General features: G+C 32.0%; 4 protein-coding genes across 8 annotated transcripts in view; 2 read left to right on the forward strand and 2 right to left on the reverse strand.

Moving 5' to 3' along the window:
* Positions 1-22,533: 22,533 nt before the first annotated feature.
* LOC105791901 (probable transcription factor KAN2) lies at positions 22,534-27,673 on the reverse strand. Of its 2 annotated transcripts, none has more exons than XM_052634685.1 (6): positions 26,557-27,673; positions 26,346-26,422; positions 25,253-25,298; positions 25,000-25,168; positions 23,790-23,847; positions 22,534-23,199 (listed from the first exon to the last, which is right to left on the reverse strand). In XM_052634685.1, exons 1-6 carry the CDS (start codon positions 27,203-27,205, stop codon positions 23,083-23,085), a joined length of 1,116 nt encoding a protein of 371 aa, XP_052490645.1. In that variant the 5' UTR covers positions 27,206-27,673; the 3' UTR covers positions 22,534-23,082. The 2 variants fall into 2 exon arrangements, with proteins under 2 accessions (XP_052490645.1, XP_012475654.1); XM_012620200.2 differs by having other exon boundaries at positions 22,534-23,202; positions 26,557-27,671.
* An 11,961-nt stretch (positions 27,674-39,634) lies between these two features.
* Positions 39,635-47,155, reverse strand: LOC105791902 (lysine-specific demethylase JMJ13). 4 transcript variants are annotated; one of them, XM_012620203.2, is made up of 12 exons: positions 46,565-47,155; positions 46,128-46,258; positions 44,812-45,190; positions 44,009-44,165; positions 43,711-43,930; positions 42,706-42,759; positions 42,531-42,610; positions 42,164-42,441; positions 41,693-42,088; positions 41,221-41,612; positions 40,803-41,087; positions 39,635-40,321 (listed from the first exon to the last, which is right to left on the reverse strand). In XM_012620203.2, exons 3-12 carry the CDS (start codon positions 45,074-45,076, stop codon positions 40,025-40,027), a joined length of 2,424 nt encoding a protein of 807 aa, XP_012475657.1. In that variant the 5' UTR covers positions 45,077-45,190; positions 46,128-46,258; positions 46,565-47,155; the 3' UTR covers positions 39,635-40,024. The 4 variants fall into 4 exon arrangements, with proteins under 4 accessions (XP_012475657.1, XP_012475655.1, XP_052491032.1 ...); XM_012620201.2 differs by lacking the exon at positions 46,128-46,258; XM_052635072.1 differs by lacking the exons at positions 46,128-46,258; positions 46,565-47,155 and adding an exon at positions 45,730-46,033.
* Positions 47,156-52,219: 5,064 nt separating this feature from the next.
* Positions 52,220-64,988, forward strand: LOC128043060 (protein MAINTENANCE OF MERISTEMS-like). The gene is made up of 3 exons (XM_052634867.1): positions 52,220-52,295; positions 64,205-64,269; positions 64,383-64,988. The coding sequence occupies exons 1-3, from the start codon at positions 52,220-52,222 to the stop codon at positions 64,986-64,988; spliced, it is 747 nt and encodes a 248-aa protein (XP_052490827.1).
* Positions 64,989-71,109: 6,121 nt separating this feature from the next.
* Positions 71,110-72,089, forward strand: part of LOC105791904 (probable calcium-binding protein CML11) — a 1,018-nt gene continuing 38 nt past the window's right edge. Inside the window, exons 1-2 of the mRNA XM_012620206.2 lie at positions 71,110-71,358; positions 71,483-72,089. The exon at positions 71,483-72,089 is cut by the window's right edge and continues 38 nt beyond it. Coding sequence (XP_012475660.1) covers positions 71,536-72,036 — 501 coding nt within the window. The 5' untranslated portion in view covers positions 71,110-71,358; positions 71,483-71,535 and the 3' untranslated portion in view covers positions 72,037-72,089. The remainder of the gene's footprint in view (positions 71,359-71,482) is intronic.

The following is a 72,089-nucleotide window of genomic DNA, read 5'->3' on the forward strand; positions in this document are numbered from 1 at the left end:
AATCTTTAAAACAAATGTAATGTGATTGAATGTTTATGTACAACGCAAAAAGGATAATTCGAAAATAAAATGTACACCAATAAATAACAAACAAATACAAACAAGCATAACAACAAAAATTTCAATCATATATTATGTAAATACCAATATCAACGGTCAAACATCAAATGAATTATTAATAAATTTTTTAAAGATACACTAAAAATAGCAAAAGGAGAAATTTTAATTTATAAATCCTATGTACAAAAATAGATTCGAAATGGAATGAAAATGTTGAATAATAGTATTTGAAATAAATTTGAAGCAAATAATATACATATATTAGTTTTACCTAGGTAATACATATAAAGTAAAACAAAACATAATAGTAATAATACATATAGAATGGAAAAATCTAACAATAATATAAATAATATGTATAGTAATATAAAATAAAATGCTATAAACAAAGTATGTAAGATAAAATTTTAAAAGTGATAAATTATACACATGCAAAAGGATTTTAAAACTTATAATCATATTAAAAAGAACTTAAGGTTAGCAATTGTAGTAATATGAATTAATAATATATATATATATGGAATAAAATATTTTATCTGAAAATATTATTATGTAAATTTGAAAACCAATAAATCTATAAAAGTGAACTTTAAAAATATATTGTAAAATAAAACTATTAAAATGTGCGCAAATAATATTGAATTCACATATAATATATATAAATAATACATAAAAATAAAACTTACATGAAAACTTAAAATGATAATAAAGCAATAAATTTAAACGATATTAATCATAAAGTTAAAGTAATATTAAGTATGATATTAAAATGATATATAATTTAAAAAAGAATTAAATATGTTAAGAAAATAATGAAATTATAAGTATTTAAATGAAATTTAAAGAAAGTCTCACGCATATTAAACTAATAAGAACTAAATTGAAGTCAAAACGAAAGTTAAAGGGAATAGTAACACGCGCGTAATATGAGGGACCAAAATGGAAATAATCTCGCGCCCTCGAAACGCAGCGTCCGAACTAGAATGAATTGAAACAAATTCGAAATACACATGGAAAATTTAAAAACAACCAAAAAAATGAAATTGAAATGATGGAATGAAATAAAGAGGGTGATAGCATAAATAACCCATCAGACCCAAAACGCGCGGATCTAGTCTAGTTCTGGTCGTGTCATCGGGTTGCGGCTAATACGACACCGTTTTGAGGCCACTGAGAAAGGCCTCAAACGGCGTCGTTTTGCATGTTTATTTAAACCAAACAAATAAAATAAAAAAAATTCACTTCAGCCCTATTTTCAAAAACAGAATAGCCCCCCCCCCATTTTCCTCTGCTAGGGTTTTGAACCCAGTTCCCCAGGCCGCCGCCAACAACCAGGCCGCTCTAGAGCCTCCGATCTTTGCCCGACCTCCAATGGCGACGGATTGGGCAAAGCCAGGTAAACGACTGCTCCCTTAGCTCTTTTTTTTTCTTATATCTATATGTATATGATTAAAAAAAATGAAAGAACGGAAAAGAAAAACGCAAAGAAGGAAAATAGAAAGAAAAGAAGAAAGAACCACCTTCTCTCAAAAATTTTTTCTTTCGTATCTTTTTCTGCTGATTTTGTATTGTTCGTCACCGTAACAAAAACTACAAGGTTTGAATCTTGGCTTATATAGCCGAAAATACAGAATAAAATAAAAGAAAAAACACAAAGCCCTCTTTTCTGTTATTCCCTTTTGCTATTTTCTTTCTTTCTTTTTCGCTGCTTGTTTGTCATGTTTGTTGCAGTCTTGGCCACCGGGGCGTGTGGCGCACGTCTTGAGGGAGAACAGAGGCGCTTGGGCTCTCTGCCATGACAGTTGTTTGCTATTAGGGTTTTCTGATTCTTTTTGGTGTTGGGCTGTATGATAGTTGGGCTAGGTGTAGTTTGGGTTTGTGCTGAGCCACTGTAAATGGGTTTGGTTTGTATCTTGGGTCTGGTGAATTTTTGTAATTTCGGACTGTTTATTTGGACTTTACATTTTTATTTGGTATTTATTTATGCACGGGCCGGGCAATATTAGGCCATTACAATATTTTCTTATATATGCTTATTTTTATCCATAACTCCTCATTATACATGATTATTTAGAATTTAAACTTAAGTTTATATATGATTATTTTATAGATTATATATGATTATTTGATTTTAAGTTTTGTTACTTGTGTAGACTAATTTTTTTCAAGTATTATTGCTTTTTTTACAAAATTAATATTTTTAGAATTTAAATTTACATAAATTTGTTATTAGAATTTATACTATCAAAATAACATGGAAAATTAAGAAGTAACTATAAACAAACAACTAAAAATTTTCAAAGAATTAGAATTCTTTGCAATTAGGCTAATATACTAAAAAGCCTGTTTGTTTAAACAATACCTTATACTAATTTTGCACTTAAATAAGTGCCTAACCTATGCTTTTAATCATGAAATCCCTTGATTGAATATTAAAGTAAAAATATTTTAAAATTTTAAACTAATTTACATTAATGTTGATATGAATTTAAAGAAAATAGTTTATTAAATAAATTTAAATTTAAAATTTCTTGAAGTGCTTATATAAACAACATACTTAATTTCTCTCTTGAAAATTCGATTACTCTTTTAATTTTATGTTGATGTTAAAAGTATATATATTTCTATTGCATCAACAAGAAAATACGTTAAGAGCATGCAATTCAAAATATTTTTACTTTAATATTAGAATCAAATGATTTTATAGTTGTAAATGTAACACCCCAAAAATCATAGGTTTAGAATTAATAAAGCTATTAAAAAGAAGCCTTAGTCTAAGTGGAAAAAACTATTTAGAGAGCTAAGGTTCAAACCCCACTTTATTTATTTTTCCTCTCTTAATTTTTAGCAACTAAGGAACAAAACCAAGCTAGCATATATATTAAATGTGGTAGAAAATGATTCAGTAATAGGTAGTAGCCTAAATGGTAAGGCCTTAGCATATTTCCCCTTTGAACCTAGGTTTAAATCATGCTAATTTCCTTTCATTTTTTAAAATTTCAGCAGAACGGTTTATTTGTCAAATCAGCCCTTTAAAATTTGCTTAACCTAGCCATTTAATTCTCTATCTAATCATATTAGACTTTTGGTTTTCTTTTTTAACCTAAACAAGAATTCATTTCCCTATTTCTTCCCCAATTCTTCTACATCTTCCCCTTTGCAATTATTTTCTTGATATTGCTGGAAATTTTATTTTGATCCCGAATTTGAAACCAATTCCCGTTCTATCCATTCTTCAGCGTAACGCCATCAATTTCATCTCTAACATACAAAGATCAGTAAGACCATTCCAAATAGTGATAATCAAATCTCAAATTTCTATAAAATATCTGTAGTCAACAATTTCAAGATCGATAAAACAATCTTTTACGTATCTTTTACGAATTTTTCCAGAAAATCTTGATAATTTCAATAAATCTTGAAAGTCAATATTAATTCTTACGTATTTGTCGATCGAAAGACTCGTTGTAAGTATCTCAGGCTAGACTTGGACATAAAGATCATTGTTCGAAACCCCAGAAATCAGGTGTGTGTTCTTTTACGAGAAAATCCAAGTAAAACCAAAACTAGTACAAATCACACAGCCTACCACACGGGCGTATGGGCCGCCCATGTGGACTACACGACGGCATACATGACCATGCCACTCATGAAACCCTAGCATTACGTTTCTCACATGACCTGCCATATGGTTGTGTCTTCCCTGTAGGTTGAATTTTTGAATTCTCACACGACCGTGTGACCCTTCCACACGGCCCAAGGCTTCTAACACGGTCTGATCACATGGTCGTGTGTCCCATTTAACTTAGAAACTACAGTTTTGACCTAGAATTTTATGTTTTGATCATATTATTCCCTGAATAGGTTTTGAAATATTTTTAGTGCATTAAATTATGCAAATAAGTCCCTGATGATATGAGATATGCTAGAATCCATGATTGATCGATTTTATGTGCTATTTATTTATATTTATGAATATTTGCATGAATTATAAATAGTATATGTTACCTTTGAATTTATATACTCACAATCATACGAGTGACATGTCCTATACTATTGTCAATACTAAATACATGAAAAGTTTAAATTACTACTGATTGGTCATGTGTTAGATTATTTAATATGCCTTAATGCATTGCATGGGTTAGGTTGTTATGAACGGGGGAAGATCAAGCAATATATCTGCTAGAAAAATGGCAAGTGCAGAGCATAGTTATGCAGCAATTATTATCTACAAATTGTTGTGTATCCACAACCAAATGCCAAATTCCATCTGTTGGTACTTCTGTGAATCCACAGCCAAACCTCGGTTCCAACGATGATTTTATGTTGTAGAATCTACAACCAAAAAGGAGGTTTTATCTGTAGAATTTTTTTTTGTGAACCCACAACCAAAGGCAGATTCCAACCACGAGGACTGGCTATGTGTCCACAGTCAATATGGTAGTTATTATCTGTGAACCATTAGTGGTATATTTACAATGTGGCGTAAAAGTAAAGGAGTTCTAGGGAACTCCTACTATTGTGTGTAGCAGTGGGGTAGGAATTATTGTGTGAAAAATCTGAAACTATATGACATCATTGATATCATGTGCATAAAAATCTGAAAATTATGTTATAATACATATAAGTGAATCTATATATATGTCTATATATGCATGAAATATGATTATTGTGGCAATTCTGATGATTTGATTATCTTGCAAACATTTATAGTGATTTCTGATATATCAGTGATGGTTGCAATTGAAAAACCGATATTATGAACTGAATTGCTATCTTTGATTATCTTATGCAATGTTAATAAATGTTTCCAAATGAGTGTCGCATTGATTTTGTTGTAAATGGGCTCACACTGAGCGTCAAAGCTCACTCCACCTTAATTTCATCATTACAGATAACCCACTAGGTTAGGACAGCGGCACGGCATTCGAAGGGTCTCGGTACAATCCAACTTATTTTCAATTTATTAAAATGTATTCTTTTGATTTATTTTATTATTTGAGATCTGTAATGTTTTATTTGAACTGTGGCATGAGATTTATGACTTATGCTATTTTTATTATTGCATGACATTTAATTATGATTTTAAGTAGGACGTTACATTTTTACTATTAATTGATGATGCATGAACCCCAACTTTTAATTAAAAACTTAAGAGATACCATCTTCCGCTGCTAGAAGATAATTAAAATGTGAAGAAATAGTAAGTCGGCATCTAAATTAAGTTTTCTATTAAGCTAAATAAATGTTTTAAATCAACTCTTTTCAAAAACTCTGATAATTGTGTTAGGCCATCTCGGTGGTTGATGTAGTCTTCTGAATTTGGGTCAAACGTCTAAGCTGGGTTGAGGCTGTTACAGTAAAAATCGAATAGGTAGTCAAACTAGTCATATGAATACATAATGTATAATATGTAATGTTTTAAAAATTGAATCGTTAGTCAAACTAGACAAACCACTAATTTATGGTTCATCTAGTTGGTTGTCAATTCAATTATGAAAAAATTTTCAAGTTTTAAGTCATAAAATAAAATTAGAAAAAAAATAGGAAAATCGGAAAAGATCAAACACAAATAAAAATATTAGAAGTATAAACATTCATTTTATAAATTATAGCAACAAAATTAAATATCTAAACTAGCTTGAACTCATTTCAACTGATTTTTAAATGGTATGATTGGTTTTTAGTGGTTCAATCAATTTTTACAGCTTTTGGTATCACGATATCACCTTCATCAAGGGGACAAACTTGGACAAAAATGGCAACCTTTGTCTACACTTCAAAAGGCCCACTTAGGGACATTTTTTGTATTAAAAATTTATCAGAATACACTTCAAAACAGCAAAAAATTGCTGAGGATAAGAGAGACACACATTAGCTTAATTTAGGTTTAGTTTTCTCTAGGTTTTCTTTAGTTTTCTCTGTACTTTTTCTAGAGTTTTTATTTTTCTCTTCTTCTACCTTAGATTAGAGTTTATTTTTCTGCACTCACTTCTTATTCTTGTTGTTCTTCATGTTAGTTTAGTTGGTTAACATTGTACCTAAGGTTTATTTACATTTCTAGTCCTTGTAATTTGCTTTCAAGACTCTCTAAGCTTTAGTTTAATGTATTTTAGTTTATTTTACTATAAATTGGTCAAAGGTTGGTCCTTTTATGTTTTTTGCTTTAGATTTATCTGTTAAATGCTTTTCGTTTCATGCGATTTAAGTTTTCTTTCATAAAAATCTCAATTGTTATATTTTTCTCAAGCTTTTCTTTTATGGCTATCTTATTTTCCATTACTATGTTTATTTTCTTCACTTTGAGCATGTGTAGCTAAACCTTTAAGGAGGTTGGTCGATGGAGGTGTGGATAACCTAAACTCTTTGTACAAAGGACTAAATCGTAATAAATTGGACTAATTTGAATAGAACTAAGAACTTAGGTAGTGACTTCCCTAAGGGATGATAAAGTATTACTGGAAGATAATCTTGTTGCACACCCGTTCGTTAGTTCCAAATTAACTGGTGAGGTTGTAAGATAAGTCAGACCTAATTCGTCTAAGTCGATAAAATTGAGATCGGAAGATAAAATGAAGCCACTTAGTAATTTAAGCGATTTATGTCTCGAGTTCGAAATTTGGTAAACCACATCGAAGTTAACCAACTTCCATTGGTTATTTTTTGGATAGTCGATATAGTTTACATTTCTTGCAATTTAGTCCTTAGGGTAGAATATTTAATTTTCTTGCAAAATCATCTTTTATGGATCGTTGTATTATAAAATCATATTAGTAGCCACTTAGACTCTATTGTGTATGCTAGTTATTACTCAATCATCTCTTCCTTTGGGTTCGATCCTTGGAATACTTCAGTGTTTCATTGTAACACTATAAATATTACAACAAACCTATACACTTGTAGTAAAATCAAGCTTTAAAAATTATTATATAAATTCAGTGTTTTAATGCACACGTGCACAGCCGGTCAAGTTGTTGGCGTCATTGCCAAGGAAGATGGTGTAAGATTGAGTAATTTTTAATGTACACTTCTAAGTAAAGATAAGTAGCCAAAATTGGATTTATAGATACGACCTTATTTTCTTTTGTTTTTATTTAGTTTTTAGATTTAATTAACTTTCTTCAATCTCTCGTGCTTGTAGGAACATTGTATGACTTGAACCGGTAATGGTGTCTTACCCTTTACACCGGAACTAGAGCGTATCATTACTCATGGCATCCTTCCTTGACAGTTTGTTGCATGATCGGAGATGGTTAAGACCTGGGATAATATTGAGGTTATGCATTTTCAGATTAATACATCCCTTATTTCATGGATTAGAACTAATCTTCAATTTCACGGGAGTGACAATGAAAATCTTGTGAACTTCCTTTGCAAGTTTGAACACATATGTAGTATTGTAAGCTACGAAGGGATTCATCTTGACAGTATTAGACTCATGTTAACTCTTTTTGCTTTGGCAGGACAAGTATATGACTGGTTGGATATGTTGGCCCCTAACACTATTGCTCCATAGAAAAATTTTCTTTGGTTTTTCTTGAAGAAAAATATGCCCATTGTGACTACATTGAATGCTTATAAAGAGTTGTTTGAATTCAAGCAAACTGAGGCTGAAACTTTAAGGCAAGTATGGGTAAGGTTTAAAAATGTTTGGAGGAGCCTCATCGGATAATAAGGAAAAATTTGATGTAATTTCTGGAGGAAGCATCTGGACTAGAACAATGAGAGAAATAACAATCCTGCTTGAGAATGTTAGCATCAGTGATTCTTTTTTTAGGGATAAACGAGATTCTGATAACAATAAATCTAATTATACGTTAAGAACATTAAAGTGACAAGAATTAGAAGTAATTCAAGAAACCCATATACTAAGAAAGCCTCTTAACCCAAGAAAATTACGAAGTCTCCACATAGGAAGATTACAAATTGGAACCATTTTTAGATATGGGAAGTATTGAGTCTACCGAAACCGAGAGCATAGAGGGATATCAAGCACTTTCTATACCAAACATGGGCGAACCAAATATTGAGAAAGAGGATAATGACTTGTGTGAAGACTTGGATGTTTAATTTGCGCCAGATAATTTACATCGACTTGACTAGTGGAAACACTGTAAAAGTCTTTAGGGCCTCTTGAAGACGCGCATGAGAAAATAATTCTTTTGACAACTAGACCTCCTACACTTGAATTGAAACCTTTACCTGAAGGTCTGAAGCATGGGTATTTAGGAGAACACAACACCTTAACTGTCATTATCTCTGCCCAATTAGGGGTGGAAAGATAAGTTGCACTCTTTCATGTGTTGAAAGCACATAAAAAGGTGATTGGGTGGATGATTTTTATATTAAAGGAATAAGCTCATCTCTTTTCCAACATAAAATATTCTTAGAAAATAGGGAAAAAAAAAGCTTGTTGTAGATGCACAGCGACTCCTCAACCTGGCAATCAAAAAAAAAAAGACGTGAAGAATGAGCTCACGAAGTGGTTAGACATCGGTATTGTCTACGCTATTTAGATAATGATTGGGTGAGTCCCTTACATTGTGTCCCACAAAAAGGATGGATAGTTGTGGTTTCAAATGAAAAAGATGAGCTCATATCAACTGAAACTGTGACTGGAAGGCTGTATGCATTGATTATCGAAAACTTAAAGATGCTACGAGAAATTGTCATTTCCCTTTGCCATTAATTTATCAGACGTTAGATAGACTAGCAGAGAGAGAGTTTTATTGTTTCTTAGATGGGTATTCCGGATGATTAAGAGAAAACCACCTTCACCTGCCCATTCGATACTTATGCCTTTTGAATGATGCCATTTGGGTTTTGTAATGCTCCTTCCACATTCATGAAGTGTATGACCTCTATTTTTGTTGATATGATCGAGGAAGGGTTAGACATATTTATGGATGACTTTTCAGTATATGGAGATTCCTTCACTGAATGTTTGGAACCCTCAAAAAAGTACTTGAATGATATGAGAAATTTTATTTAGTTCTGAATTAAGAAAAGTGTCATTTCATGGTTACGGAGGGCATTTTCCTAGGATAACGGATATCCAAAAAAAGATTAGAGGTTGATCAAGCAAAAATTGAAGTTATTGAAAAACTCTCACCCTTATCCTCGCTACGTGAAATCCATAATTTTCTGAGGCATGCCGGATTTTATCGGCGTTTCATCATAGAGTTTTCACACATCCCCAAACTGTTGAGCCATCTTTTACAAAAAGATGTTTTGTTCATTTTTAACGATGAATGTAATCTAGCTTTCGCTACCTTAAAGGAAAAATTAGTGACTGCCCCTATCATTTGTAGCTTTACTTGGAATGAGTCATTTGTTATCATGTGTGATGTTAGCAATTTCATTATCAGATTTGTATTGGGTCAAAAGAAAAACAAATTTTTCCATGCTATTCATTATGCTAGTAAAACCTTGAATCTTGCCCCATGCAATTACACCACCATCAAAAAAGAAATGTTAGCCGTGGTGTTTTCATATGAAAAATTACATCTGTATTTAATGGATAACAAGGTCTATGTATACATTGATCATTCAGGTATTAAATATGTGATTAAAAAAAGAAAAAGGTAGATTGATGAGATGTGTCTTATCAAGTGGTGGATCATTTATCTCATTTAGAGCATGAAGGTGACCAAAAGGGAAGTCGAGCAATAGATGACACCTTTGTTGATTAAAAATTGTTTCGCGTCGATTCTTGCTTTGTGAGAAGAAAAAAGCCTTCAGCATAGTGGTACACAAATATAGTAAATTACCTTGTGCAGGGAATTTTCCCAACTGAAGCGTCCAATCAACAGAAGAAGAAAATAGCTCGTGATGAGTGAGATTATATTTAGGAGGAACCTTATGCCTTTTAGCAATGCGTGGATTAACTAATATACAGGTGCGTAGCCGAGGAAAAGATGGAAGATATCCTCATAGGGAGTTTGTTGGAAAAACGGGTTTGAAAAACGCATCAGAAAATAAATTTAGGGAAAAACTAGAGTTTTAATTTTTTTTTCCAAAACAAGATTTTAGTTATGATATCTAAAGTAATAAACACTTAATCAAAATTGTGCATTTTCGATTTGTCTAGGATGAGCGCTTCAACCGAATAATCTTCTCCACTATCCTCAAGCTCATGTCTGCCAACTGTGGGCTCGCTTCGAATCAGAAATTTTTTCACAAAAATTGCCAGTAGGGTAATTTTTTAATTTCTCTGAACATTTGGGTCAAGTTGTAAATCAAAAAATATCTCTGGATATTTTCTAGAATAATCTCTTCAAAGAATTTTCTCTCTACAACTTTTTTTTGAATTCAAGTGTGTGGTACATAAGACCCAAGACGACTCTCCTTATATAGGGAGAGTTTAAAGAGTTCAACTATAATTAAACTTAATCACTTTAATATTAAATAATATAAAATTTATCAAGAAAAATATTAGATTAAGTTTAATATTAAATCTTATTAAAATAATAGAATATTTATCTACAAGATAAACATTAAATTTAATTTAATATGAAGATAATCACTTTAATATGAAATTAATAAAATACTATTAAGATAAGTATTAAATTTAATTTAATATTAAACTATTAAAATAATATTATTTTTGGATTAATTAATCTTAAATCAAATTCTCTGGTAGAGTCCCAGTAGAAGTGTAACTCTTCCACTACTCAACCACCGACGACCAACTGCCCCTTGCCACCGAGACACCACCGTCGTAGCCACCAGCATCGTCGTGTCCACTGATGTAGGTTTGACACCCTTACGGCACCCCAAGACGGTTTGATCTTAGCTAATGACAACTTGATCGATCCAGTCTAGCCACCAGTTGGACCATTAGCCCAGTTTCACATACTAGGGTCGATTTGACCAGTTTTTGGGTCTTGGTCTCGATTTTGGGCTCCTGGACCCAATTTACGATCTCAGGTCCAATTTTTAAGTTCAATTACCCATTAAGCCAATTGTCTAACTTGAAAATTAACTTCCAAAAACATCATATTAATTTTAATGGATTTGATTAATTTAATTTTACTTGTAGAGTCAACTACTCTAATAACCAAGACTAGCCATCTCCCCAATTGGAATTGTAGATGACATAATAATCCTTCTCAGTATTTGAATCAAAGTGAACGCTCACTTTAATTCTTTTATGGGATTACAGACTTATTTAGATTATCTACTGAAATAAGTTGTCTTTCTCGCAATGTAAACGTTTTCTACAATGCAACTTATCTTCAGTTTGAACTTTAGACAATCAATGAGCTAATACTTACTTGTCACAATTTTGCTATGCATCAAAATATAAAATAAATAAATATAAAAAAAACAAAATAGTGAAATGTGAAATTAACTTTATTTATTTATTGATCGTTCAAATAAATAGAAAATAGTTACATGTTTACTATAAATGGGCACATTTCCCAATAGTGTCATACTTCTCTATGCGGAGGCCACTTTGGTGGAAAGATGACAGCATAGAAAATATTGCAATGTAGTTTTTATTAGACAGCAATGATTCGCGATGCATAAGAATTTGCTAGAAGATGTGATCAGGGTCAGAGAATTGGAAACATTTCAAACGTGATGAAATGCCTTAAAATGAATCTTTGAAATGGAAATCTTCGATGTATGGGGAATTAATTTCATGGAACCCTTCCCCAACTCTTTTAGGAATCAGTACATTCTATTGGTAGTGGATTATGTTTCCAAATGGGTCGAAGCGATAGTCTTGTCCTCTAATGATACTAAACCAATGGTGAAGTATAGAATCACGTTCTATCCTTTGGGGTTTTTGGGCATGTTTCCAAGTTCGGGCAAGATATACCCATTTAGGGCATTGTGACCCGCATGTTTTTAAGGTCTTTTAAACCTCAAAACACTCGTTCTCCATCAAACCTTTTAATTTTCAAACCTTAAGCACCCAATATACCTTTTCCATCCTTATTTATTCCAATCCTTCCAAAACCTTGCATTTTAGCAGTCAACTATTTTTGCTGTTTTTTTTTTTTTCTTTTGTAGGAGCTTCCTCAATTTTACAGTTTGGTACTACCTTTTTACACCATGCCCTTGCAATGATGAAGTTCAATGGGATCTCATGACATGTCAACAGAATCTATATAACGGAGTAATTGGAAATTTATATCGCTAGAAGCAAAAGAGTTCTTCCGAGAGCTTCATAGACGACTATTTATCCAAGAGTGTGGCTTCGACTCTGAGGACTATTTCGAAGAAGAATTTTGGGGACTCATATGATCACATGGGTGGAGAGAGTTCTATCTCTGGCCTTAAACAATTGTAGACTCGTCAGTGGTGTTGGAATTCTGTGCCAATTTAAAGTCCTTTAGGCCACACACAGTTATCGTAAGGGGTCGCATGGTAGGAATATCACCTTTTTTATTTTAGAATTTTATAATGTCTCACATTATGAAAATGATAATATCGAGCCACTTAACGTGCTAAATTTTAATATTGTTGATTTTGATAGTATAATTTCACATTTAACGGAAGGAATGAGTGAATGGATTTAAGATTCGAATCTACCACTCCCATTTGATATGACTTTATTGAACCACTTAGCGATATTATGGATACAATTCATTCAAATGAGAATTTGCCCATCCTTCAAGTCAAAAATTGTTGATCATTTCCATGTCATTTTGTTACATGCTATTCTGCAAGAAAAGCGAGTCTGTGTAGGGACATGGAACTATAGGTACATAATGCGTTATGTAGTACAAAATGAAGCTAGGATATTCTTTCCACATCTGATCACTGATTTATGCTAGCTGGCTAGAGTCTCGATGGCACAAAATGAACAAGTAATTTGTCCTTTAAGAGGTGATCCCTTTTATGAAAAAATACAAGAACTTCAACAAGAGCTGCATGATGAAAGAAATAGAAAGCGTAAAAACAAGGACAGGCCATCAAATTCATCACTTAGAGAACCGAAGATAAAAAAAATTCTACAATACCCCATAACAAAAGCAGATGAATTGATGCAATGGCGACAATATGATTCCAAGATGACCGAGGCAATGAAACCATATGTCGTGTGTTACATAAGTAATTATGGATTAGATGAACCAGTTTGGTCAGAAAAGCCAAATCATTACAATGTTAGAGAAAAATGTAGACAAGAGTCTCAAGCGAATCAAGAAAAGGACACAGACGAAGAAATGAAAAAGATAGACACTACTTCGGATAAAAACAAAATTGAAATTATGTATGCTCTTATGCGAATTTCAAGAAAGAGAGTACTCTTAAAGCATTCTAAAAAATGGTCGAAATGTGCCTTAAGAAGAGCAACGGTGAATAGCAAAAGAAAACAATCATTGATAAATAAAGTTACTTTAGATGATTCAGATTAGTTGCATGTCTTTGTATTTTATTTATTTTCAATGTGGCATGTAAACTATTAAACACTTTTGGCTTTTATTTTTGGACATTATTATTGTGTGCTTGTTATTGGTTTTTTTTTCTTTATTTTTTTCTTATCTTCAGGGAGTTACCCTGAAAGACTGCACAACATATAAAGCTTCAACGAGGAGGCGGACGCCTGAACTAGTCTGATGCTCCATCCTAGGGAAGTCCGATAACCTCCTAACCTTTATTTTGTACATATTGGGGACAATATGTACTTTAAGTGTAGAGGGTGCACATAAGTTTTTATGTGTGTTTATTTTAGTTTTATGCATATTTCAAAAAAAATTCAAAAATCCCAAAAATATTTTCCATTTTCATTTTTAATTTTTCAAAAATCCAAAAATATTTTCCTTCTTTATTTTTAATTTTGTTATTGCATGGTGCTTAGACTAATATTAAGTAATAAGTTAGTAGTTGTACATATCAAATGCGTATATAGGATTGCCAAAATTGTAAATTTTGAATGATACTAGATAATTTTTACTCTTAATTGTAGATTAATTAGTTCACTTAGTTAATAGGTATAATAGATTAGAGGCAATAACTAAAATTAAAATGTATAAAATGTGTCGTAGGATGAATAAAAGATATGGATCCTTGTAGATAAATAATTTGAATTGTTACTTGTTTGTTTAAATATCTGTATGCTTAATATATTGTTACTAGGTGACGAATCTGGGAAAGACCTTAGGCATTGTTTGTATAGCCTTGAGCCTAAAGGACTAACCTTAAACATTACATTATCCCTAGTTCTCGAATTTGAGCCTTACATTACCCTTCTTCATGAGCCTTGAGTCAAAATTGAGTTTGAAACTCAACCTTTCACAGTCCTTGAACTTTGTAACGTACTATTTAATGAACGTCAGGACATGGACAACAAAGGTTAGGTAGGAACATTTCAGAGGTTTCTCACAAAATTGTACTCGAGTGATTAGTGAAGAGGGGTTGAGTTAGCTCGCAAGTGATTCTTGCTAGAAATTGTGCTTAAAAAGAAAATAAAAAGGTGAAAGAAAGAAAAGTGAGGATAAAATACATTGCAAGAGAAAAGAACAAACAAAATATAAAAAATACTCAAAAACAAGAAAAAGAAAAGAGCATAAAATAGTCTCAAAATCATAGTGCACAAAAACGAGCTAAAAGAAAGTAGCATAAAATAGTCTCTTCCACATTATTGGAGAAATAATGAAGGTAAAAGCAAGATAAGTAAGGCGGTGAGATGTAATGATCACATTTAGAAGGAATTAGGAACAATGTCGTGTGCTATACTAATAATAATGCTTGAACCATTTTGAGATGAACTTTCTTTGAATGCTTACCAACCTCAGCCTTAGAGCATTACAAGCCTAAAAGACCTTTGGGACCCAAATAAGTCACTGACATATTAATTTGTATATAGCTTGCAATTGTTAGAACGAGCATGAACAATTCTTTTTAAATATTTATGAGCGATCCGTATAATTTATTTTGACGAATAACATTTGTACATAGATTTATTTACATTGCCTCTACCTCCATTGACACTTTAACTTCTTGATTGAATAATGTTTACAGTAAGAGTAGGTAAATTAGCTAAGAAATCATTCTTAAATTGCATGTGAAGTAATTCTTTTACAAATTTATTGTTGTATGGCTGTATAACTTAATTACCTAATATAGTCCAAGGGTTGTCTTATTTCATGTTTTGTGTGTTTGCTTGAGGACAAGCAAATTACTCTTTTCCAACACACTTAAAAAGCTTTTTCTCAAGCAAAATAGAGTTTTTAGCATAGCTTTCATTATTTTTATATTTTCGGATAATAAGTGAAAATGTCTCAATTTTGTCTATTTTTTTACCCCAATTGGCTGCTAGTGCCATTTGGAGGCCTAACGTGTGTTTAACTACTATAGGGACGTGTCAGAGGTCGAAAACAAGCAAGAACGGCACCTAGGGCAAGGGTATCGCAATATCTAACCTTTGGAATCGCGACACCCCTGGCAGTATAAAAGACTAATGACTACCTTCAGTGGTATCACGATATCCCTTTGGGTATCGCAATATCCACCTCCCAATGAAGACCCCAAGTTTCAACACTGCTCGAGATATCGCGATATCCTTTTCTAGGTATTACGATATCACCTTTGTCAAGGGGACAAACTTGGACAAAAAGGGCAACATTTGTTTACCCGGCCCACCAATCATACAAGGCCCATGTAGGGGCATTTTTAGCATTGAAAAGTCATCAAAATACACTTCAAAATAGTCAAAATTTTCTAAAGAGAGAGACACACATTAGCTTAGTTTAGGTTTAGTTTTTTCTAGGTTTTTTTTTAGTTTTCTCTGCACTTTTCTAGAGTTTTTATTTTTCTCTTCTACTATCTTAGATTAGAGTTTATTTTTCTGCACTTACTTCTTATTCTTGTTGCTCTTCATGTTAGTTAAGTTGGTTAACACTGTAGCTAAGGTTTATTTACATTTCTAGTCATTGTACTTTGCTTTTAAGACTCTCTAAGCTTTAGTTTAATGTATTTCAGCTTATTTTAATTTAAATCTGTTAAAGCTTGGTCCTTTTATGTTTCTTGCTTTAGATTTCTCTGTTAAATGCTTTTGGTTTCATGTTATTTAAGTTTTCTTGCATAAAAGTCTCAACTTTTATATTTTTCTCAAGCTTTACTTTCATGGCTACCTTGTTTTTCATTACTGTGTTTATTCTCTTCACTTTAAGCATGCGTAGCTAAACCTTTAAGGAGGTTGGTTGATGGTGTGGATAACCTAAACACTTTGGACAAAGAACTAAATTGTAACAAATTGGACTACTTTGAATAAAACTAAGAACTTAGGTAGTGACGCCCCTAAAAGATGATAAAGTGAGATTTGAAGGAAATCTTGTCGCGCACCCATTTGTTAGTCCCAAATTAGCCGGTGAGGTTTGAAGATAAGCCAGACCTAATTCGTCTAAATCGATAAAATTGAGATTGGAAGATAAAATGAAGCCACTTAGTAATTTAAGCGATTTATGTCTCAAGTCCGAAATTTGGTGAACCACATCAAAGTCAACCAACTTCCATTAGTTATTTGCTGGATAGTCCATGTAGTTTACATTTCTTGCAATTTAGTCCCTGGGGTAGAATCTTTAATTTTCTTGCAAAATCATCTTTTATGGACTGTCGTACTATAAAATCATATTAGTAGCCACTTAGACTTTATTGTGTATGCTAGTTATTGCTCAATTGTCTCTTCCTTTGGGTTGATGCTTGGAATACTTCGGTGTTTCATTGTAACACTATAAATATTACAACTGACTTGTACGCTTACAGTAAAACCAGGCTTTAAAAATTATTATATAAGTTCAGTGTTTTAATGCGCACATGCGCAGCCAGTCATATACATATATATTAGCTTATATGAAAAACTAAATTTGATATATTTAAAAAGAAATACGAATGAAATCGTTAAAATTAAGTTTAAAAGGGAAATTAAGATAGAAAAAATATATATATGCTCTACACTTATATAAAACCTAGAACTGAGTTAGGGTTAGGGCTAGTTTAGCAATGCTTTTGAAAAGTGCTGTGGAAAAGTACTTTTGAGAAGTCTTTTTGAAAAGTTTGGTTTAAGATTTGAGTGTTTAACATTACTGTCAAAAAGTGCTTTTGAGAAATAAAATGTTCATTTTAGACATGTAACAAATATGCATTTAAATAATGTTCAAATTAGTTAATATTATTATATTTTAGTAAGAATATAAAAAATTTTATTATAACTTGTTGTTAATATTTTAATATATGAAATATAAATTTTAAATATTGTTAAGCAATAAATATTAATTATTTATAAAATTTAATTAGAATATATAAACTATATTTTAAATATTTAAATATTTGTAATTAGATATTAACACATTTGTATTATTTTAAAAAATATTTTTTATTTTTAATTAATGATTTTAATACATTTGTAATTAAGCACCAATAAAAAAAAGAAGGGAAAGTACTAGTTATTGGAGGGATGAAAAAGTAATTAAGCACCAAAAGTGTTTTTGGGAGAGGAAAAGTTAAATATTTTAGCTTCTCCTTTTCAGAAGTGTTTTTCAAAAGTGCTTTTAAAAAACCAAAACTTTCAGCCAAAAAAAGCTTGTTTAGCACAGCTTTTCTTCTAAAAATGCTTTTGGAGCCAAAAGTGATTTTTTTAAGCACTACTAAACAAGCCCTTAATCGAACAACAACTCAGTTGGAAATGACAAAAACAACTTTGTTTAATTTTAACGTATATATATAGAGAGAGAGAGAGAGAATGTATAAATCTTTAAAGTTTTAAATACATTTAGTTATTGCCTTTAAAATTTAAAGTCATTTCATTTGCATGCATATCCATATATAAACTAGTGATAATATGCAAATATATTTATATGTGAACTAACTAAATCTTCAAATAGATGTGTTCATAGGCTGAGTCGGGGCAAGCCTTTGTAGTGATATTAGCATACTTCATGCTTGTCCAAGACCGTTCTGGCTCGAAATATTGGTCTTAAGTTTTGTCTAAGCCTGCTTATATTTGATCAGCTCCTGTTTCTATTATTATTTTTATTTCTTTTTTTAAATATATATTTTTTAATTTAATATTTTCTTTTGTTATTTTTTGGTTAATTTATTTATTAAATTTTAAACGTAACTTTTAATGTTTACATTATAATATTATATGTTTAATTTAATTTTATATAAATTACATACTATATAAATACATATGATAAAGTAGAAAACGAGCCAAGTTCGGGCTTTTTAATATTCAAGCCCAAGCTCAGCCCATTTTAAACAACCATAATTTTTTGCCCAAGTTTATTTTGACTCTCATACTTTTTATCCAAGTCCTCCTATATTTTGAGTGCACCTTTAAGCTTGGGCATATAGTCTAACCCCTTGAACATGTCTATCTCCAAGAAAAAATTAACTAGAATTTATCACACATGTGAAAATATAATATATTATATATAAACTAAATTTTAAAAATATTTCATATATAAATTTTATATTTCGAGAAATAATAATATTTTAACAAAGGTGGATATATTTTTTCTAATAGCTAGAAGAATAATAATAGGTGGTTTAGTTTTGAGAAAAAACGAATAGTTTTATTGAGAAAATGATTTTTTAAGTAGCTAGTTTAAGAGTACATAAAAAACTTTATTTATTTTATAAAATTTTTAAATAATATAATTATCTCTATATTTAACAAAACAAAAACTTTAGCTTTATTGTTTTTTTACCAATTGAGTTGGAGAATAGGGTTTGAATCTTGAACACGACATCGTTGAGAAGAGTAGTCACGAACTCCTAACATGAACTGTAAAACGGATACGAAAAATACCGCAAAAAATATAAACAATTATATTGTAATCATATACATATCTACATATGAAATCGTAATTATATATATGATGTCATCATAAACTAAACTATTAATTATAGTGATTAAGGTTGAATATTTGCCTCTAAAGTCAATAAAATAAATTTAATAAATTATAATTTTATTGAGAAATATTTTATATTAATTAACGATGTTTATATATAAATTATTTTATAAAAAATAGGGAAGTGCATTTATAATAATTATATTATGGAAAAGTATGTTTAAGTTAATTACACAAGGAGAGAGAGAAATGGAAGAAAAATTTATAAATTATATATAAATTTATAAGTTGCTAATATAATAATTATATTTAACTAAATGTTTTAATCAATTAATTAAAACTGTGGTAGAAGAAGTTAAAAGGTAGAAAAATGGGAGAAGTATAATTATGGAAATCAGGAGCAGGATCATGATGCTACAAATTTAAACTCTAATTTACTTTATTTTTCTTTGAAGGCACACGACTGCTGGGGACCATTTTTACTGCTATCTTGATTGTCCCATATGAGTAGGAAAAGCAAAGACTGAGAAATTCCTTAGTTTAAAGAAATAATAATAATATCAAGTTTGGAAGTGGGTATTCAGTCATTCACCTGTCCATGCAAAAAGCAAAAGATAAAAGCCAAATCCCATGCTAAGCAGGTACGTATTGGACTGCACGAGGAGTTAAAGCCTTGTTTGGTTTAAAAATTGAGATTTACAAGAGGTAATAAAATTAGTGGTGGAAAGTGAGTGAGTGGGGGAGCACAATCAATCACTTTAAAATTTGTTGGTAAAAGTAGCATGAATTGATGTTATATAGGTTGAAAAGCTAATTATTAATTAAATTCCTACTAAATAACTTTTGGTTGCTTTGATTTTATGGCCGTGACTTTATATTTGATTCTGATGGGTTGTCTGCTTAAAGTTAATTCCCATTATGTCTCTTTATTCTTATATACCCAGTTTGATTTTCATTTTTTTTGGAGGGAGCAATTAATAATTACCTTTAAAAATTGATTTGGTAATCTGTCTGTTCCATTAACATCTTGCTGCTACATATATGGGTTTCAAAAGCAGAGAACATGCAAGTGCCTGTCTCGTGTGTCACTGGGACCTGTAAGCTTTAACCCAAAGCCCCCCCACCTTTGTGTAAAACCTCAGCAAAGCGAGTATTAGAGGGTCTAAAAATTTTAAAAGCCAAAATAAAGGTTTATTCCTTCTTTTATTCTCCTAGATTTTAACACCCTTACATAAGGATAAATTTGGATCTAAGTTTAAAAATTTAAATTGGTGGGGGTAAAAAGATGATTCCATTTTTTGCAAAGGATTTTATGAATTACCCACTGTCCATTTTCTTTTCTTTTTTCCTCATACGGAAAAGTTGTAACATTACATGCAATATCTAACAAAAGGCTTAGCTATTTGACAATAAAACAACCCTGAGTTGAAAGTTTACCACTAAAGCTACAAAGAGTTAGATTTAGAAGTTACCCTATTGAGTAGATGCTTTAATTAAATAAATCCAACTAATGTTAACTCTAAAAGTGTTGCTTAATTTAACATAATGTTGCTTATCAAATACCACAATCTGGCAAATCTTTCCTTGCTAAGTGAAAGCCGTGGTTTTAGTAAAGGAATAATGGTTGAAAGAAAAGCATGACATTATTGTACAATTCTAGCTTTTGGACCATCCTATTATATATATATGTATATATTTTCTCATGAACGTCCATGTGGATTTAACTTACAAAAAAACCCCACTATGGTTCCCAATTTAATATCACTTTGTCTTGCACTTATCCTGCATATCTCAAGCTGCCAAACTTGTATCCTTTACTTGTTATAGGATTGCCAAATCTCGGAGGAAACCCAAGATTGCTAGCAACAATAGTGGACCAATTGGTATAAGAGGCAAAGCAAACACATAAAATGACACAAAACTCCTTAATTATTCACCACAAAATTAGCTTGATAAAGAAACTAGTTTCATCATGTCTTCCTTAATCCTAGAGGCACTTTAGTCTTTTCGAAGTTGCGGTCCTTGATTCATGATTGCGACCCAACAACAAATTTTTGGACTCATTTTTTTTGTGTGTGTGTGTGCTAGACATGGTTATTATAATAACTTGGTAAAGCTAACATTAGAACATGAGCCTTTTGTTCACAAATTGAAAATTATTGAAGCCTAATGGTATGAAACCAAAGGCATGAAATTTTGTGCTTTATAGAAGGAAACATCTGACTAGAGAACAAATTTTTTTGGTAGGAATCTTTCTGTACAAAAAGTCTATCTTAGATCAGATGTTGTTGTCTTAAATTCCCTATCCTTCTCTATATATATTACTTTTTTTTCTACCCTCTTTTCCAATCATTCTCTTCTATTTTGGTGATTAAAGGAGTTTTCAACTCTTTTTTTAAAAAAATAAACCCAATAATTGTTATACGAATTTTTTACATTTCTCAAAACACAAGTGTCATCTTCATATTTTCGAAATTTAATTCTACAAGGAAAAATAGTCAATTTTTGATTGTCTAGTCTATCTATTTTTTCCTTCCTAAAAGGAAATTTGGGTCTATGTTTGAAGATATAAAAAGGATTAATAAAATTCTCCATGCAAAACATAGAGGAATATCTAATTGGTGGAACAAGACGGGTGAAAATTCCAAAACCCTAGCTCAAAATGTGGAATAAAAAGCAATAATTCTCCGTTGGGAGGAATTTATAGGTACCACTTTCAAGGAACCTTCCTCTCGGCAATTAGACATTCAATCATCTTTTTGGAAAGCTAAACATCAAAGTCTATGGCTTTTTTCCCTTTCTTAATTTAAAGTGCCAATGACAAACAACGAGGATTGCGATGAACATTGCTCTTTATTCAGCCATCAAAGGAGTAGAATTTCGTCATTATCTGATATACAAATTCATTTCAAAACGTAATTTAATTTCCACTATATATCACAAAAAGGGAAAAGTTTTAGGGTAGATAAACATCAAATTCCCCATGTTTAGATTGATGATACGGCAAAAGTATCATAGAGGCCCATGTATTAGAAGTCCGATTACATTTTAGTTTCTCTACTCAAAATGGGCAAATTAATTACTATACATTAGATCAAAGAGCAAATTGATTCTTTTGTTAAAAATTTTCATTCATTTTTGTTGTTAAAGCTTGTCCCCATATATTAACATGGAACGTCATGTGTCACTATCTAATTATTCTATCGGCTAAACCAATTTTTAATAGTACAAATGAATGAGTTTTTAAATATAAATGACTAATTTACTCTTTGATTTAATATATATGGACTAATTTAACTTTTAATATAGAAACATGTACTATACTTTCCATAGGAACCAAAACAACTAATTCGAAATTGAAGGATTTCTTCATTTAGTTTTTATTTTTTATTTTTGCTTTTGCTTTTGACTATACCTTTCTATATAAACTTTGATATATGTGATTTTTGGAGAAAAGGCTTCAAAACTTTCCCTTTTCATTTCCTCCTTATTTATTGTATTTTGCCCAACAAATTTGAAGGTAATACTATCATTACTTCTGAGATCTTGTATTTCTTCAAGACTTTTTATTGCTTTTTTCCCCTTTGTTTACAAAGTGTAAAGCATGTAAAATTGCTTTTATAAAAAGAAAACAGAGACCAAAGAAACCCCATACTGAGGCTTTGGTAAAAATAAGCTAAGAATTATATTAGAAATGTAAAGTGCTCCATTACAATTACCAAGGATCACTTCAAATATAGTTCATACTTTTAAGATAGTTAAAGGGGTCACTCTCTCCCTCTCTTTTTTCTCTCTACTTTTTCATCTTTCTTCTCTCTCTCTCTCTCTCTCTCGCTCTCTCTCGCTCTCTCTCTCTCTGTCACTAAGTGCAAAACATAAATCAATTAGATTTCATATTTACGTAGGAATATAATATGTTGATATGGATCTCTCAATGCTGCTTTGATAGGAAGGACGTGTGCTTTTCTTTTTTGCCATCCCCTTCTCTCCTTTTGTTGCTCTCTGTCTTTCTTGTCTCTTTGTCTGTCTTTAGTTGCTCTCTTTTTCTTTTCATAATCTGATATTCTTTTTAATATATATATAAAATATGAGAGGGTACCTGATTCTCTTCTCCAACTCCCCCTTCTCCTCTCTTCGGAGTCAGAGATATATATGATCATTTCAAAATGAGCAGTACACACCCTAATATATAAAATTATTTATATCTATATCAATGTGGAACCCCCAATGTGAATTCCAAATTAGGCTTCTTGGAGCATGTCTCTGAAAGGCTTGATGAGCTTACATCTGATATTCTCTCATAGCTTAAGCATTTTGGATCCATATCCTTCTGCACCCAAAATTAAATAAAATAAATAATAAAACAAATCATCAAAAGCAATAAATTGCATTAGCATTCATTTTGAACAGTATAGCCTAGCGTACTAAGCCTGGTACAGCTCCTCTCCTGTGTGCCATTCCCAACACTATTCTTTAGCATTACAATTATCTTTCCTGGTGCATTATTCATAATTTGACCCCATCTACAACCATGCATGTTTCAAGGTCAAACCAATGAGCTTGATATGGGTCAAGAGGATTGGGTTTATAATAAATGCATGTTAAGTAAATTTGATGATGAGGCCTGAGCTAGGGAGGGTTCTTCAAAGAACAAAAAAAAAGAACTTTTAACAATCATAACCCCCCCCCCCCACACACACACATACACACCCACCCACACCAGGAAATGATGCAAATTAGAAATGTGCATGCCTCCATGAAAGAAGAAGGAAAAAAATTGGGTCCACCTTTTTGGTATACCTTTTTCATTTTATATTGGTGTTTATATATATATATATATATTAGCATCAACAGAATGTAGGGAAAAAGTTGGAAAGAGGAGGTTATTTGGGGAAATAAAAGGTTAGAAATTAGAACCTGGAGAGATGGTAAGTTTAGAGGAGAATCATTAGGTTTGCCATGCAGCCAAGCTTCCCTGTTAGAAACCAACACAAAGAGAGAATATTTGCTATCAGTGGAGGCCATGCATGCATGCAGAAGAAAAAGCAAACTGAGAAAAGAAATCTATCTTTTACTGTCTCGTTTATGGTTGTTGCTCACACACACACTTTACATTTTATGCTGATTGAAATAAAGTGAAAGCCATGTGATTGCCCATTACCCATAACAACAACAGACCACAAAGAAGGTTCAAAGGCATACCTTTAATACCAATATACAATAAATATTTCCACTAATGGGGCCACCAGTGAATTTAGCTTTGAGACTAAGTTTTCCATTTGTAGGACCCATTTATTAGCCTTATATCCGAGCCCACAAAATCCTAAGGAAAGAGATATCTCCATTTTTTAGGCGGATTTGTCATTTGGGAATTTGGATTCTCTCAAGTCTTGGAATGATAAGGCCATCAGTGGGTGCTTTCCTTTTCCTTTTTTTTAATTTACTCAACTTTTTCTTACCACACCCACCACCACCATCTCAATTTGTGCCTCAGATTCTAAATAACTAGTATTATAATTACTCCATCATGGTGATGGCTTGTCGTCGACAGAGAGAACAAAGAACCCAATTCACTTCTCCCCTCTTTTAGTGATTTCTAGCGTTTTGCATGCAACTATGTTTTGTATTTTGCATGTGATGGTGGAGAGAGAAAATGCCTATATAAATAAAGGTAAAGTCGAAGAGATTGAAAGAAATGGGATTTTTAATTCTGATCCTAATACAAACAATCTTATATTACATATATATACAAGAGACAAACCGTTGTCTGTTCTTGTCAAGCATACGGGGGCTGACATTTTTCTAAAAGAAAAAATCATATCGGTCGTTTTAACTCTATTAAAACTCTTGTTTTAGAGTATATAACTACATATTATATGAAGGCAATAATACAAGATGATAAATCAAAACAAAACCAAGGGTCGTACTATTTATGTTTATGTAGTGGTTGTGACATCGATCCCAGTGTATCTCATTCATTGTCCCTTTTTTTATTTTGTTTTTAGAAAGGAAAAAACCAATCAGTATATAAGAAGGAAGCAAATGAAACAGAAAGGACAGGCACACACTGAAAGGCTAACCAAACTAGTATTACTAATAGTAGTAGTGCAGTACAAAGCAGACTAACCTTGACGAATTGCTCCACAGTCCATGGTACTCTTTGTCTTGATGAGCATTTGATGATGACGATCTTCCCTGCTGAACTGATATCTCTGATCTTCTTGGGTTTTGAATTTCAAACATCATATCTTCAGATGTATCCCCAGATGATCCATTTTCAAATGCATCCATTTGTCCTGCTTGATTAAACAGTTAACTTCTTTGTTAAACCCAAATTTCAGCATTAATCCTAAATGATGATCAAATATTGGTATACTGACCTGACGATGCTGCTGCTCTGTCAGTGGTCTTCACAGTTCTATACATCTGCAGCCAAATAATGAATCGAATAAATCAGCATTAGAGTCAGTTTATGAGCAAGGTAAATAAAACTTTAATTAAATTACCTTCATTTTTAGCCCTTTTGAGTAGCTAAAAAGATGGACAAATAAAGTAAAGAAAAACCAGAAAGTAGACTCAATAGTAAACTGTTTTGTGTATCGTAGGCATTAGTCAGTGCATGCAACTAAGCAAGTACGAACAGTGAAAAGAAAGAAAGGGGAACGAAACTGTAGCCAAGCAAAGAAAGCATTTATGCTTGTATATAAAAATATGTGCGTTGGTGGTGAATACAGAGAAGTGAAGTAGTAAAAGATGGAGGATTTAACCATGGTTAAGGGAGGGTGGTTAAAAGAAACCTATCTGAAGAAGATATCATTGAGAAATGATAGTGTCTTTGTACTTTATATATATTATTTTCTCTCTCTCTCACTCACTGTTAGTGAAAATACTTTTTTTATGAAGAAAAAACATGATGAATTTGAAGGGAGAAACTTGTCTTGGCTTAGCTATTGACTGAGTTTTTGAATACCTTGGGCTTTGTCTTACTCTTTTTTATTATATTTTTATTATTTTGAAAACGATAATAATTTACTACTGCTGTGCTGCTGCTCTCTCTCTCTTTAATTGAATTCTTTTCGTTTACATGGGCCGGTTCATTCTTCCAAGCAAAAAGCTGTTTATTAGCTTGCAGAATCATCAGATCTAGTAGAAAAAGAAGTGCTGAGGATTTGGGAGACCCTCTGCAAGGAAACATTGGAATTTGTAATCTAATGTTATTAACATCTTCCGGTAATGCTGACTGTTTAAAAATATGCAAACTTAGCTAACTTCCACCATTAACGCTGCATCAAGCTACCACGCCAGCCCACTAACACACACTATTATCAGCTTGGAGAAGAAACCCATAGTTGCAGAAAATTCAACCACATCTTTCAATGTTGTATTTATATTTGCTTCCATTTTAAGGAAACCCTTGCAACTAAAATGGATAGAAAAACCATCATGGCACTGAAGGATGTGAAAGTTGTTTACCTGCAGATGGGATTTTACATGTGCTAAGGTAAGATCTTTGACATCCATTAGCTCAAGAACCGACTTGGGCGTAGCTCCTGAAATCGCCACAACAAGATAAGACAAGAGACTTAGTGTTTACATAACTCCTTTTTGCTTTAAATCAAACAAAGACAATGGTGAAAATAGAGACGGAAAAGTGAATAGTAGAGAAAGAAAAGGTGAAGCATACTTTCATGACCACCCAATAACTCAACAGCATGAACAAAGCGAGCATGAAGTGTAGTAGTCCATCGCATCCTTGGAGCTCTCATGCTTCGTTTAGCTGGAGACCTTGACATAAATCTTGATCTCATCAATCCCTGAGACTGAAAGGGGTTCAAGCTGGTGTTACCAATTTTGGTAGTAGCCAAATAAGAAGGGGAGGAAGGTAAGGATGAATCCAAGGGCTGTTGAGCGAATGGGAAAGGAGGAGAAGGAGGGGGAGGAGGAGGGTTTTGGTAGACGGGAATTCCCCTTATGGGTCTCAAGAAACCAAACTCTTGTCCTAGCCCTTGTTGATGTTGTTGGTGGTGGTGCTGATGTTGATACAGTAGCGGATGTTGCAGTTGGTTGTGATGGTGAGGGAACTGGTTGTGGTGATAAGACTGGAAAAGATTACCATTGCAATTGGCGGTGGCGCTACCGTTTTGAAGAAGCTGATGGAAGTGGTTGGAGTTGGAGTCTGAAACCCTTGGATTCGAGAAAGATAGCTCAAAGCAGTTATCAGGTTTTGCCATTGAAGACATGGAGCTTCTGGAGTCGAGACCTCTGGATGTGGGTTTGATGTTCGGTGGGCTGATTTGCAAGGATAAATCTGGCTGTGCAGGGAATAACTCCATCTTTAACACCCACAAAAAACCACCACTTTTTAGCTCTCCCCCCCCCCCCTTTCCCTAATTACTCCTCCCTTTCTGCCTTCCTTGTCTCCTCGCTACTCTTGCTGTTGTCGTCCTCCCAGTATGTCCTTGAGCTATAACAGTAAGTGAAATACAAGGAGAGGTGGGTGTTAAGGGTGATCCAAACAGCAAAAAGGGTTTTGAACTAACTTTTTCCTCCGAAGGGGGGGGGGTTGATCAGTAGTTGCAAAGATTTCAGGTTGAGAGAGAGAGAGAGAGAGAGAGAGAGAGAGAATATGTGAGAAAATGACACTTGAAGAAGATGAACAATAAGAGAAAGAAGGAGGAGGAGGAGGAGGAGGAGGATAGTATAATATAAGTATAGAGCCTAGCTTTTTTCTGGTTTTGTGGACGTCCCGGGGGGTTATAGCATAGGGTACTACTCCTCTCCTAGGCCGTGAGAAATGAAGAAAAAAAACATTAAAAACATAAATAAGTTAAATTGAGGGGATTTTGATTCCCTTTCTTTCTTTTCTATCCTTCTTTAATTTCTTTCCTTTTTCCCTTCTTTTCTTTCGAGGATAAAAAGAAGATTTTTATATACTAATAATAATACTTTACTTTAACGTGTGCATTTGTCCCTCAACAACTCATACTTACCTTTATAACCCCCACGCACTCTCCTTTTTAACTCAATCCCTGCTGCATGCTCCCTATATTTCACTACTACCTTACATTAACCATATCATTATCTCCCCAATCTTAAACAAAGTCACTCACATCCATTCAACCATTAAAACTCTTTATATAAAATAAATATAAAATATAATGATTAAACTATTATTTACTGTAAGTGGTCATCCAGAAAGTTGTAATAATTGGTAAATGATAAAATTAATGAGACACGAATCTCAAATTGAAATGGTGTAGGGAGTATGATTAAATATATACCCTTGATTCCAACCACTCATCTGGGCATAATGAAGCCACTAATTCCCACATTTTTACTTTCGGTACGTATGTTTGTATGTACATGACTTCTGGGCCCCACTAATCCAATTTCTCTTCCAATCTCGTGAGAATTTGAAAAGGCTATAATAATAATAATAATAATAATAATAATTAACAGTTTTAGGGTAGATACACTTGCATGTATTATGTATATGGTCCTCCTAATTTTACGGAAACTCAAATTAACACCCCTTCCTCTAAAGCAGAGTTAAAGGTAAGAATGTCACTGTAAATTGTGATTGGTAGACACCCCTAGCTTCCTAAATGTTCAATCGACAAATGGGAAAATGTTAGTAATTTAGTTTGGATTAATACCTATAGGACCTATAATTAATATTGTTTTAAGTGTTCCCGGACTATAATTAAATTTAGGATCAAGTCAGATGAAACCCTGAAACAGAAATATAAATTCTTACCACTTAAATCAATAAATTTCGATTAATTTTTTGGATTCAACTTTATAAGACTTTTCTTTCTTGTGCAAACCATTCGAAATGGTTGGTGGTGAAGATAAAAAAGGAGAAGTCCCCCTCCTTAATTTCGTATTATGTTAGAGAAAAGAAAATTTAACATGTCTACTGCATAATACAGAGTAACTAATTAACGTAATAGTTATTAGGGTAGTAATTACATTCTCTTGTTATTATAAAGAGTTGTAATGAAAAATATAAGTTTATCATAATTCTCTATGTTATGTTTGGTAGTATTATTTGTAATTAAACACTTATGTAATTTATAAATTACTATAAAATAACAAGAAAAATCAACATTATATGTAATTTTATCTAATTGTTCTAGTGTTTCATATTTGTTGGGTTATTCCTCTTTAATATTTAACATGTGCCCTTGTCATAAATTGTTGGTCCTTGGTTGAATTTATTATCATCATCATAATTTGAATTTGTATTATTAAGATTATGAAAATCTTTTTCTTTCATGTACTCTTTGAAATACGAGACATCCCAATTTCACCAATATTGAAGTTATGAAGTATTCAACATACTAATATGATTCAACTTTTTTTTTATACTACACTAATGTGAGGTTAATATGAGAAATATTTTTTAGAACAACAAATACCCTTTCAACTACATTTCGAAGCTTTAAATATCTCAAATTAAAGAGTTCGTGAGCCATCTTCGATGCTTGTGTCTGACTCCATTATTTCAAATGTATTATACCTCACAATATGATGCAAGTAAACTTTTTGTATTAGCATATAACATATATGATACTTGAGTTCACAGTGCAAATGAACTGTAATTTTAATTACAAAAATTTAAATAAAATTTAATTTAGAGAAAATTTATACTAAGTTATAACCTTTTTCTACCATATAGAAATTAAGTAAAATATTATAAAAGTTACAATATATAACTTTTATTAAAAATGTTTTCTTAAAGTCTACAACAACTTATTATAAGGATTATTATAAATAATTTATTTTTACCATCACACTTTTATAACATGTTAAATTGTTTTTATAATAAAATTTATGGCCATGACTTTAAAAATATTTAGGATTTAAATAATAAAATTTGTTGTTATAACTTTTAAAAGCAGACATAATTATTTTTATAATATGATTTTTTAATTTATAATATAAATATTTTTACCATAACCATTCCAAATCTCATACGTGCTCACGCTTATAATATAATTTTTATAACTTAAGATTGAAATTGAATATAATTACTTGTGTTATTATTTCAATTCTCTCCCTCCCTTAAAAATTGAAAAGTATAATTCAGGTGCTCCAATTACACCAACTCAACCGGACTCACCAATTACAATGTTTACCCAAATATATTACTCCTATGTAACTACAATCAATTTCACCCAAATCCAATTATTAGGTGGTCTTCTAACACTGCCTACAGAACAAAGGCTTATATGTCAAAAAAGACCTTAAGAAAATGAAAAAAAAATTCAATTAAGCCTCTGTATTGAATTTGCACCCAATTAAGTCTTTATCGTTAACTAAAATAATCAATTAAGCCCATCCATTAACGATTTCCGTCATTGACCATGTTGACCATTAATATAAATTGACTAGCCAATCAGACGGTGACACGTGACAACTTCTAGTTTAATATAATAATTTTCCATAAAAATAACAAAAAATCATTTAATAATTATAAAAAATCAAAAAATTTATAAGAAGGTATAAATATTATTAAATGTTAAAAATATATTAATATTAATATAAACTTATAAAAATTATAATAAATTATAAAAATTATAAAATTAATAAAATATATTTAAGATTTTATAAAAAATGTATTAAATTCTATAAAAATCATAAAAAGTATTAAAATTAATATAAACTTATAAAAACATATATAAAAGAACATTAAGAGTTGAACTGGACTGAATCAGTCGGTTGGACCAATTAGACCAAAATCGAAAAAGGTGTAGGTCTGAAGAAAGCCATTAGACCGTTTGACTTGAGAATTGGACGTTTGAACCAATTTTTTTTATTTTTAAATATTTTGATTTTTGATTTTGTGATGTTTTTATTTAATTGAAATGACTGATCAGTCAAACTGTAAAATTGATGGTCTAATCGATTCGATCATCAGTCCGATTCTGAAAACTTTGATTAGAATATTTCATTCTGACATATGCTAATAGTTGAATAATGTAATTTTGGTCTAATGGCTTTCGCTGGACCGGTGCCCTTACCAATTCAAGTTTTAATGACTTCTTTAATAACTTTTATAAGTTTATATCAATTTTAATTTTTTTTTTACTTTTTTTAAGAAATAAAATATTTTTAAAAAAATTAAATTATTTTAAATAATTTTTATTAATTTTACAATTAATTTATAATTTATTAGATTTTTATTTTTTTATAATATTTATAATTTTAATAAGTTTATATCAATTTTAATATTTTTTAATATTTAATATTTTTTTCTATTTTTATGAAAAGAATATTAGATTAAACATAAGATATTGTGTGGCCCCATTTGATTAGCCAATCAATTTATTTTAACGATCAACGTAGTCATTGACGGAAATCGTTAACGGTGGGGTTTAATTGAGTGCGAATTTAATACAAAGACTTAATTAATTTTTTTGTATTAGAATTTTTGTTGACATATAAGTGAACAACAAAAATATCACTAAACCGATATTATCATTTAAAATTACATAAAACTTTTTAGGGGTTAAATTTTGGTAAAGTTAGAGTGAATGAGTATGCTTTGATTTTCTAATTGGTTATTTACATATTGCAATAATATTGCACATTTTATTTATCTTTATAGTCCATTCCAAAATAAGTAATCGAGTTTGAATTCTGAGGTGATTCGAGTTTATTTTTAAGTTAATCATATCTAGATTAGATAATTCAAATGATTCAAATATTAAAATAAAAAATATATATGTCCAAAGAAATTTGATTTGAAAAGAGACGTGATAAATTTTGTTTAGCAGTTGAGCATTACTGGGGTTTTTCAAATTGCTTAAATTGTTGAAACATTGTAGCTCTGGTGTCCATCATCCATGGAGACCATTCATCACAAACCCCCTAGCCTTAGTAATTAATGCATTAGTAAAGTAAAAAAGGGGGCAAAGAAAAGATGTCCCAAGTATCTGACAAAGTTTTTTAATTCTAAACCTTTTGCATGGGTTGAAACGCCACCAATTTTCATTAGATAGTAATTAATAAATAATGCCTGCATGGATGGATGGATGCGGTTCTCCATTTCTGTGTGTTTTGAATGTACGATTCCCCTAATGCCATGTGATTAATTAATGACACACTAATACACAGCTACCCAACATGCTTCATGTTTAATTTTCTACTTTAGAACCGACATCAACCCTTTTTCTTGAGAGAGCCCATCATCCTTAAAATTTACACTCCAACTAAGATGCTAAAGTGGCAGCAGAAATTAACATTCTTTCTTTTGTTAAATTGTGAGCTGATGCAAAAGCATTTTAGCACTTTGATTAACCCAGCGTGACAATACTTGAGTTTTGGGCCCCTATTCTTTTGGGGTCCTACAATATCAATGCCTTTAATTGCTTCCATGAACCTAAGGTCCCTACGATCGGTTTCAGATTTGATACACACTCAATCCCGCCGCTCTGATTTAAATAATACCACAATTTGATAGCCATAATCATGGTTGGTGCTTGGGAGATGCACGTGAACTTCAGTTTTCATGAAAGTTAGCTAATTGTTTTTTAGTTTGTATTGGAAATAAAGTAATGGGAGAGGACAAAAAAATGTAATAAGTTTGCAAGGTAATGTGTTGAGTGGGTTTGGAATCCAAATTTAGACATAGAAGAAGAAGAAGGGCCATTTTTGGATTCTCTTTACCTTTAATCTCCTCGCCTTTGCTCATTTCAATAAATCCCCATTCACAATCTAATTTCTATACTCAAATTAATCTTATAGTTCACAAACTATACCCTATCCCTCCATTTAAATTTTCACCTTTTTTACCCCTTCAACTTGTATTATTTGTCGAATCACCCTCAAAATAGATGGAAAACTTAAGGTGCTGACATGACATCAAGAAATTAATTAACTTTTTAAATGAAACATTTTTTATACTTTTTAATAATAATTTATTTAATTTTTAAATACTAAAAAGATAATTAATTGCTAACATGGCATGCATATGACAATCCACATGTATGTCACATCAACAAGGTTAACAAATCTTAATTTTTCATCTATTTTGAGTGAGTTTAAAGGCTAAAAGTAAATAGAGAACTAAAATGATTTCTTTTGTAAAGTTGAAGGGTCAAATAAATTATTATGCCTATATGAAAGCCACAAACATGTAAATACTATAGAAGTGCTAATCTAAAATATTGACGAGTGTTCTTTTGAAGAAAAAAACCATTTAATGATTTATTGATTATGAAAAAAAGGATGGCAAAAGGAAAGGAAGAGAAAAGAGAGGGAAAGAATTATGAAAACAATTTAGGTACCAATATTTATTTTATGCATATTTTAACTTATTTACATATTAATTTTTGTATTATGATGTTTTCCAAGTCACATTTCCTTATTTAAATTATTGTATTTTGTTGAATTATCAATTAAATATTTAATTAATGTTTTGTTTGTGGATGATGCAAAATTATATAAATAGTATTTTAATTATGTAAATTTTAAGGATAAATTTATCATTTTGACAATCATGAACTCTTATAGCATCTTTTCTACAATTTTGTTAGCTACTAGTAATACTGCTTATAAATAGTTTATTGCTGTTAACTTTGATTTATCAAGCTTTTGATATAACAAGATTTAATATATAATTTACATATTTATTTTTAAGTCATTTTGTCAAAATATTACGGAACATCTCATTAAACATTCTCAGGATCTTAAAATTCTCAAAACGCTTTAATAAAATAATTTGATACGTTTCAAATGTTTTTGAGTCAATCAAAAATGATTTCAAGGTGTTTAAAAGCATTTTTCAAGCATTTTAGTGTCTAAGTATAGATACCTTACATAGAGTAGCGATACCTTAGGAAGTTAGTAGCCATAGTCATTTCTAGAAGTGTAAAGTATTATATACATGTTCTTGAGATATTGATACCTAATCCAAAAGTATTGGTACTTACCCTCATGGTATCGATATTTCTCTGTGTCAAATGACTATTTTTGTAAAAAATATCAATACAAAGATTCCTTCTAGGTATCGATACCTTACCGTGTAGTAAAACTTTAATGCACAAATTTATTCTCTCTTCAACTATCACTAACAACTAGAATTAAATGAGGGGTATAAATAAAGCCTCCAAACACTCCAATGAAGGTGAAATATAAGTTTCAAAGATCAAAGAGTATATTGTAAATAAACATTTGTTGGGTAGAGCTTCTTTTATTTTTATTCAAGTGCTTATTTGTGTTTGAGAGAGCTTAAATTTGTAAACACCTACCTTATAGAGGCATTTCTTACTTACACTAAATCACCTTTATAAAAGGGAGTTGGTTTTCTAGTTGAGCTTTTAAAAGTTAGAGAGGTCCTAACTGAGTATTTCTATCTTTAGCCGTTGTAAGAGATAGGGGAAATGGTTTCTATCATGACTTTTGTATAAGATATGGAATTGTAAAGGTTATACCGTATCCTTTAAATGTGTCAAATCTAAAAGAGAGAATAGGAAATATTCTCAGAAAAAGGGGTAAGGTAGTAGAAGTGAACAATTGAAAAAAACTAAAATTATATATTTAGATAGCATAACTTTGTTAATTTAAAATATTTAAAAGACCTTCACTTTTAATACTTAATTTGATGTTCCATTTATTTATTTTAATAATAAATAAAATTTTAAAATTATAATTATTTATTTTGTAGAATTTAATAACTTAATTTAAGTTCAAAGTATATTTAAAATATATGTTTTTTTTTTGGTTTCTTATCATATTTAAATAAAAAATTAAGTTTAAAGAATAGGAAAAATTTTATATTTCAATTTTATTTATTCTGAAATAGATTAATACGATGTAAACTCTATTTTGAATATTAATTATTTTAAGTTTAAGAATAAAATAACATATTTAGATAGCATAACTTTGTTAATTTAAAACGGATAAATATCAAAACTAGACATGAACTTTGATTTTGATTTAATTGTACAGATTTAAAGATTAAATTATTTTTTATGTTAGATAAGTATAATTATTTATGTATGTGATATGTAAATGCAAAAGGTATTATTATACCAATAATGATGTTTGTGGTTTGTGAAAATTGAATCAAACTAAAATTAAAGTCGATAAATTCCAGACTTAATTTGAAATTAGCAGGATAATAATAAAGAAAAATAAGCTAGGGTTCCCGACAGCATAGATAGGGAGCAATGTACCAAACATACATATCTTATGTGTATGGTGTAGTTTATTAATTGCATGTTTGGTGATTCAAAGTTATATTAATTGTAGCTACCGACACAGAGAACATACTGAATATTGATATGCGTAGCTACTAATTAATTTCATGATTAAGCAGTGGATTAAAGTAATGGGATCAATGTCAACCCATACCATTTCTTTTTAAACAAGTGTGGAAGCATCTATCTTGGTGTGGTGAGGGAAACAAATTAAAATCCCTAATCTTATTTACTACTCATTTTCTCAGTTTCCCAATGAAATGGCAACATGGAATCTCTCATTAATACCTACATTTCCTTTTCATTTAATTAAAATGGGTTCGAGTATTTAACTTGATTGGTATCGGTATTGTTGCTAATGTAAGAGATTGTGAGTTTGAGCGTACTGAAACGCAGGGGAGAAACTATAGGTAATTCTAAATGTGGTATCAAAATATAATTCTTTTTAATATATATAATCCAACCAAAGCTAAGTCATGCCACCCAAATCCAAAAGGCAAATACAATGATTAATGGGTTGGGTTAATAGTTGTATGAAATATTGGAAGTGCACCATCTGACTGAGATTATGGCCTACTAAACTATTTGTGTGGGGGAATATGTGAAAATGACTTGTGAAAGTAAAAGGGAAAATGGCTTCATTGATCTCATAATCAAACTCTTTTTTTTCTTTTTTCTGCCAAATATAGTGAATCGTCGGATGATTGTAGAGATCACGTGATTTGTATAGTTAATGAATTGTGACCAAGAATAGTTTTGATTAATCATAGAGCAGAGGAGGGTGAAAAATATTCATACCGACATTATATTTTTGTATTATTTCTATGGACAATATTTTATGTCATTCAAAATTGGCAAATGGGTCAAGATGTTTTTCTAAAAGCAAAACCCTCGAAACCTTAAGTGCTCTCACTAGTTTGAACCTTAAAAGTAACATTATTACGAGACACAATTATGAATTATGAGACATTGAGTGTCTAAAATACTAATGAAGGATACTTGTATTAAATTAATGTAAATGTGATTGATTTAAAGTGCCATAAATAAGTTATAGTTTAGGCATGAGTAGCTGCCAGCTTTGTAGAGCAACGTTTGATTTGGGATAATATCTATTCAAAGTATAATTAGTGGAGAACTTTAATAATTGATATTCCCTAATACATTTTTCTTTTAAGAGAAACGATGAGGGTTGGTTCTTTCCTTATAGGAAACACAATATTCTTAAGGAACTTGACCACACTTTTAAAAGAAGAAATTTCCCCTTAATCACACCCTTTTAACCAACCCTTTTTCCATTTGAATATATCAACTATCAAACACAGATAAATTTAGGTATTTATGTCATATCATATTTTATTTTATTTATTTTTTCGAGTGTCCATTTAATGTTTTATTATTATATAAATTTATATGTTGATGAAAAATTATTTTACGTTATTGATATATAATTTTGGTAATTATTTTATCCGAAATCTTGTGGTTCGAGATTTGAGATTCGAGTTCAAGGTTTGGGGTTTATGATTCGGGTTCAAAGTTCAGTGTTTTAGGATTAAAAAAAATTACCAAAATTATATATCAATAACATGGAAAAGAAATGATTGAAATGCCATTAAATAATTAAAAAGGGACCACGAATGATGTGGTGAGGAGGACCTATAAAATGATTTCTCGATAATGAATCACACACCAACACTTCTTGATTAATTAAAGCACTAATGAAAGCAATGATAATAAAGGAAATATCTAGTTTAAAATTATAAAAATTAATAAACGAAAAGTGGAAACATTTTGAATCTTTTCCAACGACTTGGAGCGAAAGGGGAGCTTATATAAGTGCCCTACAAATCTAGAGAGACTAGTGATTGAAAGAAATATGTAGATTTTGACAAGAACCCATTAACACATATAATTTTCCATCTTATTTTAATTTAATTCCTTGGTTTCACTTTCATTGCATTCCACAATGTTATTCTCTTCAAGTAAAGGTAGAAATGACTAATATGGGAAGGGGGGAAATTTGGTCCTACAAAACCTTAAGAAACACTCAATCCAATCACAATGGAATATGGTGCTCCTTTTTGGGAGGTCAAGGTAAAAATAGGAGCTCTTTGCCCCCACTTTTATTTATACAAAACATTCATTTCAACCCTTTCTTTCTTTTCCTTCATACACTATTACCTATTTTTAATTGTATTTTTGTTTCCCTAATATACAATTTATTGTCACTTATTCTTTGTTTTAAGGTAAAACATAAACAACAACAAAAACATTGATTTAAACTATAAAAATTATTCTATTTTTTGGTATTCTTAATATCTGTTTGACGGTTCATGTTCGGGATTAATGCCTATCCCTTTCAATAATATCATCTTCAAAGTTCAAATCTACATCTCCCTTTAAAAATACAATATACCTTACCGTTACACTTAACTTATTCTTAAAACCATTCTAATTTTAACTATAAGCAATATAATTGAATAAAAAAAAATGAAATTTCTAATGTAGGATAAGGGAAGTAAAATCCTTACTTATATGTGGCCATAAATGATGGTAGAAAAATTGGTAAACCAGGCAAATTAATCAACATGGAGGGGGACCAAAGTGCCCAATAGGGAAAGCCCAAAAGGCATCCCCTATCCCATGATTACTACCCACAATAATTTTGGGTGGTCAAATACATAAACTTAGAAATCCTTATATACATATGTATAGGATTCAGGTGTGTTCTCTAGAAGCTGATCATGCAAATTAACAAGAGTTGTAGCAGTCATGGACCAAAACAAACAAAAAATAAAAAAAAGGAGAGCAGTACTAGCCTTTGCGCATCCCTATAAAAAAGTTCTTGGACCGAAACTAGCTAATAAACCCTAATATGTAATAATTGATGTCTTTAAATATACACATTTGACTTGTCTTCTCTCAAAGGAATTAAATTTAATTGTTTAATTCATATAACTTTTTAAAAAATAAAATTCAAAATAAGTACAAAATTCGAATTTAATTAGCTACCACCATTTCCTCTATTAACACAATTATAAACTCCTCGATACCCAAATTTTTAATTCGGTGGTTGTCACTAAAAACGTGGGATGCACACTATTCTACTAGTTTATAACCTTCCCCGAAGACAAAATAATGTGGGGTTAATTTGTTTTTGTTTAATGTATTAAGAAAAGCTGTAAAGGTAAAAAGCTAGGGGGGGTGGGGGGTGAGACATAGTAGTAGGGGGAACGGTTGTGGAAATAATTTCGAGTTAAAGTATTTTGACTTAGTGAAACCAGAGCTTTGCCCTGTCATATTATATTGGGGCATGGCATCGATATTTGTTGGGATACAATTGATGGAAGGTACGAATTAGCTTGTTAGGTCTTCCCACTAGGTGTTAAAATGAAGCCGACTTACTGTTTTCTTTTTTACATTTTCTTCTATAAATTTGCTTTTACTGATTTCTTCTTTTTGGATGTTGTGAGATAAGTACGAAATGCTGGAATTGGGCTCTAAATTCCATGGCTTAACTATGATTGTGTGGGTTTGACAGGGGGGGTATAGCAATGGTTTTTGGACAAAATAATTTTGACTAGGTGGCTAGCAGGGCCCATTTATTGAGAAGGTTGCTGTCATTATATGCTAGCCAAAGAGAAATTTTGAGAAGAGTTCTGGTTGTGTTCTACAGTTGGTTTCAACATCTTATAGTCCAGATATCTCACCATTCCAAGGATGTAGAGAATTTTTTTTAATTATAAGTAGGATTTAACAAAAATGAAGTTCACATGATTAATGAAGATCTTATGAAATGAAGTAGGCAAAAAGTAATTTGTTCTGTAAGAAATGAAGATAGACCGTGGGTGGAGAAGATGGAGCTACCTCAGCTTCAAAGTCCAAGCAATACGTCAACTAAATTTCATAAACTATGGATATTGACGATACATAAATAAATAAATAAAAGGGAAAAAATGAACCTTTTTAGAGGAAAAAAAACATTCAGAAAAACAATGGAAAGCAAAACAAGAGTAGAACTCAAAGTCGTGAAAGAATGGAACAAACAATGTCCTATGTGATTCTGGATATAATTTAATATAAAAAATAAAAAAAAGAATGTGGCAGCCATTGCATTGTCGCAATTTGCTAGATATGGACTGGTTGAAGAAACAGGACAGTGGTCCACTGGGTACCCTAGCATTGCCGCTATTGCTCCGATATAGATGCAAAAGAAGATGCCCATGGATTTGACGACCCCATGAAAGCTAACAACACCCTCCTACATGGCCCTTTTGCTTCCGACTATTTCCCAAACAACTGCAACCGGAAAAAGGCCGTTGCTGGCTTATGCCCTTGCGCCCCCCAAATAATCATATAATACAAGATAATATTGTTATGAGGAGCAACATCTAGGACTCGTCCAAATACAGAGTTTCCAGAGAAAGGACCTTTCTTCGCAGCCAATGAATAGACATTTCATTCGAATTTAACTATTATTAGTAATTAATTATAGAGAAAATTGAGCATATATTCCAGGGCTAAGGAAAATTATTTCGACTTTAGAGAACAAAAAAAAAAAAAAAAGGCATTTCTCTGCATTTTATTCATGGACTACAAAAAGAATAACCAACCTAACAGACTTAAATTTTGAGGGGCAGTGGAAATATGCCTACATTCCTCCTCAGTAAGAATTAATTTGGACTTAGAAACAAAATTTACAAAAGTTACTTGCTAACCCAAATTCTCCTGTCAAGGACGGAAAATACTCGGGCCTTACAGAGAATCATTGCAACAGCAAATTGCCTCCAGTTTTGGAGGCCTGCACAAAGAAAGAATAATAAAAATGGTCCTAAGCTTTGGTTAATCTTCGCTGCATCTCCCTAAACAATCATTTGGAGTTTCGAGTGTTGTTAGATCTCCATTAGCTAAGTCAGATTTCTCCTCGGTTTCTGTGAATCTATAACTTCAGTTCAATTTTTTTTCCCAACCTACACATGTTGGGCCCCTGACTTTAAGGCGCTTTGGCCCAACGCTCTTTCCAAACTCCTGCTGGAACCACCTCTCATCTCTGTGCTGCTCTCGCTGCCTGCTCATTGCTTCCTCATTGCCCGACTTCTTATACTTGATGGAGATGGGAAGTCTGCCCTTCATTCCATTTTCTGGATCAATATTATGAGTTGGTTCATCAATTCTGCAGCCTTCAGATGGCAATGATTTCCCACATTTTCCTTCATGTTGGTGTTTCTTTAGTCGTTTAAGCCCCTGTCAGTTTGTTCATATATGAACAAAAGTACGAGGAAAAAACATCAAGAGTCCCACAAACAAGATGGAAGGCCCAAAGATTAATAAGAAAGCCACTGGTGATTGCAAATCACAACATGATAGCACTGAAGTCAATTACAAGACACACACTACAATAGTGGAAAATTTATGGATAGCTGTAACTAATTAAATACTGAATAAAAAGATAGCATCTTAGTTTCGACACTGAAAACGCAACTTAAATATCCACGGGCAAATTACCACTCAATTATAAGTCAAAGCTAAAGCTAAAGCTAAGATAATGTTTGCTATAGTCAAACAACTTATAGTACTTGGATGAAGAAACTAACGTAAATAAGATCTCAGCCTTTGACTAATAAATAGTAGTAAAATCTCTTTTTCCTTTTTTATTTCTTTTTTCATATGAATTCAAGTTTGCAATATAACTTAGGGATATAACTTTGGAAAGCTATTATTGTACCTGATGGTCAGACTTCTTTGATGACATGCTGTCATTCCCACTTCTTTTCTCAACCTTCGAACGTCGTTTAACCCTAAATACCTCTGAATCGGAATTATCACTGTCTCGGTCCACTACAGACCTACTCACTGGTTCATGAACACATGTATTACCGCTGTATTGATTAATACCAGGACAATCATCATGTGAAAAACAGGATACAGACAATTTGTATGTAGTTCGCGAGACCTCTTCAGAGAACCGTTTATCAGTAGTGTTTCCTAGATTACCTAGCCCCTGTACCTGCTTTGAGATATGCAAATACCAAACGGCACTTAGTGAAGGCAGCAGCTCAAGTAGAATAGAGATACAAACATTACATAAGCATGAGGCAACCTAACAAGTGTAGATACTACTAAGGAAGAGAGCCGGATCTTACATTTTTGGTTGAGGACCCAACCTGCTCCGCCAAAGAACAGAGAGTTGATGCAGCAAAAGAGAGAGCATCCGCCGCTTCAGGTCTACAACTTGGAATATCAAGGCTAATTGAAGGCTGTTTATGTTCTAGTGGTTGACCCACAGTTGAAGTTGTTACACTCAACACAACATTAATCTCACAGTATGGAAAGAATCCATCCTCAAGATCGGACTGTGAATTATTTGACAGTGGATATGAATACAAATCATCACCATTTTCAGTTTGTCGCTCAATCTCTTTTGATATGGTATCTTCTTGCTCAAACTTCTTGGCAGCAGCTTCCATCTCTGCAACATCATCCCTCAAGAAAAGACCACGATAGCTCCCACAGGGGAAGTCAAGTGACTTAATATCTGCAACAGCCAATCAGGCTCATTGACAATCACATATCAAAAGGAAAATTTACCAAAATAAAGCAGGTTCAGAGGATTACCATGTCTAAGGCAAACAGGATGAGAGTAACAGCTGCAGTTAACAAAAGCAACATAACAGTCACGTTTACATAAAGTGCACACTATAGTTCTATAATAATATGGAGATACACTGGTGCATGCCCTCGACTTCATGACAGACCAACGCGCCCGATGCAGGAAACGAATCAGCTTTACAAATGAAACCTTAATGCAATAATGAGAGGCCAAGTCTGCAGGCAAATAGTCCAAATCATCCAGTTCTAAACTTGTGTAAAGAAGCATTGCTTCCTTGCACAAAAGTTCTTCATGAGGAAGGAGAGGCACCCTGTTGAGATGGGCATATCGCAAGCTAGCTACAGCCCCCAAAGGAAACCAATCACCAATAGCAAAGTTCACAGCCTCACCACAGTTGAAACCTAAATGATTATAATTAGAAACGTATGCATTTCAGTGAGAGCAGTGTAAAGACAACTTTAAAAAACATGGCTTACCATGACTAAATCCAGCATGATATGCACTTGGAAAGGTAATTACAAACTCTCCAGGCTGCTGCACAGCCTTGTAGACAGGGACCTCATGTTCCAACAAAATATTTGGGGGGAATAGAGTTGTTTTACCCAAAAGCACATCAAAAGCTCCATCTTCACCATCCACAGATAGGATATCATTAGTGTACACATGTTCCTTGACAACCTTCTCAAAATTTGAAGCAGCATGACTGGGTATCCCATACCAAGTTTTTGAAGCCCCACAGTGATGATAATTAATGCTGCCACAAAAGAAGAAAAGGATTAACTACAGAATATTAAGTAATTAACTGGAAAGTAATTACAGATTATTAGTACAGAAGATGTTTACCTATACAAATAATGATCTTCCACATGCCAAGCAAACATGCTAAATAGCATTCCTATGTAAAGCATGGGATCAGATACCCCCTGAAACAAAGTTCAATAAAATAGGACCATACATGTCAGATCAGCTTACAGAGTCCAAAGTTAAGAAGATAAGGAAATTTTGATCATTTCATTACCGGAATTGCCGTTTCAAGAAGACGCAAAGTGGACTTTGGCAGCCGTGACAGATTCTGAAATCAAAAGAAAAGAAACATATAGAAACCAATTCAATCAGAATTCAGTACACGGATAGAGCCAATCATAAAGCATTAGTAACAAATATGGCTTCCTCAATTCCCCTATATCTCTCTATCCAAATCAACCTTGAAGTCATTAAGTTTCAAGAGATTCTGGGAATGCTACATCCATACTTTATCCAAATAGAACATATAAATAATAATATAAACAGTTACTTTCCCTGGTACAATAAACCTTAACAATTTTGGGATTGAATGTATTGACCTTGTTGAACCCTCAATGAAACCACCACGCAGGAGGCACCAATCAAGATTTACCAAATCAAGCATGTAGATGCTGTTGGATAATTACTTCCCTACGACAGCAGATTCTCTAAAGCCCCAGACATGATTTATACCCCTACCATAATGACTGTAAGGCTGTCATAATCTATCTCTAAGACCACATATCAAGGCATAAGATCATTTTAATAGGATGGAGTCTCCTAGGCTTATTTTTTAAAACCACATCTGAACTTCCACTTATTCTGGACAATCAACTAAAATCAACAAGTCTTACTAACAGGAGAATCTTTTTGGCAAAATTCTTTTGACAAGAAAAAGAAGCCATGGTTCTTCGTAGTACAAGAATGCATGAGTATAACTTGTAAACCAAACCACCACCGGGTCTTCTATTTCATGCCAAAATGTATAAATGTCAAGAGTTGTTACACTTTATGAGGCAGAGTTGAGAAAGGATCAAAAAGGAGGATGGAAGACCAGTCTCTTAACCATGAATCTACAATAAAACACACTGACATTCAATAAATGACCTAAGAATGAGATCAACCAGGCTACACAACAAATGACACTTGTACAATAATAGTAAAAGTAAGCAAACAGACCTTTACAAGATAACATTTAAAAAACAGAAAACTAAAAGGATAATAGTAATGAATTGAACACCTTCAAATTCCATTTGCTAGTGCCAAGTGGATCATTGGGAGAAGAAGAAAAGGCACTACCCTCAACATCACAAGCATATTCAACACTTTCTGTCTTCCCACAAGCAATTTCATGCCAAAATTCTTTTTCCAAGTATGTTGCAGGAAGACAACCAGCACTATAATATCTACGAGTAAACACCTTGTTCGCCATTTTCTCAAACTCACGAAATGTATAATTTCTGAAAAGTCACGTTCACATTCAGAACCAGAAAATGCTCAGGCACAAAATAACATCTATTTCTAGTAAGAAAGCTCACCTTCCACTCATGAAAAAGGTGACTCTATCATCATTATTCCACTCCGAAAGACGAAGAGGCTGTACCCTAGTTGTAAACTTGAACCCTAGTTTCTCCTTCATCAATACAACTCCAGCAGGAACAGCAGCACTTAAAGGTGAAACAATCTTGCATATTCCTACAATGTAAGGAGCAAGTATACAAAATGATTCAGCATTTATTTATTAAAAAGAGGCATTTTCTAGAAGACTACCTTCAATATTCAAACATGTATATCCCTTCTTCAGTTAGTTTTTGAATAGTATCATCAGACAGGAATAAAAGTACTAGGTGTCATGTAGCTATTTTGAGAGACCAATTTCTCTGTGCTAGTTTGTCAACATAATAACATATCTTCCAAAAATACTATTGACACATTTGGCCCTGATAATTAATCAAAATAGATCAATTTGTGCATGACATGAAAACCGAAACATATTATTGCAACTAAATGAAAACCTTTTATAATAGATGTGTAGCAGTGAAGGCAATTAGTACCAAAAAGATGAAACAGCAATGGAAGCATTTTTTATTTCTACTACAGATCTCTAGTCTTCCCAACATAAATTCATTCAGTCCCTAGATATACAATATTTTACAAATGTGTACGAAATAAAACATAGATATCAAACCATCATATTTCTCTATTTCTCCTTTTCATTTAGATTATATTTTCTATTACTTTAGCCTTGGGCTGGAGACGGGAACAGGGGTTGGTATTGAGGTTTGGAGATGGAAAAGTATAGAAATTGTTAAAGAAAAAAGCTAATAGCACAAGGTGCTACCATATCTTGAAGCTTCAGGAGCAATTTTCTGCAAATAAACCAAAGGATCTTCAAACTCTTCCTTTGTAGGGAAATATACCGGACATTCTGGAATTTTCTCAGTCCATTCTAGATCGTTAATGTCAAACTTATCAACCTTGTGCTTCGCAAAGGTGCCCTCACTTGATGCACCATTTGACCTAGAAAATGACTCTGCACTCCCTTGTAACCTCATTCCACGTGATGCTGAAACTCTCAAAGCATCTCCTCCACTTCTAGCCATCATGTTTGTGACACAATAAGTCCTAGAGACAGTTTCTGATTTTACTCGTTGAAGCCTTTTGCGCTTCAACAACTCTAGCCCATTTACCTCTTTGGACAAAGACACCCTTCCTTCCACCTACCAAAAGAATTAGAGAAACAAATTAAGAAATCATATACCAGCATAGAAAATTAACAACAATACAAAAGCAGCTTCAACATTCCACACATACAAAGTTGAATACTTCTACTTTCTAATTGCATTAGCATCTAATTGCTATCCATGTGACCTCCATTTGTGTCCACGGCTGCAATGTTCATAACATATATTAAATGCATATAGCCAACACCAGCAGTTAGAAATTTTTCAATAAGTTGTAGCTATATTTAGTTAAAACTCTGCAGCAGATTAACTACTATCAGCTTGACCCATGAAAAGCTTAGATTTCAATAGAGCTCTTAGCAGAACAAATTTTCTCAATACTCCTGCCAATTTGTTTGAACCACTGCCAAAGTAATTAGAAAATAAAAACATATTCTAGTCAAGACATTTAAAGATCTCCACGGAACAGAGTAGTAAATCAGGCAACATAATTACGATGCCAAACATTATATAAAAAGAAACAACAACACAGAACAAAGACAGTGAGAAAGAATCTGCAGCCGTGTTTCAATCACCTTAACTAGACTAGGCTCTTCATCTAGAAATTGTTCTAAATGGGAAACCATGTTCGTTAAGGAATGACACTGTCAAAAGGATAAATTAAGAAACAAGCATAACCATTTATAACCACGACTGAGAATGTGAAAACAAAAGGCCGACATCAATCTGAACCGTGATACTTTCAAAAGCATGCAGAAGACAGTTTGCTGAATCCAAATCAAGTCAACGGCCCAAGTAGGTTAAACTTACACCTAAAAATACGAGTCAAAGGCCTATGACCAGTTGAATTAATCATGCATATACACGGTATTACCAGATAAACATTTAAACCAAAATAGTAATAATAAAGTTAAAACATTAAAAATTTAATTTTATCCACAAAATTTGAAAACGTTGTCAAAATGAACTCTACCTTAAAGATTCAACAAAGAGACGTGTAAATTATTTGATTAATAGAACAATGCAGCATCTATCATAATCATCTCCTCGCAGAAGCCCTCGATAGAAACATCGGAAATAGAGTCCGTACTTTTACTTGTAACTCTAAAATGAATGATAAAAGTAAAATGTTAAGCAATGTGTCTGCTACAAAATGCATGAAGAACTATGTTGATTGCATGAAGTTTCCATTGATCCAAATATTTTCTCTAGACTTCAAAAATTAAATTTCTATTTTATTTCAAAAGATATAGAACAAATCTAGGAAGCGGAAAATTTGTGAAAAATAAACGATTTAAGAAAAAAAATTAGAACAATGCTTGAGATCCGTACAACGACTGTGTATATAAAACCGTGAAAAATCGATTAAAGAAAGAAAAACAGAAAGACTTCAACAGGGAATTGAAGTACCATCTCATTCTGCAATGATTCTTTGTACGCCGCCGTTTGGTCGCAATTCACCAACCGAAACAACTCAAAGAACAAGGAAAAAGAAGGCGCAAAATCCGCAAATACCAAACCTAGACCACGATCTTCACCATTTGCTATCAAACTAAAGCATTAAGCATCAACCAAACTCGCCACATTCTCACGACGCGCGGACGGATACAGACTCGGAGATCCAAATCCGAGCCACGGGAACAAATGCTTAAAATATCATAAGAAATTAGCAATAGTAGAGAGATCAGTAGATTCCGGCGAATCAGAGACTTCCTTCGCCGGGGAAAAGAGCTGTTTCCCGACGGAGAGAGGAGGTTTTCCGACGAAAGGTATGAGAGAGAAACAGTAAATGAGAAATGGAAAGAGAAAGAGCAAAAGCAAAAGGGAAGGCTTAGAAAAAGCGGAAAAAAGCCAACAGAGGATAATTTATACGTTTTATACCCAAATATTATGCGGGAAAAAAGAGAAAAATTTTACGAAAAGAAAATGAGTAATGAGGAGGACTTGTGAAGGGAGGAGGTGGTTGTTAGGTTGTTAAACCAAACGCCTTGCCAGCCCCAAACGCATTGGTAAACCCATTAATAAAATTTTAATTTTAATTTTTATGTTTTAACAGAGGCAGTGTTATCCAATACTTTTCTGGTCCCTGTTCTGTTTCGGTCAGAGAAAAGAAAGAGTCGGAACTGGAAGGATTACATTTTGACGCTTACTTAACCACATTATCTAAACTTGCATATTAATCATATCACACCGTCCATTGGACTTAATCACCGATGTTTAACGGTCAACAAGTAACGAACTCCGTGGATTCCGCATTCTAGCTAGCACGTACATGTTGCTTCAAATAGCTGAGTTGTACAATAACAGCGTCACCTACCTTCAAGTTAGTTAGGCTACCATGGGAAAAGACAATCTTCTCCCTCTGCCTCTTTGCGCGAGGTGGTATTGTTATAGGATGCCATTACTGGTACGAGGGAAAAAAATAAAATAACTATCCGTTGTTTTTTTTATTTTGAATAAATTGATTCCTTTAATATATATATATATATATATATATTTAATTATGTTAATTTCAAAATTAAATAACTAATGACAATTAACCGAGACTCTAATGTTTTATATCAGTTAGACATCATTTTGATCGGTATGATAATAATTTTAGCTATTAACATTCATATATTTTGTATAAATGTTGCGTCTAAATTTGTTAAATCAAGACAAAAATAACATAATGCGTAAATATTATGGATTAATTTATTAAATTAAGACCAATTTGACACAGTAAATTTTGAGAAATAAAATTGTCATTATACCAATAAAACATGTATAATTAACGAAAAACATTGTGATTAATTATATTGAGTTGCTTGCACTAGAAATTAATAATGATTAAATTGCAACGGATGATTTGCTCAATTTCAAAATTGAGAGAGATTAAAGAGAACTTTTTACTTTAAAATAACATTTAATATTGATTGAGTTTGTATTATCTATTAACCGATCCCAACTCGGTTGTAAAATTACCAAAAACTTTTATAAAGCAATGGATTTTTTTAAAAGTAATTTTATTTTTCATATAAAATTTTTAAAAATTCCTTACACATGATCGGATTCGAAGACAACAACTGAAAACATAATCATTTTAATCTCAATTCTACCCTTTAAATCAAAGCCATTTTGATTGTTACATAATTTTTTATAAATTTATTACATATATGTTTAAATCATATCATAAGTTTATTATAATCTAATTTATTAAAAATTGTTGTTTTACCCATTTCTAATAAATTTTATATAATTTATAAGGATTGTGTTTATGTTTACTGTGTATTGATTTGTAAAATATTTTAATTTATTAAGGTGTCATTTGGTTATTAGTACAACTATACGAGGAAAGAGCTTATTTATATTATATTAGATATAGAATCAATAATTGTCCGTGAAACTAGAAATATGAGTAAAAGGTCTTTTAAATAAGCAAAAATCTCCCTTTTATTTCACAAAACAAGTAATATGAATAGCTAAAATTACTAATTGAAATTAATTTATCATTAACTTATATATTAAAACATAGTGAATGAATAATACTCTTATCAACATAACAAAAGTATTTGAAATTTTAAATATTTATATTTCTAATAAAATAGATTTTTTTTATAATGTATCTCATTGAATAAATTATATAAGTGTGGATAAATCTTGAATATCTAACATACAAATATAATGCAAATATCAAAATGAAAATAGTAATATATTAGGAATTCTATCACACGAGTATATTTATAGAGATTATGTATTTAGAATAACATACAATAAATAATGAAACGTATGGTTTGAAACTAATTAATAATAACAAATTAAATATTTACAATAAAAGTATATTTAAGTGTGAGTAAGATAAAATTTAAACACAAATAATTTGACTGCATTAACAGAAAATGTCTTTTTTTTTTTAATTAGGCCTTTAGGCCGGTTCTTTTTTATTTAGGGAAATAGGTCATTTGTTGAGAGAGTGTATGAAAGCATGTCCAACTAGGCGCGTTTTCTACCAAACGCACTTTCCCTTTAACTTGCAATTTTTGACTTTTTTAATATAATTAGTTTGTTTGGTCAAATAGTTAAATACTAATGATTTTGTCATTGAGTCCCAAGTTCGATTCCTCTCCCACTCACATAAATATTTTTAATTTCATATTGTTTTAAGCTTTTATTGTTATTTTTTAATTAATATTTTTAACGTATCAACTTCATTAGTTAAATGGATATGTAACACCCCTAACCCGTCTTTGTTATCGAAACATTAAAATTTCTTCACCAAAATTTAATACAACTCTAATATAACTTCATAATTATTAATTAAATAATAAAATACGATCTCACATATCGAATTGTGGTCCGAAATCACCATTTTGACACCACTAAAAATGAGATATTACAGGATAAATAATAATAATTTTATCATTGAGATCCGTGTTCAATTCCCTTTTCTAAACACATTTGTAATTTTTGTTCTAGGTTGTTTCAAGCTCTCTTTTTAATTAATAAATATATTGTTTTCAATTTTTTATTTTAATTCATCTTTTAATTAATAATTCTTTTATTCAATATATTGTTTTCAAGTATTTTTAACGTAATGATATATGTAAAAATTATATTTTATTATATAATTACATATTTAATATTTGATTTTATTAATAGCGAGTTATTAATTAAAAGATTAAAAAGATGAATTAAAATATTTTTAAAACAATATATTTATTAAATAAAAATAAAAAACTTTTGAAATTATTATATTTAACCATTTAACTAAGGAAGCGATATGTTAAAAATATTAATTAAAAATAATAATAAAGGCTTAAAACAACATGAAATAAAGAATACTAATGTAAGTGGAAGAATAATCAAACCTGGGACTCAATGACAAAATTACTCACATTTAACTATCAACCAAAGAAACTAATTATATTACAAAAAGTCAAAAATTACAACTTAAAGGGAAAACGCGTCCAGTTGAGCGCGCATTCACATTCTTTCAAAAAAAAAAGACTTATTTTCCTAAATAAATAAATAAAAACAGCCTAAAGGCCTAATTTAAAAAAATGGCCTTCAAGGCTAATTTAGTCAAATAAATCGTATTGAAAATACTAAATGCACTACAATTATTTATCATAGTGTTGTCATCAATCTTGAGTTGATGTTGACTTAACTTGTGATACCAACTCAATCAATAACATTATTAATATATACAATTGATGGAGAACCCTAGCATTTAGCCTATTGGTCAAGGGTTTTCACCATATCTCCAAGATCGTGGGAACGATCCACAAGTTGTGCTAGTGTGGTAGTTCAAATATATATATATATATATATATATATATATATATATACAATTGATCAAGTTAATAAAGTATGCATAGTAAAATTAAAATGTATAAAAAAATTAAAATTAAGTTTTGGTTGAGTGGTAAATTTAACATTTTACTAACCTAATTAGCATGCATTCAAATACCACTATATGCATATTTTATTAGTTTTTTAAATAAAAAAATTATAATACCATCAAATAATGTAACTTAAAATAAATATAAAAGGACATCAATGTAATTTTTTTAACTGAGTTGGTGTCAAGAGTCAATGTAATTTTTTTAACCAAGTTGGTGTTTAGTTGACTCGTGACATCAATTTTATGAGAGGTTTAGGCTCCCTTTGGATGGATGGTGAGATTGGCTCTGGTGAGGTTGAAAACAATGGTGACGGTAAGATTAGTTATTGTAGCGGTAAGATTAAAATTAATGGTGATATACGTGTTTAGACGCAAATGCAGTAGTGACAGTAAGGAATAATTTATTTAAACATTTCACTTAATTAATATATAATTATATAAATTTTCTGTTACATGAAAGGAATAATTTTTTTCTTAAAAATCTTTAAATTGAAATAGTTAAAAATGAAAATAACTTATAATTGTTACGATAAGAAATAAACTAACACCAAAATAAAGATTGTTTTGTTAATAATATGTATTAATTTATTATATAATAAATATTATTTTATTTTTAATTAAGAATTAAAAAAGATTGTGAAGCCGCAACCAAAAAGGAATGTGAAGGAAAAACAATAAAAATGAAAAGAAGGAAAAAAGACAAAATAGGATATAAATGTAAAATTATCTATTATCGGGTGTTGAAATTTTTAGCTGGAGCAAAGGGCTCCAGTAGAGACTTCGGTGCGTTAAAACTTCTCGATTGTGCTACACTTAAAAGGGTCTGTCTAATCTAACACAATCAAATTGAGTTGAGTTAATAATTCTTATTTTATTATTAAATTGAACCGACTCGAATGATATTGTTCGAATTAAATAAAAAAATTAAATATTTTAAATTAAAATATTATTGTAGTATAATTGATTATATATTAGAGCATATAAATTTGAAACTATATATATTTAAAACTTTTCCAAAGCAAAATAAAGAAAAATATTTTAATATGATAAACTTAAATCGTGAATTAATTTATTCAAATTCAAAATGATTACTTTAGAATTTTTTTTAAATTTTAACTTTTTATATATTCTTTAGAATTTTTAAAAATATATAAAAAGTGAAATTTTATTTTCTTTTGTAATTTTTGTCGAGAGATATCAATTTGTTTATTTTTAAAATTGACATGGATCAAAAGGATATTTGTACCAATTTACTATTTGGATTATTCGAGTTATTTAAATTGTAAAATTTAACTCGACTCAAACTCAAATCATTTATTTAAATTAACTAAAAAATTTAAATAATTCAATTCAATTAACTCAAAATTCAATTTTTTTTAAGTGAATCCAGTTTTGCAAACCTCACCATTGCAATCCAAACATATTGCTGTTATGCGGTGTGCGGTTAAGTGGAAAAATACTTCAAACGTGCGGCACTCATGGTAAAATTGCATCCAAGGGAAGCCTTGAACAATAGTATAGATGTTTGGGTAGATGTAAATTTTGCGGAAAAGGGAAAAAGAAAGAGGGTATTTTCGACTATCTGGAATAATTGTTGAATGTGAGTGAACAACCCGGGAAAACGTGACGAGACGTAGTGGAGAAAGAAGCGTGAACTCGACACGTGGCCCAATCAAGGGGACATGAAAGACACGTTGCATGACGAAGGTGCAGAGGGATTAGGCAGTTTGTGTGATACTGTGGGTGGTTGCCAGAACGGTGATATCTGACGGTTACACCAGGGCATCACGCGACCATATAACCGGCTCCCACCCCCGTTCCTGCTTTCTTTTCTCTCTCTCTTAACCCCATTGATTCAATTTTTTCTTTTCTCTTTTCCATTTTTTAGAGGTTATTTGGAGGTTTAGCCACTTGGCCTAATCATTAGTTCCCTACTGTCTTTGAAAGCGAAAGCTTGGCAGCTCGGCTTTCGCACACCGGCTCAGTATACGCTCTACCACATCTTCCCTCTTTAGCCGGCTTAGATTCCTTTTCCTTCCCATTATTATTTAAATTCAATTTTTTTTTCTCTTAAATGAAATGAGTCCACGGAAATTGAGAAAGGTAATTTACAAGTCTTAAATTTTGGAGGATTTTTTTTAAAATATGCTCCCTGGGATATTTTTAAATAAAAAATATATTTATTTGATAAATATGTAATAAAAAATAAAATTTTAAATTATATATTAACTTTGATTTAATTTATAATTTAATACATAAATTTTAATTTGGTGTAATGATATACATAGAATTTAATTGCTTATCTACATAATGTCTAAAACTATCTATAGTATCTATCTCCAACCCACTTCAGCACACTCTGAACTCACATTTTTTTTTGTATAGCAACAATACTTATGCCAATTAAATTAAAACTCAATCGACATGTAAAAAGTAAAAAAAATTACAAATATATAAAATAATACCAACTTCAAGCATACTTTAATATATAAAATATATCATTCGTAGAATACTTTGATTCATCATGAATAAATAAAATTTGTATGATACAAAATTCAACTTACTGATTAATATGAATGTTTCGATTTCTCAACCATTCTAGTGGAGACTTTATTTTGAATCCAAGAAACATATCTTGAAATGCAACCAAAGAGAAGATTCTTTTTTCTACTTGAAAAAAATATTCAAGCCAAAACCGTCCCTATAATCAAACGAACATATTTGCTCTATTGCTCATCTTTCTTTTTGTGTTTGTCACATTCTTAATGGCTTGCTCCTTAAGGAATCTTTATATTTAAATTAAAGAGGAAAAAGAAAAAAACCAGTTCCATTAAGAATTAAGCCCACACATTAATAAATAAATTCAATCATACAACCTTATCATATAATATATATTGCATGTACATACATCATCTCACCTACTATTCTTTCAGTCCACATTATCAGAAACTATATTTTTTCCTTTTTCCCATTTAACAACAATATCGCTAACAAAACCCACTAAAATCATTCAAAAAAGAATCCGTTGATAATATTAGGTATGTTATGGATCAAATTCAACACCCTTTTACATGAATTAACTAATTCTATGGTACCAAAAATGGTGAGACCCCCCAATACCTCCCAAATCAATCAAAATCAAGCAAAAAAAGTTGGTGATCATCCCAATCATGTAACATCAATTTTTAATTACTGTGTGTCTATATGTCTTATCCAACAAGGTTGTTGAGATGGATTGGGGGGGGGGGGGTGTCCTTTTAACATGACCAATAGAGCTTGAAAAATGCAGAGCAGTCAAGCCGAAATGTACTGGGAAAAGAGACTTGGATAACAAGGAAACAAGCTAGGGTAGGGGAAGGCAAGTGAGGTGACTTGTGTAGCTTTATCAGGTCAAATAAAAGCTGTTGTGTGTTTATATTTTGTCAGGATGGGTGCTTGCAAAGAAGAGGGGAGGAATGACGGTACTCTAAATACACCCCAATCAAACCAAAGGGTACAATAAGCAAATTAGTATCTGTTTTTAGGTTGTATTATAATGTGAATTTAGTTGTTATATTTTAATTTAATTTATTTTAGTTTTGTATTTCTTGATTTTTAACATTCAACTATACACATTTTAAGAAATGAATATATACATTTATTTTCATATTAGATTAATATAATTGTTTGTGTGTGCAATATATCAATATAAAATGTCACTAATTCAATAATGTTATCATTTGTGAAAATTAAATCAAATCAACATTTCATGTATAAAATTGCACAAAATCAAAGTTTGAGTATGAAGTTGCACATTAAATCAAAATTCATGTATAGTTTTGATATGTATCCTTAAATCCATTAACTATCTATATTTTTAATAATACATAAAAATAACAAACTGGCATGGTATTATATATGTGATAATATATTTACCGCATAAGATTTTGAAAACATCAAAACTTAATAAATTTAACAATTATCATTTCATCAATACTAAAATTTCAAATTTCAAAAAAAATAGATTAAAATATAAAGATTAAATTCACAACCTATATGATTAGCCCATCTTATTTGGCTTAGTCATGTGGCGCATTTAGAAGAATCAGAATCTCATCATCTTTCAAGGAGTTCCATGGAGTGTTGATGAGATCGTGAGAGGATCGTATAGCTTGGCAAAGCAGTGCACGTTCCATTCCAAGGCAAAATCTACTGTGAGACAAAGGACGAGTTATGAATTTACCTGGTTAGGCACACTACACCAAAACAGGCTTTTAGCGGAGCTTTTTTAGGCAAGCGCAGCAAATACTTCTAGAGGCGCTTTGGGTGTGGCTTAAAACAGATGGTTCAGTTAAGGTTGACTTCGGAATGGCTGCAGTAGGGGGAGTTGTTAGGGACGAGCAGGAGTATGCAATTGGCGAAATGTTTAATTTTGGAGGCCGAATTATGGGGTATCTTAGATGGTTTGTCATTATTACAAGAGAAGCAATGCAATACGGTGTTGATACAAACCGATAGTTTAGAGGTCATTGAAGCTATCCAAGATTCAGAGCTTACGTTAGTGAGATCGTCAATAATCCGACATATCAATTTTTTCCCGGAGAATGTAGGGAATTGGACACTCGAATATGTTCCCAAATAAAGGAAATAAAGAAGCAGACGATTATTTGTTCAAAATCCAACTGTTGGTTTATTGAAAATTTATTTCACAATAATAGGATTGGTGAGAATAACAAAATTTGAATTAAATTAAGCCGTAGTTATGGTATTGGGAAATGGGGAAGTATGAAATAGTTGATTTGCGATATTGCTTTTAGTGTATTTATAAAACACCTGGGTATGGCCTTATGTATAAAATAAAGCAAGCACATCTTGGGATGCATAATCCTTATCCATCATATTGATTAAAGTGATGTTTGAGAAAACAACATAACTAATTAAACTCTGATGTTAAATAAAAGACACTAAACAAGGAAGTCAACCAGCTTAAATTAATAAAATACATAAATCACAAGACTCCATGTGCCTATGTTGATAACAAGCTTCAGATGTGAATCTCTCTACCTGCACCATTACCTAAAAAGCGATGTAAGTGGGCATAAGATATTGCCACAATACGTACCTCCTTATGTTCCTTTTTAACAAATCAAAATTAATATTTACTGCATTATAATTAAATGACTACACTACCAACATCCAATTTCTCCTACCTTCCCTTACCCTAATTTAAAATCCTTACCTAATACACTCAATTTCTCATTTGAATAATTATTTTGCTAAAATTTAAAATTATTTTACGTAAATTAACTAACACTTGAGGAACAAAAGATAGTTCACGCGGTGATCAAGTGTTGAGAGCAGCTAAAAGAGAAGAAGAATAAGAAGGAAGTATAAAGCACGAAAAGTGGAGAGTAGCTAAAAAAGTCCCTCTTCTATGGTCAAGGATGGACACTTATAGGCAGAGTCACCGTCATTTGGCCCTAGACCTTGGCACATGCCTGTTGTTGGTCTTGCCTTGGTTGGCCACTTAGGGAGAATAATAGCTTTTCATTCATGGTTTTGACATGGATCAACCGACGCCCCATGTGTGATCCATGTCAGACATGTTTATAGGTCGGGTTACTCGTCCAAGCCTGAAGGCTTACTCGAAATTTGGGAAAAAATATTAGGTCCGAAAAATGAGTTTGGGCAAAAAAAAATAGGCTCATTTAAAATATGGGTTGAGCTCAAACTTAAACATTCAAGGCTCAAGCCGAGCCGTTTTAGGTTTATAATACTTTATATTATGTTATATATATTATATAATTTAGAACATATTAAAAAAACAAACCTATACTAAATCTATAATATTACTCTAATGTTTTGTAAAAAAAAAAATTTACTCTAATGTAAACATTAAAATAATGTTAAGATGACTATATAAAAAAGTTCAATAAAAAAATTATAAAATTATAAAATATTAAAATAAAATAAAATAAAATAAAAATATTTTTAAAAAAAATTAAAAAATAATATGGGCGGGCCTAAAATGGACTTGGGTTAGTTTTTGCAAATATGAGTGGGTTTAGGCAAAATTTTAGGCCCGAATTTTGGGCGGAGCTAGGCTTGGGCAAGCATAAAGTATATTAATATCATACTTAGACCCGACCGACCTGGCCCATAAGCTCCTCTAATCCATGAAAAGAATAATCCAACACTTGTTCTTGGGAAGGTAGACCCATGGTGCTCCATGTGTTGCGTATGTGCATGTTTGCAAGGTCCACAGTTGATGAAGTGTTGCCCATTGATAGAATCGTAGCCTATAAAGTTGTAATTGGTCAAAATGAGAGTAACGAGGTCCATTCTGACGAAACTAATAACAAACATAATTAATAAAAAACAAGAAGTAATATATTTATTGTGGGATAAAATATGATGTATCGTGGATACATTAATCTTACGCACCGTCAACAAATTATATTAAGCCACCTCATCAATAAGTAAAATAGAATAAATATTTGAGGATTTATAAATAATTATATGATTAAAATATTAAATTTTCATCTTCTACTCAATGAAATTTCAGTAAAATCCCAAAAGAAAAATTATACTAAATTCAAGTTATGGTTGAAAGGTTATTTTATTCATGGAATTTATTTTCTTAAAGTTTATACACGTTGGAAAAATGTCTATGATAAAAAGATTTTCAATAAGCAAACAGGTTATACGTAATCAATAATTTCTAGATTTAAACTTGTTTAAAAGGCTCCATTGGTATAAATTGTAATTAGTTATTTCTATTGACCTTTTTCAAGAAAGGAAAGAGGATGAGAAAATAATAATTTTAATTATATTTAAATACCCTCAAATATTTATTTTATTTTATATATTGACGAAGTGGGTTAATATGGTTTATTGTTGGTGCATAGAATCTTATCCCATTTAGTATTGATAATGTATAAAACAAAATTTGTAGTAAAGGCTTATTAGAACCGACAACATGATAGTTACTATTTACTTAAACGAATTAGGTAATGCAAGTTGATGGAATTTATAAGATACCCCATTGTCATCCTCTAGTAGTAAGGTGTATATGATAGGGCATGTAAATAAAGAGAAATACTGGAGTGATAAAATAGAAAATAAAGAATTGAAAATTTACTTGTAGGATCTATCCGATTCGAGATGGACCGCTCTCCCAAATAATACTTTCTAATAAAAAAGACTCATTTCCTACTAAAGAGTTTCCTAAGTTATTTATACTAACAATCACATGTAATAACCTCAACAAATAAGCTTAAATAAAGGAACATAATCTGTAACAGCCAAAGTGGTTCCTAATTTTCAGATTAGTGTAACCAAGGTGGTTCCATGATTTCAGCTAACTGACTAAATGTGACTTCTTCCATATTTTTTCCACGTGTCCTAGATTTCCGCCTTAAGTATACTTGTAGGAGAGTTGCATCAATACTTCCCCCTCGTAAGACGACTTGTCCTCAAGGCGAAAGGATGGAAATTTTTCGACAAGGAGATCATAATTTTCCCATGAAGCTTCTTCCAAAGGCCTCGATTTCCATTCAATCAACAACTCTAATGTAGGAACCCCAGCTTCCCGAACCCATCGGTGAGATAATACTTTGGTAGGAGAAAGAATTATTTCCCAATCTGTCGAAATGGGCAAATGAGCAGGTGGATTAGAATTATTTCCCAACCTCCTCAACCTCAAAAGAGAGGTATCGACGCTTAGAATTAGCTTGAGATTTCATATGAGACAGAGCTTTAAGGAAGTTACCCTTCAAAAGCTTTAGCATGTCATCCTGTTGGATTAGTTGTTGCTCCAATTTGCCACTGCAGTCTTGCCAGGAACATAAGGATAAGCAGTGGCGACCATAAACTATCTTCAAAGGAGTAGTATCTGTTGCTGTGTGAAAATCAGTATTAAAAGAGAATTTGACCCACAACAAAAAAACTACTCTATCCGGTACGTTGTTCTTGTGCAAAACAGCAAAGGTAGGCTTCTAAACATCGATTGACCACTTTTGTTTGGCCATCAATTTGAGGGTGGTAACTTGTGCTCATCCGTAGTTTCATTTTACTTAGTTTAAAAAGTTCTTACCAAAAATTGCTGAGGAAAATAACATCTCGGTCAAATACAATCGAACGTGGAAAACCATGGAGTCTAATAATTTTCTTGCAAAAATTCACAGCAACTATCTTGGCTATAAAAAGATGAGCCAAGGGAATAAAATGAGCATATTTACTCAAAAGGTTTACCACCACAAGAATCGTGTCAAAGCGGTGTGACTTGGGAAGTCCTACAATGAAATCAAGAGAGATGTCTTCCCAAATATGATCCAGAATCAGCAAGGGTTGGAGGAGACCAGCTGGCGCCAAAGCTTGATATTTGTTTTGTTGGCACTGCAAATAGTTTTGGACATAGTGATGAACATCTTATTTTAATTGAGGCTAAAAGAATTGTGCTGATAGCTGTTTGAGAGTCTTCAAATATCCTCCATGGCCTGCAGTAGGAGTATTGTGAGACTTAAAAAAAATCTTCTGCTTGAGGGCTGCATTGTCAGGAATAACCAGCCTATTTTTATAATAGAGCATTTGCCTTGCAATAACAAAATTTAGGAAGGAGGCAAGATTATACATTAGTGACAACATATTATGGCTGGAGTAAGGATCCACTTTGGGTGCATCTTGTAAATCCAACAAATCTAAGCTAAATGGAAGTGCTAAAGATAAAAAATCTGTAGAATGTGGTCTGCGGGAAATCGCAAGGTTGAGGGATATGTTAGGAATGAAATTGATGAATTTGTAATGTTAATTGATAGATTATTAAACTTGGTTGTTAAATAAACTTGTTTTGTTTAGTGATTTATGATGAATTTAGGGTTTAAGGACTTTTTTATGAAAATAGTAAAATTTCATGGTAACATTATGAAATGATGATTTAAATGGGCTGGTATGGGTCCCTAAGAAGTTCGGCTAGCATGTATAGAAGGTAAAAATAATATTTTTAAACGTTTCGAAATTTAGGACTAAATTGCATAAAAGTTAAAATAGGAGGGATAATTTTGTAATTTCATGATAATATGAATTATAGATTGAATTGAATACTTGAGGTTAATTAAAGTACTTAATTGAATGAAATTATTTATTTAGATCAAGATAAACAACCGGACTTAAATCAGGGAAAAGCGGCTTTGGATTAATCCTCAACTCGACTTTTGCAATTATAGTTGTCGAGGTAAGTTCATATGAATTATAATATTATTAATGACAGTTTGATTGATTATCTGTTAAATTATATTAGTTATAAACTGACTTGAATATATAAATATATCGACATTTGGAATAATTGACGGATAAATAATCTCGTTTGAACCTTAAGAATTCTTAGGATACGAATGACATGTCATTAGGGATTTCATGTTTCGGGTGTTGGTCTTGAATGTCCTACCGATGGTTGAGGTCCTGCATTTATTACGGATTCTCCACAGTTTGTGTGAGCAACATCGTGTAGCTAACATTCCGACCTACAGCTCGTGTGAGCAGACCCATTTCACAGCTTGTGTGAGCACTATTGAAAAGGAAAGGTTACGATTATATGGAAAGGCACACTATGTGTGAGCATTCTTGAGTATCCAATGTGATTCTAGATGGTTCAACGGGTAAGTAAAAGCTAATGGCAGGGCATGTATGCAATTGGATAATTGATCATAATCTTATAAAAAGGTAAATTTGATGAATGCAATTGATTTGAATGAAACAAAATAAGTATGTGATGAATGATATGTACATGGAGATTCACTTATAATATGGTTGATTTTCTATATGTGTTATGCATGAGCTTACTAACTTATGAGTTTGGTGGTGTATATAGGATTTTATTAAGCTTATGAGTATGGTAATGATGTTATGCACATTTCATAAAATGAGTTTAAGAAGGATAAGTTATGTTTGAATTTATACGAGTTTACTAAGCACTAGTTGCTTACATAGTTATTTTCCTTTGTTTCATAGATTATCAGAAGCTTGATCAGTTGGAAGCTTGTTGGAGATCTATCACACAATCCAACAATCACTTCAGTAGTTTTTAAGTTATTTTGGCCAAGGTTATAAATGCCATGTATAGGACTTTATATAATGGTAGTCTGAATGTATTAATGATCAATTTGGTATGAATATGCTTTTGTAGTATATATTTTGTTTGATAGACTTATAATGCTTTGGAAGTTTATGACATTTGGTCATTTTTAAGTACTTTGTAATATATGGTCCTTTTGGTATGTTTATTATGAAAAGTGAAAGGTTATAATTGATGTCATTAGGTAGCTAAATTGACTATGTTTTGTGCTTGAGATGTGGCATTATAACCTTGTTTTGATTAAAGTTGTTTTGGTATAAATGTGGTGCCTTTGAATGGCATATTAGTTAGGTGATATAGGTTGATTGAATTGGTATGTTTATATGTGTTTGAAATGTGCTTAGGTCTATTGAATGTATGCACAAATGGAGTGGATGATTGAGCAAGTTTTGGTCTTAAAATGGCTTGTTTTTAGGGTCAAATTATGGAGCACACGACCTGGGACACAGGCTATCACACGGCCGTGTGACACACATGGTCTGGCAACACGGCCGTGTGTCACTTATTATTTTAGGTGTGAGTATCACACAGCCTAAGACATGGCCGTGTATGTCAAGTCAGTGAGTTACACGGTCTAGCGCACGACCGTGTGACACAAGTCCGAGAGTTACATGGTCTGGCATACCGTCCGCGACACAGCCGAGTAACCTAACTCAATGAGTTACACAGTTTAAAACACGGGTTGGGACACGACTGTGTGCCTCATTGTTCAAATACCACACAGTCTGGGCTATGTCACACGGCAGTGTGACCCCTATTTTCAAAATTTTCAAATTTTCTGAATTGTTTTAATTTAGTCTCGAATTGTTTCTGAATTGGTTTTAGGACCTTGAAGGCCCGATTTAAGCCCCAAATGTATATGTTTGATAGGTTTGTAATGAGTTTCAAGTAATTAATATTAAATGACTTCATTGTTCTATTTTATACAGTAATGCTTCGTAACCCTAATTCAACGACGAATACAGGTTAAGGGTGTTACATTGAATCAGGTCTACATTACGTTTAGTAATTTCAACCTTGCTCGCCCGCCATATTCTTTAACCATAATTAGTTTACACAGTTCGCCATCTATGGCGGAAGAAGTCATTTGACCCTTAACGACATAACCTTTGCAATTCACATGACAGTATATAATTCAACTCCGTTAAAAAATGACAGTATATAATTCAACCCCTAAATTTGGTTGTACACTCCCAAATACTCTTATCTACAACCTACTACATCACACCTATTTGAAGATACACTACCAAAATCAATATTTACATTTGATAGTACACTCCTAGACACTCCTATTTTATGGTACGTTCAACAAGTTTTTTTCCATCCAACTACAGTATCAGACCCTCAAGACCTTTCATATATATAGACTAAGTGGGTGCTGGCCATTAGTGTCTTGGCACCTAATTTTTTTTCTTAAATATGATATAAAGGTGTCGGCCATTATTGTGCCAAAACCCAAGAAATTTTATTTTTCAAGTCCCGAAAAAGGTGGTACCGACCATCAAAGTCCCCCAACTCAATTTTTTTTCAAATACTGGTGTAAAGTATACCGGTATGATACGGTTGGAAAAAAATACGAAAGGTGCCGGCCTTTTAGGTCCCCCAACACCAAAAAATATTCTTTTATCACCTGACACAATTATCAAGTGATGATTGAGACAAAATACAAGGTAATACTTGCCATTTAAGTCTCCCAATTTAAGTTTATTATTCATTTCAAGTTATTTAAGTAATTATTTTTAGACTTAGATCATTTATATAATTATTTATTTTTTTGGATGATTTAGGTAAAATATATTTGGTGGGGTCTTTTACAAAAATATTATAAAAAAAATAAAAATTTACCAAAATACTACAAGTTTTTTTTATTTACCAAAATATATAAACTTTTTTTTATTTACCAAAATATATCAAAAAAAACCAAAATTAAAAAAAAACTTGACAAAAAAAAATCAGACTGAAGTGACATCTCACTGGTCACGCCAATGGTTGACAAAAAAAAATCAGACTGAAGTGACATCTCACTGGTCACGCCAATGGTATTGGCGGCACCAAAGGTGCCAAAACCATTGGCGGCACCAATGGTGCCAATGCCATTGGCGGCACCAATGGTGCCAATGCCATTGGCGGCACCAGTTGGTGTTATTTGGGGGGGTCGGTGGTGGGGGCAGAAGGAGAGAAAGAAAGAAAGAAAGGAGAGGAAGAAAGAAAAGGAAAGGAGAAGAGAAAAAAGGAAAGAAAGAAGAAGAAAAAAGAAAGAAGGAAGGAAAGAAAGGGAAAGGAGAAGAGAAAAAAGAAGAAGAAGAAGAGGGAAGAAAGGAAAAAAAGGTAATTTTATTAATAAATTTGATTTTTTTGTAATATTTATGTGTTTAAAATTTATGTAATGTAATTATAGTTATTTTATTATTTTATTTAGCATATATATTTTATTAAATATATTTAGAATGAAAAAATAAGTTAAAGTACATTATATGTTGATTAGGAATTTTTTATGAAATTTAGTTATGAATTTGAAAATAAAATTTTAGGAAAATAGCATTAAAAGAAAATGACAAAGAAGTATGTTTTAGAAAACACAAAATACGAAAAGAAAAATGAGAATTGTATATTTATTGAAAATAAATAAATGCGAAAAAGAAATGCGAAAAATGTACATGAAATAAATGTAAAACATAATAAATTGAAAATAATGTAAAATTATAAAATAAAAATTACGTTTTTTTAAATAATAATATGTGGATTAAAAAATACGAATAAATGGTCAAGAAAGACAGTACTAGTAAATGTTATTAAAAATTCAGAAATAATTTATAGAATTAATGGAAAAAAATGTAGTGAAATAATATAAAATAATAAAATACAAAAGAATATAGTTTTATTGAAAGTAATAAAATCGGAAAAATAATAATACGACCAAAGGGCGGGGGAGGGGTTTATTTCGGTTATTTACCAAAATATTACAAAAAATACAAAAATATTATAAAGTTTTATTTTATTTACCAAAAGAATAGAGGAAAAAATGGTTATGGAGGGAATAAAAAGGCGGTACCAATATGTGGGTAATTACTTTTAATCCTCATTATTTATTAATAAATTTCAAACATTATGCATTTGAAATAATGTAAAATTATAAAAGACTAAGTTAATGATATTTTTAAAGTAATAAAATGCGGAGAAAAAATACGAACATATGGCGTAAGTAAGAGTGTATTACTCACTTTTTAAAATTAGAAACAATTAATACAAAATATTTCAAAGAAAATGTCTTGAAATAATTTAAAACAATAAAATAGGAGAATAATATATTTTTATTTAAAGTAATAAAGATTGAGAAAATTATACGAACAAAGGACAGGGGTAAGGGTTAAGTTTTTACAGCAAATTAATTTAAATAACAAACTCGATTAATAAATTTCAAACATTATGCAGTGAAAGAATGTAAAAATATAAAATTAGGAATTATGATATTTTTAAAGGAATAAAATGCGCAGAAAAAAATACGAATAAATGGCCGAAATACGATTTTTTTACTAACTTTTTTTTCAACTTGCAGGCATTGCAATGGCTGAATTGATTCGAAGCGATATTAGACACATATCTAATGCGGCTAATAACGAGGTATTATTTATTATTTGTTAATCAGGAGTTCTATTTATTTAAAAATGATATACGCAGTATATAGAAATAAATTATGCAATCGTAATATTTTTTCTGTTATTTAACACTATCAGGACTCGTATCGAGTATTAAGGGGCCGCGTGAGTGTTTTAAAGATAGCTCCAGATGCACGATTTATGTCGTACCTGGAGCTAGCCGGATTTGGGTCAGTCGCATTGATCCGGTCCTCCGACTTGCGATTTGATCTATTATCCGCGCTAGTGGAGCGATGGCGTCCGGAGACCCATACTTTCCATTTTCCGTGCGGGGAGTGCACGGTGACGTTAGAGGACGTTGCAGTGCAGCTTGGACTCCTAGTTGACGGGAATCCCGTTACGGGACTATCTTCATTAACCGATTCGGCTGCGGTTTGCTATCAACTCCTAGGAGAGTCACCAAAGGACGGTGATAAATATTTTTCCACAATAAAATTTACATGGCTAAGAGCCAAAATTTGTCGACTATCAGCGACCGCCAGTGAAGGTGAGTTGATGTGCGCTGCTCGAGCGTACATCATGCATTTGATAGGGGCACTACTCATGCCCGATGCAAACGGCGACAGTGTGCATTTGTCGTACTTGCCTCTGCTTGCTGATTTGTCCACAGCTAGGTCGTACAGTTGGGGTTCGGCCGTTCTAGCAATGCTGTACAAGGAGCTTTGTCGGGCGAAAAACCCGTAATGTAAAGACATCGGCAATTGCCTCATACTGCTGCAGTCATGGGCACTTTATCGGATGCCGTTTTTGGCACGCGTTAGTCACCAATCCTATCTATATCCACTGCCACTCAGGTGAGAAAATAAAAATTGTCATTATTTGTAGTCATAATATATTGAGTAATGTTACCAACCCTAAACCATATACTTTTTTTGGTAGGTGGACGACCCGTCCCGGCATCGGGAAGTCGTGTGATGTCCCGATATACAGCATGAGGATTGAACAGCATGTCCGGGAAGGGGTAAGTTTCTATTGTAATATTCATGACATACATGGTATTTCTACATGTTTCTCACATGTTATCCGTCTAACTCGTTACAATGTTATTACTCATGCAGTTTATATGGATGCCATACCGGAGGCCGGAAATTGCAAATGTTGTACCCCCGTCCGCACTCGTTGATTCCTACACATGGTGCACAAACACACCAATAATAAATTTCAACGTCGTCGAGTGGTATAACGGCGATCGACCATTTTGCTCCATACCGACTAACTCAGCAAATAAGTGAATCGGTGCATTCTTCTCAGTCTCATTCCCACAGTAGAGATCGACCATTGTCTCCACGTCTTCGTCGTCTACAAGTTCCATTTCGACGAATTTGACCGGATTTGTCGAAATTAGAAACTTGTAGAAAATTTTTGATATCCTTCTCTCACAACGTCTATGGATTTTTGCATTAATCATTGCCTTCATTTCGTCGAACGATACATTTCTATTAAATCTCATTGCTATTTGTTGCCGACATTCAAATACACATCCAACACTTGTTGTCAATATGACTCCATCGAAATAAACGCATACAAGAAACTTAGCATCCATCTTCAATATTTAATCTGTAAAAAAAAAAACAAAATCTCATAAAATATCTCGAACGGTAACTGAATTACTTAAAAAAAATTTATACTCAAAATAATAAACAAAATAATACACACTAAAATTATTAATTTTATACTACGAATAATATTATTAATTTTATACTCAAAATAATACACACTAAAATTATTAATTTTACTAAAAATAATAACTAACTATAATAATAATACTAGTTTTTACTAACTAGTTTATTTTCAGTAAATAAAAATAATAAGTAACCATAATAATAATACTAGTTTTCGCTAACAATAATATTACTAAGTTACATCTTAATACATTAATAACATCTTCATACTAACAACAACAACAACAACAACAACAACAACAACAACAACAACAACAACAACAACAACAACAACAACAACAACAACAACAACAACAACAATAATAATAATAATAATAATAATAATAATAATAATAATAATAATAATATTAACTAATACTTTTATTTTGAGTTCTATTAATCTTAATAACTAAACTAAAACAAAAATATTACAACATATACAAAATAATAAAAACAATATAATCAATTATTTTTAAAAAAATACCTCCTTTTTCTGCTTTCTTTCTCTCTTTTTCTCTTCTTCTCCGCACCAACTCTTTTTTTTTTGTTGATTTTTCTCTTTTCAGCTTGATAGAGGTCGTATTTATAATACGAGTGGTGCCGCCAATGGCATTGGCACCATTGGTGCCGCCAATGGTTTTGGCACCTTTGGTGCCGCCAATACTATTGGCGTGACCAGTGAGATGTCACTTCAGTCTAATTTTTTTTGTCAGGGTTTTTTTTTTGGTTTTTTTATATATTTTGGTAAATAAAAAAAAGTTTATATATTTTGATAAATAAAAAAAAACTTGTAGTATTTTGGTAAATTTTTATTTTTATTATAATATTTTTGTAAAAGACCGTATTTGGTGAGACCAATAAAAGTAAAACCACACTCCCAAACAAACATATAGCCGACACCTGTAAAAGCTTTACCAAAACAGGTCTACTTCCCTCACCGTCTTAACATCCTTGATTTCCTCATTTGCATTGGAAAATAGTCAAAGTCATCTCACCAAATTTCCTTTGTAGCTATAAAAAACACCAAATCAAAGACTGCTTATGATTGTGGCATAGGGAAGGAAAATCTCCAATTTGATATCATCTCAGACTAAAAGCAAAAGCCAATTGTTACTCTCCTCCTTTGATATAAAATTGGCCGCCACCATTTCTCCACATGGACCTCAGCCTGTGATTCGGTGCCACATCTAAAAACCCTTTGCCAATTTTGGGTTTGGTTCCATATCACACGGAGATTCTCAATTTGTCACTTTGTTTATATTCTTTTATTCCCCTTACACCTCAGCATGCCACCCTTGCCTTTTGCTTTTCTTTCTCCAAAAGCCTTCAGTTTGCCCTTTTATTGGCTAATTCTGTTTATTTTCACATTTTCCTTTTGCTAATGAGTGTGTTTCTAAAGCTAATTAATATAATTTGTACTAAATTATTTTTATTAGGTTCAATGTATTGATTAAAATATAACCAACGTAAAAAGAGGTAACATTATATCTATTTCAATTTTAATAACATGTTTACTTTTATACAAACACAGGCTTAGTATATAAAATTATAAGTTGAATCAAATTGAAAGAATTTATTATTAAAATATAACTTGGGTTAAAAATTATATAGAAAAGGTGGAGGGGTTCATGTTGCAATTTCTCCCTCCACAAATGATTGCTTTATTTCCTTGCTACATGTCAAATTTTTAGAGTGTGAACACGCTAAAAAGTTAAAAGCATGTTTTAAAATATCTATTATATGAATTATTTAGAACATATACTGTGATATTCTTCAAACTTAGTCTAAAATATCCAAATTTTATACCTATTTATAAAATTAAAAAAGAAAAAGGCAGGTGGTGGATGTAACATATTGGAGTGTTTGATTATTATTGACCTAGTAAATAGATAGTGATGGTTGTTGGGAAAGAGCAAGACCTAAATCACTTGTTTGAGTGAATGAGTCCAAAGCATAGCGACTACGTGGAGTTTTGGCTTCTATTTGAGTTCATACTCTGCTTTCCTTTGCATAGAAATATAGAATCTTTTGCTTTAGATGATGATGTTGCATCTTCCTAATTTGTTGGGTCCATTTTGCAAAAGGAACCCAATACCTACATATGGTCCAACGCCATTCCCTCTCGCTGTCTCTCCATTCAACCCATACCTTTGGAGGGGAGTTGTCATTGTTTTAATAGAATTGGTCATGTTAGTGGGACATTTAAAATTAAAATATTCCTGGTTTTCTTTCGAAACAGCACTGTGAAATCCAATTCATAAGAAATCCCTTGCAAATGCAACATCAATTAATGGGCATCCATGATTTTTGTTTTGGACCCTACTTTCATTTTTCTATTCAATTTTCTCATTCACCGGTACTGACGTTTATGGGCAATGCAATCTAACGCTTGCAAATTAAAACCAAATATACGTCTAACTTTCTTAGCTCAACATACGGTGGGTTGGATTATCGGTCTGAAATTTGAAAAAGTTGAAACAAAAATATTATAATAAAAAAAGTAGAGTTGAAAAAAAAACTAGGTATAATTAAAATTCGGATTGGGTTTAAAATTGAACATTCAAGATTTGACTTGACCTATTTTCCAAAATTTTAATATATTATGTTATTTTATTTTATGTAAATTGTAACACAAAACAAAGGGTTTAACTTCTTGTCTTTCCCACCATAACAAGTTAAGAATTGAAAAGAAGATCATTTTTAAAATTCAACTTTTAGTTTAGAGTAGGAGGAAGTAGTGAAATGCATTTTCCAGGATGGGAGCCACCTCATGCAAGGCATTCCCATTTGAAAGAACCTGCAGCTGCAAATATTCAGCAATCAGCATAACAATGTTGCATTTTGGGAAAAAGATAAAAAAAGTATATATATTATAGATTTTAATTCAGGTCAAAGGAAGTCAATAAGCTGCGATCTACGACGTTGATCCCTCAAAAGATGAAAGACTTGGTGGTGAGGTTACAACACAAAGAATCAGCCCATGTGGTTGGCCAGCTTCTGCGACTTTCTTCTTGTGATTCTAACAGTACTATCGTCCAAGGTATCCGGAACTACTGATGTTCACGCACAAAGTCCTTATCAATGTCATTCTTTGAGCATGTCTTTAATCAAACAGCTAGAGGGTCGTCTTCTCCTGTATAAGGGAAAGTTGTTATGAAAGCCATCAAGAGGGAAATCAACAATTGCCCAATAAGTTCCATAATATACACTTTGTTGTTTGGCAATAACCAAGAAAATAAGCCTCTCCGGTCTGCACCAATGCAGACTAAACTCCCAATTTTGCATACATATGCTCAAATCAACAAAATTTAAAGCCAATTGATGTGACACAATCAAGCTATTTAAGCTCACGCTTGACTAAGCTCGTTTATTAATTTTCATAGTTAAACTTGAGCTCCAACTTGTTTTCCTCATTTGTATTAAAATTCAAGCTCATTTATATTTAAGCTATTTCTATATAATAAATATATTATAATATATTAGATGAAAATCTCGATTAAGCTCATTAAATGTTTAATAATTATCGAATCAAATTTGGATTTTGCTGACTGGTGAATTGGCTCCCTTCAGGAGAAGTCTTTGATGTGTTGTCATCTAGGCAGCTGACTCAAACCGTCAACAATCGAAACTATGGTCCCTGTGGAGAGTCGTGTACAGTTCATGAAAGGGGGAGTGGTACCATGTTTACAAACATGTCACCTATAATACCTTTGTTGGTGGTTCAAGCTATGGCATGCCCAAGTACCTCCATTATTATTCACACACTCAATACTAACACCTATCCTAAGTCTTGCAAGTACCTACCTCCACCGTGTGGAGGATGGGGACAAAACCTCAGTACGGAGGCAATACCTTCAATTGTTGATGGTCTGGGTTGGCTACCTAGAAAACGACACTTCGAAGACTTCTCTCGGAGGAGTCGATTCCCCTGTCAACAATAAAAGGTGCCTTTTATAACAAAACCCTAACACGGGGACAGTACATTTGATTGTTGACGATCTAAGTCACTTGCCCGAAGAACGACACTTTGAAGATTTCTCTCGAAAGGAGTTAATTCCCCCATCAACAATAAAAGGTGCCTTTTATAAAAGCTTTATTTTCCAAATGATTTTTATAGAAATTGTTGAAAAATATCAAACGGGTAATAAAGTGTCAGGGGAGTGACCACTAAAGTTGTTTAAGACAGTTTCAATATTAGAGAGGTTGGCAATTTATTGAACAACATATATGAATTGTGTTGATTATGTGGATGATATCTAGCCTATTATTGAATATCATATCACCTGAGGAACATATTTTGGAGATTTGAATCGGATCGGATTACTCTTATCCAATCATTTGAATTGTGGATATTGGATTATTTAGAACATTGCATTCTTAGCTGACAAGAGTCATTGTTTACCTTATTTGTTATTATATTATATTCAACTAGTTAATATGGTGTTTAATAGGGATCGTAATGGATTTTCTCCATGTCAACAAGACTCAAACAACTCTATATTGTACCTAAAATTGAGAGCACTAAATTTGTTCAAGTAAGGAACTATATTTTATAAATGCATAGTGATAATAAAACCTTTGTTTCAGATACAAGTGAGGAAATTGTCATGAGTGTGTAATAGATATGTAAGAGTGGAAATCGAACTGCGAAAACAAACCTTCTATTCCCTATTTGTTTTCTGTGCCACGCAGTTGCCCACTTCCTTTTACTCTTTCCCAACATGAAATTTATTTCTAAGCAATTATAGAGAGGTAAAGAATCCAATGCAGTGAATGATATGTAAAGAAAATAAGAATAAGAAAACCTTACCCTCTAAATGAATCTAATTTGACTTGATTTTGAATTAAATATTAAAGAAAACAGCATTTAACAAATGACAGGATTTCTGACCCGCAATGAGTTTCAGAAAACATGATATTCTTGATTCATTGGGCCAAGCCCAATGGTATGATATATTTGGACCTTGGAATATTAGCCTTAATGATGAGGTGTCGTAAACCCCCTCCGGTTGACGGAGTCTAGCTGCCAGTGCCAGCCAGCAAGAAAGACGTGCACCAATAGCGGAATTGACCCCACTTTACACGTATTCTTTTTCCTCTTTCTATTTTCTCCAATAATTAAAGACGAGATACGAAGCCCATTTTCAATTTTTTATTTTTCATGAGGTTGACTATCCATCCATCTCTTTTGAATATACTTGTGGTGTGACCAAAATTTTAATTTTTAACAAAAAGGAAATCATCGCCTTCCTCTGTATATGATTTTCTGTTAGTTTAGTGCAATCCAATATTTGGGTACCTACAAGAAAATGGAGGATGATTAAGAAGGATTTTCGAGGCTATCTTTGAGTTGAATCCCTACAAGACTCTTTTTCGGCGCAGAAAAAAAAAAGGTGAGGAGTATCTCTCATTCCGGAACACCACAATCATCTTGTGCTAGCAAACTCCTAGAATTCTTATTCGAAATTTTCTTTTTGGATTGATTTTCTTGTATTTGGTTTGAGATACGTTTTGTAGGAAGCATTGAGATATACAGGGTGTAGAAGGATTATAAAGAAGAGAAGTTTGTTATGAAAATGGGGGACAAGCAACCAACGAAGCTAGATGAGGAGCAAATGGCTGAACTACGAGAAATATTTTCTTCTTTCGATCGGAACAACGATGGTAGCTTAACACAGCTGGAACTGGGGTCGCTGTTGCGGTCCTTGGGGCTAAAACCGAGCCTTGACCAGGTGGAAGCCCTTATACAAAAGGCTGATTCCAATAACAATGGGCTGATCGAATTCTCGGAGTTTGTGGCTATGTTGGCTCCGGAGCTGCAGCCGGAGAAGTCACCCTACAGCGAGGAACAATTGAAGCAGCTGTTTAAGATGTTTGACAGGGATGGTAATGGTTTTATCACTGCTGCCGAGTTAGCACAGACAATGGCCAAACTTGGACATGCATTGACTGTAGAGGAGTTGACGGGGATGATCAAAGAAGCCGATGCGGATGGTGATGGGAGGATCAGTTTCGACGAGTTCTCTCAGGCCATTACTTCCGCTGCTTTTCATAATAATTCTTGGGCTTGATTTCAACTCTCATTCTATTTATCCACTTTATTTGTGTTTTGATTTTTTTGGTT

The sequence above is a fragment of the Gossypium raimondii genome, chromosome 8 (assembly GCF_025698545.1).
Source record: "Gossypium raimondii isolate GPD5lz chromosome 8, ASM2569854v1, whole genome shotgun sequence".
NCBI lineage: Eukaryota > Viridiplantae > Streptophyta > Magnoliopsida > Malvales > Malvaceae > Gossypium > Gossypium raimondii.

Excerpts from the sequence above, each read along its gene's own strand:
- LOC105791902 (XM_052635072.1), bottom strand. The coding sequence starts at position 45,780 with ATGGTTTCCCATTTAGAACAATTTCTAGATGAAGAGCCTAGTCTAGTT. Across the intron at positions 42,760-43,710 it reads CTAGCAAATGGAATTTGAAG|AATCTGTCACGGCTGCCAAA; the intron begins GTGTTCAATTCA and ends TTTTGATTTCAG. Across the intron at positions 40,322-40,802 it reads CAAAGAAGTCTGACCATCAG|GGGCTTAAACGACTAAAGAA; the intron begins GTACAATAATAG and ends ACAAACTGACAG.
- LOC105791901 (XM_012620200.2), bottom strand. The coding sequence starts at position 27,205 with ATGGAGTTATTCCCTGCACAGCCAGATTTATCCTTGCAAATCAGCCCA. Across the intron at positions 23,848-24,999 it reads CTGTGGAGCAATTCGTCAAG|GGAAGCTTGGCTGCATGGCA; the intron begins GTTAGTCTGCTT and ends GGTTTCTAACAG. Across the intron at positions 23,203-23,789 it reads TAAACTTACCATCTCTCCAG|AAGGATATGGATCCAAAATG; the intron begins GTTCTAATTTCT and ends TTTTGGGTGCAG.
- LOC128043060 (XM_052634867.1), top strand. The coding sequence starts at position 52,220 with ATGAAAGACACGTTGCATGACGAAGGTGCAGAGGGATTAGGCAGTTTG. Across the intron at positions 52,296-64,204 it reads TGTGGGTGGTTGCCAGAACG|GCATTGCAATGGCTGAATTG; the intron begins GTGATATCTGAC and ends TTCAACTTGCAG. Across the intron at positions 64,270-64,382 it reads CTAATGCGGCTAATAACGAG|GACTCGTATCGAGTATTAAG; the intron begins GTATTATTTATT and ends TAACACTATCAG.